The 72,089-nt window shown below is 39.8% G+C and overlaps 2 protein-coding genes across 2 annotated transcripts in view; both read right to left on the bottom strand.

Moving 5' to 3' along the window:
- Positions 1-35,701: 35,701 nt before the first annotated feature.
- MEMO1 (mediator of cell motility 1) lies at positions 35,702-64,282 on the bottom strand. The gene is made up of 10 exons (XM_029965120.1): positions 63,978-64,282; positions 63,504-63,565; positions 51,588-51,669; positions 48,711-48,779; positions 46,641-46,753; positions 45,183-45,294; positions 44,021-44,163; positions 42,790-42,866; positions 37,593-37,697; positions 35,702-36,285 (listed from the first exon to the last, which is right to left on the bottom strand). The coding sequence occupies exons 1-10, from the start codon at positions 64,280-64,282 to the stop codon at positions 36,154-36,156; spliced, it is 1,200 nt and encodes a 399-aa protein (XP_029820980.1). The 3' UTR covers positions 35,702-36,153.
- A 7,237-nt stretch (positions 64,283-71,519) lies between these two features.
- DPY30 (dpy-30 histone methyltransferase complex regulatory subunit) overlaps positions 71,520-72,089 on the bottom strand; it is a 5,766-nt gene continuing 5,196 nt past the window's right edge. Inside the window, exon 4 of the mRNA XM_008929788.2 lies at positions 71,520-71,812. Within this exon, the coding sequence (XP_008928036.1) occupies positions 71,740-71,812 (73 nt within the window). The 3' untranslated portion in view covers positions 71,520-71,739. The remainder of the gene's footprint in view (positions 71,813-72,089) is intronic.

The following is a 72,089-nucleotide window of genomic DNA, read 5'->3' as shown; positions in this document are numbered from 1 at the left end:
GGTTACTGAGCACTGGCACAAGTTGCCCAGAAAGGTAGTGAAGATACCTATCCTTGTAGATAGATATTCGAAAGTTGTCTGGACTTGATCCTGCGCTGCCTGCTGTAGGTGATATTGCTGGAGCCGAACCAGATGACCTCCACAGGTCCCTTCCAACCTCAGCTGTTCTGTGATTCTGTTAAATTCTCTGTCAGCTTCTTTTAAACTGAGGTAGAGAAGTTACCGAGTGAACTGTTTACCATTTGAATGTTGGTAACACATTTCTTTCAGTAACTGGATGCATTTGTGCTTTTAGTGCATTTTCATTTTAACACGGATTTTGTGGTTATCGTCACAGTATATAATCACACTCATATTTAAGATTGATAGTCCTTAGTGCTATTTTGTTTTCCATTTCCAATTGTTTACTCTACCAGAATTACAAGACTTGAATGAAGTTAACATCTTCATGTAATTTCTTGGTCCTCATATTTAGGGCTTTACAACAAAACTCGATGCAGAAGTTGCAATAATGCTAAGGTAATAATGCTGTATCACTGATACAAGTTGTTTAGCTTGGGCAAGTGCATAAGCCTCATCCAGACCAGGAGTGAAATGACCATTTGTGAAGCAGCTGAGAATACTGGCATGTGAACTGCAATCTCAAAGTATATCTTGGAGTATGACCTGTCCTAGTGAGAGGAATGGAACAGGTCATATTTTTCAGAGATGATACTCCAGGCAATCTGCAGATTCATGGACCTATCTTGCATGTAAGCTGTTTATGGGGAACAGACCCTTGTAAACAGTAACTGCCAAAGCATGCATTATAATCCCAACTGAGAGTTTTTGGTTGAGGCCAGAATTGTTCCAAGGATCATTCTAGTAATTTAACAGTTGCCCTCCAGTGCCATTCATGGCATCATCCAAGTAAGCAAAGTAGACGCGGCCAAAGTTTGGCAGAATGTATTTATTTTTAATGAAAGACTAGATTCCTCTCAATCTGTCTGAAGCCATTAGCAGCTTCTAAAACAAATTTCATAATCACAAATCAACATATTTTTGTTTGTTATGTTTTCAAAGAGGCAGGACAATTGACAATTTCATAAATCAAATCAACAGAATGCAAACAGTGAAAGAGAAATTTTTCCTTGAATGATATATCTGAGCAAGAAGAGTAATTACGGGTGTCTACCATCCCACTCTCAATTTCTGCAGAGCCGCTGAGGCCTCCTCTGTTAAACTGACTCCTGGAACCTGGATATCCTCCCTCCTATCTGGCAGGATAACTCCTTGTTGATTTTTGGCCTCTTATCATCTTGTGGAAGTTTGGTTTTCAGAAGATGTGTAAGATCAGCACTTCATTTATTTCTCTAAAGCAAATGTAAACAACTGTCTCAAATAAATGTTCCTTCTCCCTGTGAGACCTGATGGAATGCCTTGTAAGATGAGGACCTTTGTTTCCTGACCTCGCATGAAACAGAGCACAGTTCTGTTTTCACCTTCTCAACTATTTCAACTTTCCTCTTAGTTACTTTGGGTACTTTTAAATCCGTATGGTATTTACAAGTGATGGTGCCAGATACAAGGGGAATTCTGTTCCTGAATTTTGCCCTTAACATTACTATGAAGAATGCTTCCAAAGTGCTGAAATGAGTATAAAATTACTCTAGGACTGAAAAAAGATCATACATCAATATTTTAAGATTACTTGCTTTTGAAGATTGAGAGGTAACTCTATGCATGTGAAGGTACCTTCATAGAGGTAAAATACTTGGTGCTAACTGACTCTCTAGCCTATCACAAAAATGTGTTAACAAAAACCAGTATCTGGAACTAAAAAACATACAATGTCAATTAAAAAATCACAATTTTTAAACCTGCAGATGACTATCATAGAATAAACTTTCAAAGAGAAGTAGTCAATTCTTTATGGCTTAATGCTTTCCAAGTAAGATTGGCTGCATTTCCAGGGGTTGTAGCTTCAGGTGACTATAATTACCAAGTGCAATACATGAGTAGCCAGGTAAAATGGTTTCTTTTAGGTACTCAGATAAGATGAATGAGGTTCTTTCTGGACCTGAAGTGAGTGTATCTGTGAGAAGCAAGATGAAACCATTACCAGATCTATTAAATCCATCTCTCTTCTGGTTATAAGCATGAGATTATGAAGCTGTACTGCCCATACCAGAAATATTGTTCACTTCTTTCGCCATTCAAGAAATTAGGAAAGAGCCTAGAAACACAGAGCTCTCCAGAACAGTGTGACATGGTAACAATACCCAGCCACTTCCACCTGTCACACGGAGTGTGGATGAGTTTCTTCAGCAGAAGCCAGAGAAAGTTAATAGAGGCACGAAACCACCAACACCACTACCAACACACAGACTTACCAGCCCAGCCTCTTAGAGTTCAGCTTTTCATATATTGCATTGAATGGTTCAATTAGGTTTGCAGGAACAGTAAAAATAATACAATACTAGACTAATTAAGAAAGTTTATATGATCAAGTAACCAGGTAGACTGTTGCACGCTTATGTTTATATACCTACTTGTAAACTATTGAAACTGTTTAGTTTGAATAGGGAATTGGTGACAGTAAAGATCCTGTGATATAGAAGCAGGAAAATCGGTCTCCTTTCACTGTTTATGCCAGAAGCTGATATCCTTGATTATATCTCTAATTGTTTCTTAGTGTATTTTGTTATCCTCACAGTTTGTATTAATTTTTGGCTCAGTTACTACTTGGCATGATCTAGTAAGAGAACACCACATGCTGCTGTGTTGTAACTTCTGAAAGCCTGGCTGCAGAATCACTATTTGCCAATTTCTACTAACTTTCACTTCTGTCAATATAACAGGCAGTGGATAGACCCTTATGATAGTATAATGCAGAATGAGAATCAGTTGTGTCTGGCAGTTACACTAAGAATCAGGGTAACGCACCATCTGGATAATGAAAGACATCCAGCATTTAGATTTCTGTCATTACACCTGAAGATCTGCAGTACAGTGTCTGAAATGCCAGCAGGAACCGGAGGGGAGATGCAGGGAAGGTCGGTCATGGAATGAGCAGAGGGCAGTGGCTGCTAAATCTGCATGTAAATGTGAGGAAGGACAGGTGTGTGATGTGGGGCAGAGCATCTGTGTACTGAACACTTGATTAAATATATTTGTGGATTCAAGCAGGAATACTTGAAGTACCTCAAGTATGAAATGCTCAGTGAAGAGTTACCAGGTGACAAGATGTAGCAAAAAGGACTGCTCTCTGAATTGTAAGCTAACACCAAAGGCTGTGGCTTTTTTTTTTTAATGTACACATCTGTGGTTTTCATATTTTAATCAGTATAGCCTCTCTCTACCATGTACTTATTCTCTGTTTGCTACATGCCTCCTCCCCACCCCTGCAGTTCACTGAGATTACTTGAAAAGACTCCTCTTGACTTCAGACAGGTTGGATGTGGCCTTTTCTTAGATTTCAAGAGATCATTCTACTAGTAATTGGTTACCATTTTGTGTCAGATTTCATCAGTACCATTCAAGGGGGGACCCTGGGGATCTGTATTTTCTCATATTGTTTCTTCATAATTTGTTGCTGTCTTGAGTATATGCCTAAGGAGAAAATAGAAGTTTAGCAAGAGAAAGAATGGTTCAGTATTTTACTCGGCACTTGGGAGATCTACGTTCACTTCTCAGATCTGCCAGAAATGCCCCACGTAGTTTTGAGCAAGTTATTCAGTTACTTTTTCCCTCAGTGCCTGGCTTGTGAAATGGCAATTATGGCACTCCATTTAGTCATGATTCCCTGCCTTGTGAGAAGGCTAATGTGTTCAGGACTATCACTTTCTTGAACACTACAGTACTATGAGCTCCTTGCTTAAAATCGACAGCAAGGAACTGAAATGAAGGAAACGTGCATCACCAACCCTGCAAGACCTTGTTGTTAGGAACAGTGCTTTGTGGCTAAATCTGTACATGTGCCTTGGTGCACAAAGCAAGCTGTACCTGTGACGGAGCATTTCTGACTCACAGTCTGTGAGGGTGACACATTCCTGGCATGACCTCAAGCAACATGGGCCACAGTTTTATGACAGCTATTGAAACATAATTATTCTATTTTACTCCTAGCAGCATTCTTTTAGGAATAGTTTGTCATTTTTCTTATTTCTGTTAGAAGCATCTTTGGTTGTTCTGATATTTCCCTTTTGTGTGCTTGCAAGCCTGGTACGCAAGTAGGGATAATGGAGGGTCCATAATACTCTTTATCTCTGTTTTGACAGGCTGCCCTGACTATTGTACAGGAAGTAGAAATCTCTGTGTTCAGTACTTCAAGAGTTTGATTGCTTCCTTTCTGGAGCTGCTGAGTGTGCCTACCTAAAGGATTGGCTGTAGCTAAGGGATGTGTCAAGCTTATGTGAGCTGTTTAGGTTGCTATTTTGTTCACTAAGCTCCTGTTGTGTCTCATGAGGGTGTCCAATGACACCATCCACCCTGCTGTCCATTTGGGAACTACAAATTGCCCCAGCTCTCACAGAGGTTCTTCTACCCAATACTGGTATTCTATGCTCTCTGCAACCATGCTGCAGAGCCCTGTGTAAGGTTCACTGCCTAATTTCTTTCACTAGTCACTGAGACTTGTAGCAAAGGTGGGGCGAGTGGAAAGGAACAGGAGTGAGTAAACATGTGAACCAAAAATGGCATTTCTGGAGTAGTAGCTCTAAAGTCATATCGACCTTGTAAGCAGATTTTCACTTATGTAAAACAGGGTTGCCAACAGCCAGCTCCTGAGGCTTGGGTCATGCTTGAGCAGAACAGAGTGCTCCTTCCTGCCAAAACTCCTCTTGGGTCACAGTGGTGCAATTTGTGGCTTTCCTCCATCATCTCCCTATCAGCTATGCTCCCCCTTCACAGTGAGCTTATAAACCTGCTCCAAAGCCAACACAGCTCAACAGCACATTGAGACTTGGCATGGGCTGGGGGAAGAAAAGGATATATAACTTCTTTTTGCAGGTATTCTGACATTTTCTCTGAGTCGTACCTCCTCCATGGCCGGAGACAGGGACTTGCTGGTTGGGAGTACTGGAATCTAGCTTGTTTCAGAAAGGTGGCATTTGCCATTCCCCTGAAGATCCTCATACATTTGTTCAAGTTAGAAGTATTGTTATTATTAGCTAGAGCTAAAATGAAAATTTATGGCTCTTATTAGGAGAATATAAGATCAACATAATTTTGGCAGAATTAGAGGACAACTCTAGCTGAAGTGCTGACCTAGATACAGAACAAACTGAGAACATTTTCACTTGGCATCAGCGACAGGAGAGAAACAACTTTGCCTATATTAAGCCATATGCCAAGTACCATAACTTAAGAAGTTCTACATATTGGCAAGCATACAGAACTCATACACTTTTAAAACTAGCAAATGTCTACTTTCAGCTTTATAGAAATTCTAGAAATGTCTAATTGTGATAACAAGTGGAATATGAATTCAAATGGGCTAACATTAAATTTCTAAAACTAGAATGAGCACTTAAACTAGTACATAGCTAGGAACAACTTAAAATGAATTTTAGTGACTCTTAGAAAAACATTCTGAATTCATTTATTATGTATAAAAGTAGCATGTATTTTTACACATACTCAGGCAATTCAGCATATGAGAAATTTTAAATATGTGTTCCTACATAAATTCCATCAGCCCCATTGAATTTATCTAATTGTTTGCTGTTATCAAGTGAGTGGCTGAGGTGACCTGTGGACTTGTATTGGTTCAGTACGAAGCCATGCATTTTCCTTGCTGTAAGACAGACCTGCATACAGAAATATTTACTTTTCTTGGACAGGCAGAGTCTGGCTGTGCTGTCACCAGTCAGTTGTCTGATCACCTATGTCAGCTGTAGTTTAGTTATTACACGTAGCTAATAGATAGCTTCTGATTGTATTAAGAACTGAATGAGAACTTATCTGCATACAAGATAGAATATGAACTGGAACCAGCTCATTACTCTGGAATTAAAAGACTATGATAGGAAGCCTATGGGGAAAAAAAAAAATCTGATTTAACCATCACATTCAAATTGAGCACTAAAAAAGACAAACATTTTCCTCTGAAACTAACTGAGCTGCCTCAAAGACAATCTGCACAATTAGGATCTGAAGAGCCACAGTAACTGAACCTTTGATGTCTGAGTTGATGGAACCAGTTTCCCAAGTAGCAGTTTGCTTTGGGTGTTGACCTGCTGACCACTGAGGAGGGATGGAGGCACCCACACTCCTGTCACACACCACATGTGTTTTGGAAACTCCATGAGAAGGGTGAAAAAGATCTTAATTAATTTTCAGATGTGGGATGGGGGCTATTCACCCATTTGATGAAGATCAAGTGTATTCAGCCTGCTGGGAGGGACTAGTGTCCAAACCCAGACAAGTGTTTCACTATATTTCAGTGGTGACTGGCACCAGGTTAAATCACTGCCATGGAGGGATTTTTTATAATTTACAAACAATTTTTGAGATTTTTTCTTTTACGAGGGAAAGGACATTAATTTTCCTTTCATCTCATCCTCAGAAGGCTGGCATCTTTCTCACAATTATTTTTTGAAGAATTTTACCATAAATTACCATATTTTAACTAAAATACTTTGTTTTTCTTAAAACTGGAGGGAAAGGTATTGTTTTTCCCATACGAGCAATGTCCCCAAAAGTGCTGAACATTTCACCTATTCTTTTAATCAGACTTAGGCAGATACCAAACAAGAAAAAATAGCAAGGAAGAAAATAGGCAAGTGTCAGCAACACTAAGCAGAGGCATTATAATTGTCAGTGCTTGTAATGGCTTCTGGAATAGTAGAAACAAGATGGATCTATTTATCCCCTTTTCTACTCTACTTATTTTATTTTACTTAGACAAATTAATTTTCTATATCTATATTATAATATGATAATTTGAACGGAGAAGATATACTGCTGAAATGTTAGAGACAACTACAAAGGAGCATAGTAGTGACTGAGGATTTCTTTCCCCATAGGAAAACAAAGTTTTTTATTGATATTGTCCCTTTTCTTTTTTCAAGTTTAACGCATATTTTTTCTCAAAATAATTGGAAATAATTTTGCTGCTTCGTTAAGAGTTGAAAGCAAAATATATAAAAATGTCATGCTGATGTACATACATTGTTCTGCCATAGCCTGGGCTGAATGTCCCACTTTTCTCTGAACATGATTAGCATATGCCAAAAAGCTCATGGATGGCCTTATGCAGGATCAGACTGTATAACAACCTTGAGGAGTCTTGCCATGGAGAGATGTCTCCCCATCAGCTTCTTCCCAGCAATAACAAAATGTTAAAATATATCAAGAGTGGTAAACCAAATGTGGGAGAACAGCCATTTCTGAAATGCCCCCGGTGTTGTGGAAAAAACAGGCAACTGCATTAGATCTGTACCAAAAAATAAGGATAATATAATCTATTCATCATCATCATAACATCTCCAGTAGAACTCATCTGAAAAAGGAGTGTTACATTAGGACACACAACAATGGTACAAGAAGTTTGCCAGGAGATTTAACTGGAAAAATGCCTTTCCATTTTCAGGCACTGCCCGCAATGGCAAGAGCAAAAAGAAATTAAATTCAAAAAACTGAAAAAAAAAAAGGGGGGGGGGAAAAACATTTTATCTGGCAGTTCTGCTAGCAGTTGGCTAACATTTTTATGCCATGTAGCTATGTGGTTTCTCTGTTCTGGTAACCCCTGCCTGAGCATGGCCTATATAGAAATGCTTGTTGATCTCATGAGTCATTCCCAGGAGATGGCAAACATGACTAAAAGACTGGAATACAAGACACATGCTACAGTATGAGAACCAAAAGACCTGGAGGGTGATTGAAAAGCTGTCAAGAGATTAACTGTGCAGTGACTGTGCAAGGAAAAGGACATGAAGGAAAGATGCAGAACATGATCACAGTACCCTTTTGCTTCTGTTCCCTTCCAAAGCTGCTGCTTGAGAGCGAGGAGTCCATTGCAATCCCACAGAGAGCTGAAAGAAGAGGCAGTTTTCTCACTGGTCCCAAGCTCAACACAAGAAGACCACTAATAGTCCCTCTGGCATATAACTACCATTATCCATTACACACATAATAGTTTGCTTGGCACAGGGTTGACATTGTCTTGCTATTTATGAAATCAATAAAAGCTTTTTTGTTTATTGAACATATGTTCTTGGTTAAAAGGTTTATTGAAGCACACTTGTCCTTCCTAAAACATGTGGATGTCTTTTGGGACAAACAGGCAAATTTTCACTGTCACAGAAGGTCATGTTCAACAAGAAATACCATAGCATATTAACAACACATGTACAGCAGCTTCAACATTGATAATATGCCATAATAGCTATTAAAGTTCATTAAAAGGGTTGTAGGCTTTTTGTGAATTGGTGCATGAAGAGGTACTGTGTCACATTTAATGTCCCTGTACCCTGCTTTTGAAGATATAAATGTCTCCACACACTTGCCCAATAGATGGAGGTACTGACCACTCACCTCTCCTTCTCTACTCTGCTACGAAGAGCTTTCTGCTATTCTGCCACCCAACGAGTAGGCATTTGCCTTTAGAAATGTCCAAACCAAAATATGCATTGGTAACACAAGGCAGAAATTTCTCACATGTTTCAAACCATGCCCTGACATGTTTCCATTTTTCTTTCCCTCTTCCAGAATTCATGGTTATTATTATATATTGGTCTGTAGCTCAGAAGATATTTTTCTCAGATTTCCACTTACTGAGAAGCCTACCACCATGAGAGCAGATAAAATCAAAATAACAGTAGTAGTAACAGACCGTGTAATGTCTACAATATGGGACTGTGGAAAGTGGGGGAGATGCAATACTTATGCAACCAAATGAGTTTTGAAACATCTTGCTATCAGAGACTACTCCAGTACTTTGTAAACCATATAGCTTAAAGCTTCAGGGAGAGAAATATGGAAACGTGTTTTCAGGTTCTGTTCAATATTTCAACAGAAGAGAAGCAAATAAAGAGAAAAACTTAGTCAATATAGGTCAATTATGCTTTTAAGAGAGGATGCATTCATTTAGAACATAAAAAACCCTAAAGCTGCTTAAATCTAAAAGGCATAAGCTAATATGTCATTCAAAATTTTTAAAATATTCTATTTTACCTAGTTTTTGTTTTATTGAAAAAGAAAAACCATGAAACTAATCAATTATTAGTATATGTCTACCAGAGGCTGGCTGCTGTATGACATGTCCTGTTCTCTTTCTTTCACTTTTAACACATTTCTGTACTTAAACTCCATCTTATTATCTCCCTCTGATTCTGCACCTTTCCTTTTACTTACCCTTAATCTAGCAGTGAAGGATGATAAGAAGACATTTCATATAGATGTGCTTGTTTGTTTGCTTGGACAACAGAGATAACATTCTCAGCTATGTTTTTTAAACAGCGTTCCCAACCCAGAATTGTGTAAAAAAGCAGCATACAGGTTGGTATTGAAAACTAATTCTACATTACCAAAACCAAGTTTTAAAAGCACAGCAACCTATTCTATAGCAAGTTATTGTAGTGAATAACTTCAGTAAGTGTGGGCTGTTTGACTTTATGTTATAAGCTTTTGAAGCTAAAAAAGTACACTAAACATATTAGCGATAAATATATTACCATGGATTTATTAATTTTATAATGTGGATCAGATGGCCAATTATCATTTCATCTTTCTCTATGCAAAACTTAGTAAGAACAAATTGTAGTGGACCTAAGCAGTTGCTTAGCATTTATTTGTTAGCACAATTACATTCAAAGACTTGTCTTCATTTCCTAAAGGCCAAGTTATATATATGTGTTCATATATATATATGAACATATGAACATATATACATATATATATATATATGTGTTCAGCCACAGCGTCACTGAATTTCCATTTCTGTCAGTAGTACAGTCAATGGAAACTTCACTATATTCTTGCATTTTTCTGTTTGGAAGAAAGAAAAGCAGATTTGGCAGTAAAGGAATGTTGCAGCAGAAAGATTTACAAGATAAGAGCTGGATAGAAACCAAGACTGTCATTGTACCAAAAAAGTAATCTAAATGGGTTTTATTTTAAATTTAAAATGTGTTTTAAATTTAACTGCAGTTTCAGGCAAGAATTTCTTTGCTTTATGTAACAGTGGCTAGTAGTAGTGAGTTTTACTTTGGAGAATTCAACTTGAATTTACTTTGGGTTTGTGAAGACTTTTTCCTTACCTTAGCACTCTCAGTATGGACAGAAGAGGGTTTCTTTTTGAAAAGCATCAAAGAAATTGTCATTTCTTGACAGACTGGCATCTAGCAGCGACTATTACCAGCCAAATATTAAGCAAACTTCTCTACCACACAGAAATTTAATTTTTCTAGTTGCAGCAATTTCTGTGACATGTATGGCAGGATGCTGAAGTAAGGTTTCAGATTTCCTAGTTATAGCAGATGTTAAACATACGATGGCTTCATATCTTTAGGGGGTTTTTTCTGAAATTACAGAGCTTTTAAAAGTATTTCCTTCTGGATTCTTAGGAAAATCTGAGAAAGTCTGACCTGAGTCCAGCAGGGATACCTGTTTGGGAGAAGGCATCTGTGTACTTCAGCTTTGTATCCCTGTTGTCTGGAGCAGTGACTCATGAAATACATGTACCTACAACATGCTGGCTCTGGTGAAAACCCTGCTGACTCCCTCCCTGTAAGCTTCTCAGTGGATGTCCAGACCTGAGGTTCCGTGGGTTGATGCGTTGACCACAGCCCCTCATGCTGACCAATGGACACTGGGTACTTATGGATCTGGGAAACCCTGTCAGCTGAGTTCTCCTAGACCCATGTAGATTTGCCCTCCTTTCATGAGAATATTTTTAAGTTGATATTCCTTCCCATGTCAGAAGCAAACAGGTCAACCTTCCAAAAATAAATTGCCTCTTTCCAGTCGTCGCTATTAAAGAAGTTGGAAAGAGTGTAGGAAAGCAACATGCCATAGTCTCAACGGATGAGAAGTGGGTACCAAACCACTTGAGGTGCCTTGGAAAATCCCAGACACTTATGAAATCAAGCAACTCTCAACTGTCATCACACGCTCCAGCAAAGGCTGTACGTTTCTCATTTGCAGGCTCCAGACTGTCTCTTGTTTTAGCATGGGAACAGAGCTGCTTCAGGGAACAACAGCACGTTCCTGGTGCATTACAATGTAAAACTCTTGCTGGTCTGAAAGTGCCTATGGCCTGAAATATGGGGACAACAGATCCCACTGAAGATAGGTTCATACTCTGGCTGTCAAAATGTTTCTCAGGGACTGGGCTTCCTGTTCAAGCTTTTGCTATATTCCCTGTTTTGCATTTTGCCACTCATTTTTTCCATTCTTCCGCTCCTAGCTATTTTTCATTAATATCTCTGGTCAGCAGGAACCTACCCTGCTTCAACTTTACAAGAATTTTGACAATTGAAATTCACCCCATCATGTGTGTCAAAGAAAATCCCAACGATTCTTCATCTATTACTAACTGTGAATTGCTGAGACATCTGACACAAATTATGGATTCAGCTGGCAAGAACAGGAATTTGCTCAATGAAAATTAGTTCCTCACAGAGTCTTTTTCATCCATGTAATATTTATAAATGTAAGTTTGAAGATTGGTAAGAACTCTTTGTTATCACTTATTATCAACAAAAGCTTGATTTCCTCCACTGTTTTCAAAACAGATGGAAAATTAATTTCCCTGAATTCTCATTTTTAATGGGATTGTATCAATTCTGATACAAAATTGCAAAATAGTAATACTTGAATGACTTAGAATGGAAGATTACAGCCTAACTCTATCAGTTTATTTTCACTCTTCCCATTTCCCTTTCATTGTTATATTACATTTTTTTCATGTTAGAAATGCTGCTACTGGGTGGTTTCTATGTCTACGAGATTCAAAATGCAAGAATTTGTCTTGGAATTGAATTTTTTTTTTCACCAGCTCAGAATGCGATCACAGCTGAATCATCCCAGTAATTGGTCTTGTATCTGGTCTTGTATCAGGTTCCAAAGAACTGCAGTTCATCTCCATCTGCAGAGAGATCTATCTTCACTATCTTCATCCCAGGCTGTCTGAACCTGTATTAGTACCCATCTGCCACACTGAGGAACTTTTATTGGGGGCCCATATGACTCTAGGTAGATGGAGTGCAATTACAGATCATCACTGATTTCAGCTCTAGGGTGCCTTCTGCCAACATTTCCTTAGGATGCAAAACCCCATATTTCAAGCTCTTCCAGGTACTGAAACTAGAGTCACAGGTCACTCAGTGTTCTTCCTGACTAGTCTCACTTCTTGGAGCTCCACCTATGCATGGGAACTCACACTTCATTATTTATTTCCTCCAGGATAGCAGAGTAAAAAAGAATGCAAGGTCAGTTTAATATCTTAGGAAATTATACACAGAAATATGTCTCCACAGCAGTTCTCATCCCTGTCTGTGAGTCTGAGACAGCAGACACAGCAAGAGCTGTGATGGAGACCTTGCTGTACTGCAAATCCCCATTTACATGCCCTCTGGATATGCTCAAGCTCACTGAAAAGTAAACACAGTTCTGCAATGCCTGCTTATAACCTCAGGGTCCGACTGTGTCCCACATCTCTTTTTTACTGGCATCTCAGTGTCCCAGTAGTTTGCCCTGGGTTTCCACAGAAGAGTGTGCATCTTGTTCAAACACTGTGCTTTGTGACAGCAAACAACCCTTAACAACACCTTGTAAAGTCTTATGAAAGCAGTACTGTCAGATGCACCTTGTTAGCTGTCCAAAAAACTGTAGCCCTAGGAAGAGACTTGATCCAGCTGCCATAAATATTAATGTAAATGCAGTAAAGGCTGCCACAGTGTACAGCCAGGGTTGCTGAGAGGCCACCTATGCCCAGAGGTGGAGAAATATCAGCATCAACATTTCATAGGTCTGTGCCTTCTCTTCAAGTCAGGATATCATTGTGGTTAGAGGAAACCATGAAGTACAGGAAGGGTGGAACGCAGATCCATAAGCATAGGTGTCTACTGCCATTTTACATGCAGTTTGTATGTCTCTCCCTCTCTCGTGTGCCTGTCTACCCTATTTGTCTTTAATCCATCTGCACCAAACTCCACCCCTCATGCCATCCCTCGTGCTTTCATAGCATGAGTTCTCCATCAGTGATAATGTCCTCCTTGTGCACCAGACCAGGTGTTCATCAATACTCTCCCTGCCTGTGTGGGATAAAATCTTTCCACATCATGGCTTGTATGCCGGGGTCATCATGCAAATGACAGAGGTTGTGGCTGGAAGAAAGCATGGTATTTGTTGACACTACTTGCATTTCTCTTTTTCCAACCCACCTCAGTGGTTCTGAGTGCCTACCTTGATGTATGTGGTTATTCTCAAGCCTCTTTCAGAAAACAGTTGCATTAAGCACAGAATTAAGAGCTATACATTTTCTTGTTGCTGAAATCATAAGGTTTAAAATTTATTTGCTCAAGTAAATTCTTGTACCAAAATGTCAGTATTATGTTTTAGCCAAAAGCTGGTGCCATGTCTTACCTCAATCTCCAAGACAATTTTCCAACATGTTATTTAGGAGTGAAGGAATTGCTACATAGATGAAGGTTCAGAGTCCTTTGGCCCTGAACAGCATCTGCTTCTGGGTGCATCAAAGAAACCCTGAAATTGGCACTCCTACCACCCACACAGGGCTTCTTTTGGCAAGTGAGATGTGAGAAGTCTGATTTTAAAGGCAAGGCCTAAGGATGTTGCTAACTTCTCCTGTGATTAATGCTAATGAAAGTGTTTTTCAGATGTGTCCACTCGGTGTCTAACTTGTGTATGAGTTGTGAGTTTTTGGTCTGAGTGAAACCGTCTTGGCAGAGGGTTACAGTTCCGAGCTTGGGAGCAGGGAATCAGGGATGCTTTTGCCCTCACCATGCCCTGAGGAGGATATGCTCAGTTGCTTTTTTGGATGAATCTGAAGATGGGATGGGGGTGATATTTGTTTCTGGATTTTGCCTTGTTTTCCTTACCTGATCAATGTATTGTGGTGCATATCTCTATACCCAAAGTCTGGTAATTGGAAATTATACAGGTCAAAGAGAATGAGAGCTGCTGTGTGTGTTGGAACCATGATGATGCTGGGGATTAGTGACTATCAACCATTTTAGTTTCAGCAGTTTTTCTGAGGCTTGGCAGTTGATTCCTTTTCAGTCTCTGCAAAAAGTGTTTTGTGAAAAAAGAATGGGTCTCTTCATAGTGCATATTCCAAGAGCTGATGGATTTATGTTTTGTGCCAGAGGTGCACTTGGGTAGACACAGTTACACTGACTGGTTTACTGTGTAGGGAAGGGAAATTTTCCTTAGTTGTGGTGTAGAGCTTGCAGCTCTGGCTTCATTTTATTTCTGTTCAGGAAGTTATTCCAGGTTCTTTTATTGGTGTTTTGAGTTCCTCTTTTGATCAACATAATCTTTTCTTTAATTAATGTTTATCCTTCCATAAGGATAATCTGTTCTTTGGGCAAACTATTTAATGACTTTTTATTCTGGGGGAGTGATTTGAAACGCTCTTAACTAGATGCTACATGGAAAACATTTGGAACTGCATTCTCTCTGCTCAGTAATTTAGCCTTGGTTGAGGTTTGGTAACATTTCCCCCCCCCCCGAAAGACAGTGTAACTCACAGCATTTAATGCCATGCTCTTTGTGGCCCACTTGACAGGTTTTATTACAATGGTAGATAATTTATTTTCCATCTTTATTGTCTCTAACAGAGATGTAGATAAAGAGTTTGAACTGGTAGTTCATGGCTCATGTTTTATTTCAAATATTTTCCTCCCATGACTTTCTATGACTCACCCTATATAAAACATGTAAGTTTGGTACTGTTGCAATTTCTCCTAAAGAGATGTGTTTCTTGTGAGGGATAGTTTCTTCTCCATTTAAGCAGTACTGGGAATTAGAAAATGAATATTAATTTTCAGTAAGCAGCACATGGAAGTTCTGGGATCCACAGAACTAACAAAATCAGCCTTTTGATGTAACCTTAGGTACTACCAAGAGTACAAAATAGCAAAGAACAGTCATATAGGAGGTGTGGTATGACAAAATTTGGGGTAAGTGGTCTGGGCTTGGCTCTGAGTTCCCAAATTTCTGCACCAGCTCCCTTCTGCTTTGCTCTGGGTTGAAGTGTGGGACACAGAGGGCAAGTGGCAGTGTCAAAGCCTTAGCAGATCAGCTCTTCTTTGACCTATATTGTGCAGAATATGTGTCCAGTGGTGATTATTCAGATCCCATCAAGACCCTCAGAGAACCTCAGCTTTGGACCTGAATGGGTTGGACAGGAGCTGACTCTCTCCAAACTGCCCCTTGACTGAAGCAGCTTTGCTCCTGGGATGGCACCCAGTTCTCGAGGTTTGCCACTTGAGTTTCACAAGACCTGTTAGTTTCTTTTTTCAGGCCCTATGAAAGAGACTTTGGGAAAAGTTTTGCCACTTAGTTATCACCAGGCCTTTACCCTGAGGCTTACAGAGAGATAGACAAACCTCTAGGGAATGGGGCAGTGCAGAGTTCTGTCCCATCTCTGGCTGTCATCTTTAGGCAAAGAATTTGACAAATAGGCTGAAAACTGTGTGGTTTGGCTGTGAACCCTCATCATTCCTCCTTTGTTCTCAGTTGGGTTTTCTCTCGGAGCATTCAGCATTCAACTTTTGCCTAAAACATATGTGGTTCTTCCACCAGTTTGATTTCTGTTGATGGTAGATGTCTTTTTACTGTGAGAACTAGGGGTTCTTGGTCTGTATTCCAGGTGCTTTTGGAGTAAAGGCTGCATTTGTCTCCTGTGTTCAGTTATTGTATAATGCCTAGGAAATGAGACAGGGCTTGGCCCTCACTGAGTCTCTTTTCAACTGAGTCTTTGTTAGGAATGTTGTGAAATTTCTGGCCTTTCCACTTTGCTTGTTCTCTGCATCTGAGTGAGCAAATGTATCTGAAGCAGGTATCTGAAAAACTTGGAATCAGGCGCAAATGAGAGTTTTCACTCCAAAAGATGCAAAGCAAGACCTAAAAATTATTCAGATTATTTAGAAGTTTCCAAGATAAATTTTAGCCTGACCCTGAAGATCTGGTGGAAGTAACTTCAGAATCATGCAACCTCTGCAGACCCACAGAGGGCAAACAAAGTGGCCTAAAGATGATACAATCAAAAATGTAGGGAATAATTTTAAAAAGTGTAGAATGGAGATGGGAAATTATCAACTGACAAAAGGAAATTTTCATTGAAAAAATCTTGATGGAAAAAAATGAACAAACTGTATATGGAAGACAAAGATGATGCATATTGGCTAAGATAGGTTTGTCAAGTATAAATAATGTTAAACTGGTTTGTTTTCCTTCTGCAATAGGGATAACATATGCCCTTTCCTTTGTGGAAAGGGCAAAAGCAAGAGTTTCCACATTCCTTTATTCTAGCCAGGCCTTCCCTAGCACTATTTCATATTAAAATTTAGGGAATCATGGTTTAGATGACTGGTTTTTAGTTTTTTCAAATGTAGAACCATGAGGAACCTCACAATACTCCATAGTAAATTTTAATTACTGAGAATATGCCTATTTCTCCCTGCTACATTTCAGAAACCCCTTAAAGGTAGCACATATCAAAGCCTAAAGACAATAGTTTCAAAATCACTGGTTTCCACAAAACTACCACAGGGACAGGGCAAAACTGGTTGTACCTATGACTACAGAGTAGCCCCCAGTCCACTATGAAATGTAAAACATACAGAGATGTGGTTTCTCTGGAATCTCACCTAGAGTTGCTGTGCCACTAGGTAATGAGCCAAAAGTACACAGGCCTCTGGAGTCATAAATCATTACTTGGAATGCTAGGAAGCATTCTCCAGAAATTATCTGAGAGGATTAATAAGCTAATTGAAGCTGAACTCTGTTCAACACTGTTGTCGAACATATCAACACTGTTGTTCTGCTGGCAATAAAGCAAATACTGTTCTTGTAAAAGCAAGACTATAGACTGCAATACATAAGAAATGACCATTCTGTTCTACTCAGTGCTTGGTAACTGATGGAGAAAGTCAAGAGAAGAGCAGCACAAATGACTAGTGATCTAGAAAATAAAACTTATGAAGGAAGATTGAAGGAACTGGGTTCTCAGACTGAAGGAAAAGAAGACTAAAAAAGTCAGGAAGATCTTTTATGTCCTTAAATACATGTAAGGTTGCTTTACAAAGGAAATTAATAAATTATTTCCCATATTTACAATGAAAAATAATAGGGTTAAGTTACTGCAAGGGCTATTCAAAATAAACGTTAAGGAAATCATTACAATATTAAGGGTTGCAAAGTGTACCCTTTGGGTTCCCCAAGGCTGCAGATCTTTGAAACACAAGTCTGTCAGGAAAGGCTCAAGTACACGTGATTCAGCCATAGGCCAATGGACTGACTGGTCTCAGAAGTCTCTTTACAGCCTTTATTTCTAGGAGCTTGTGAAGTTGCTCAGCTTAAGCTAAGATAATATCTGATAGTGGATTTCAGCCAACCCATGTGGCCAGCTATCTTCAGTTAAAGAGATAGGATAATTTACAATAAGCAATTCTTTATAATACTGATTTATAGCACTATTTCACTTGAAAATTACATGGATGAGACTATTTATAAATCCAGATTGTAACTGCTATTTGTTTTGCACCTGGGTTATATTTTATTTTTGTCTTAAACTTTTTGTGACTTTGTCCATTTTTACTGTTATAGATCTGCTTGTAAATCATTATGTGCCTTGAAAATGTTGACTGGACTCAAACGGAAATAGTACATCTGAGTAGCTTTTTTAGTCAACAGATTTTGTTGCCTCACTTTTCACACACTTCTGACTGTTTATGTACACACTGAAGAGCACAGACTCCACCACTGATTCCTGAGGGATTCCATGGAAGTCCCTTCTCGATTGAGAAAATTTTGTTTTCTATTATCCAATCAGATACCAATATATAAATTATCTGGCAGCTTAACTCTTTTGAAGAGCTTCAAAGGAATCCAAAAGACACATTGTGACTTTTCTCTACACAGTATGGGACCTTTTCTAACATATCATATTTATCTCTGTAACTATTGGTCTTAGCCTGTGCCATGTCCCTGAGTGGAAGTCAGGATTGCTGATCTGTTTCCTGGATTAAAAATTAGTGTCACATCTATCATCATGCATTCCTGTGGCACCACAGCTGAGGTATTATGTCTAGATGGATTATATATCCAAGTAGTAATTTCATGACTCAATATCTGAGTTCTAGCTATATTCAGAACCCTAGTCTGAATACTTTCTGACCCTGCCAACCAGCCTTTATTCATACTGGGACCTCTGAAGTATCATTTACTCATTCTCTAGTTTTAGGAAATTTCTCTGCCATAAAGGCTAAAGTCCAACACAGTGGACGCTAAAGCTTTTCTGCAGCCTTATTGCCATGGCCTGGTTGCCTGTCTTCCTTGCTCATTTTAGTCCTCAATATCATATTAGTCCCACAGACGTTTGGCTGGTTTCCATTAGGGGAAAATACACCATGCTCGATCTGACAGCTCGAGGGAGGCAAGTGTGCCACAGCTCCATGCCTCAGGTCAAACCAGTAGTGAGATTGAAAATGTATACCCAGTAGGTATAGGCACACAAAGCACCTCAAGTCACTGAAATCCTTGCCTTTTCCTTCCTTTTTTTCCTCCTCTAAACATCTTATCATAAGTCATGAGCAATTCCAAACAGCTCTTCCAATAACATGTCCTACAGCCCCAGACAGTGACTCCCACAGTTCAAAAGGAGATCTGGAGAGCTGCTTCTGATGAAACCTTGTGATGGGTTTCAAGTCTGGACACTGGGGCTGAAGTCCTCTAGGTACAGCCCTGAGAGGAACCTGGAACCATGGCTCCTTCATTCTTTGGGGATCCTTGATTTGCCCTTGTGCCTCTGTGCTCTTCTGGCTTCTGGAGATGGACCTCTGGGAGGTTGATGGTCCCTGTGATGGGTCTGAGAGAAGCTGGGCAGGGCATTATATGCCCCCCCACACCCTCTGTCCTCTATGGGTGTGCAAATGAGCTTTCCTTGCATAATCTAATAATTTTCTGCTTCCGATATATTTAAAAATATTTAATATTAGCTTTTGCCTCTGGTCACTTGCTCTCAAAAATCTTTTCTCTTGTCCAACTTATGTATGTTTTCACATTTAATTTGACAGACATCGCCTTTATTCCTTGCTTGAAATAACCTATTTTTTTTCTTGTAAACTTTTGTTAGCTTCTGCTGCTTAACTACACTGACTTCTTTGGCTTATCGGGGTATTTCAGAGTTTTTATTAATTAGAGAGACATATTTATTCTCAATTTTAAAATGGTGTCCTTAAGAAACCTCTGGGATGCCAATAAGCATATTATCCTCAATTTCTTTTAAATTTCTTATCAAACAGCCTCTTCATTTTTTTCATAAATCTCTTTTAAAAGTAATAATTAAGTCCATATTGTGGGGTTTGTGTGTGTCTTTGTCTCTTTTGTTCCTGCCAGAAGGCTGGATTTAATACATTATGAGCCTTTGTATGGAGTTCTACGTAAACAGTTACCCACTGAACCACATGCACTGCTGTGCCTTTGCTGCAGGTCCTCTAAGGTCATGGCTACAGCACGACTTTAATCACTTTAATTAGTTTGTGACAACTCTGAAGAGGATGGTCTCCCTTTTTCTCCCTACTGCTGCTCCTTCCCCCTGGATCAGGAAACAGAACTCCATAAAACTATGTAACACTTAACAGTTCCATTTGAAGCCCACTGCCTTTCACTTTGGGAACAGCATGTTAAGCAGGGAGTCGAACCATCTAAAGCTCCAGTTCAGCTCCCTTTCAGGTTTGGCTGGGGCTGAAAGTGCTGCCATGAGCAAAACTTTAAAAACAAGACTTAGGCTCAGCTCTCATCCAGGTTTCTGGTCCCAGCTTACTGCAAACCCATTGGACAACATGTCCTTTCATCCATCACTTGCCATGCTTAAGCAAGAGGGCCTACAACTGGCTTCTAAAAAAGCCAGTATAAAAGTAGAGGCGGTTTATCAGGAAGAGGTTCAGCACCTGTTGGAGGAGCAGCCTTTCGCACTCTTCCACAGTTTCAAAGGAAAGGCTTTGGCCTCTGCAGTTGGTAATTTTATTGCAAAGACAAGGAGATTGAAAACAGCACACTTCTTACCAACTTTGGCAAAAGCAGTTGAAAACAACTTCAAAGAAGGACACTCCCCGTCCAGGCTCAGAGTGCAAAACATCCCTTTGTAGGGAGTTAAACCAGACCAATGAAACGGGGGAGAGACATTTTCTTTGATCATTTGTTGCTCAGACAAACTCCTGGGTAACAGTTTCTAGGTTAATTAAATGTTACTTTGTACTGACAACAGCTGAGTTTGTGTTCAGGCCTAAGGATTTTTTCGCATGGCTGAAAGCTTGAACTGCTTCATTGTCATGGCATAAACCACAAGCCTTCCAGCTACGTAACACACAAACATAATAGCAAACAGCAAGGTATGAGATTTGCCTTCTTAGCTTGAGTATTGGTTTTAGGGAATGAGCTTCCCATGTCAAGAACTGGTTATCATCTTCTCAAAACCCATTTCTTTTCTTCAGGGAAAGAAGCATGCATTCAGTTTTCATAAACTTTCCCTTTTTTTTTTTTTTCAACTACTCAATGATCAGACTGGCTCAGTCAACTTGCTTTCTCTACAAGAAGGAAGAAATTCCTTTTATGATTAAGATTATGTATGGAGGGCTCTGGTTGCTCTGCTACTTTCCTGTTGCTTTCCCATGTCTGTACGTCAAGTCCTGCAAAGCTTAATGATAGTACAAAAATCCTTCTGTCATGGGAAAAGTGTTGTTTCTATGCAGCACTACTTAGTCCATGTGAAATAGTTCCTGTCATAGCACAACAATTAAGACAGAAGTTCAGCTGTTTCTTGGGCAGCCCTCCTCTACCTGTACTTTATTCTGTGCAGTTGTTCCAAAGATTTCAAAAGGTCTCAACCACTGGAATGAACCGAGCCTAAAAATACCCTGTGGTGCTATGTATGTCAAGCCCCTGGTGACAAGCCTGACTTTGAATGCTACCTCTTGAAAACTGTTTCTTTCTATAGACAAAAGCTAGAGACACTACAGGTAGCATTAGATACTGTAATGCAAATACTAATTAATGTTGGGCAGCATCTCCAGAACAGACCCAATGCAGCCAGATATGTGGAGGTTTAACTGACAAATGGATGTTGGGGTTCTAATTTCTAATATATGCATGTGGCAAAGCACATGCTAAGTGACCTAGCATATGTGGGGTACTCCTATTCACAGATTTGCCAACTGCACATGTCCAAAAATCAAAAATTAGGCTCTTTCTTTGTTTAAAGGGGTTAGTTTTAAAATAATTGCATTTAAAAAAAATGAAAAACCCATGACCTTTTGCTTGTTTGAACCCTTTAATAAAAACCAAATGACAATTCCCAGCTTCTTTTTAGCTCCTGACAGCTAGAATCTGAATTACTACTTTTAATCAATTCTGCGATTGTCCTGTGTCCCCTGGGCTGTGGGAGTCAGGGCTCTAAGAGACCCTCTGGTAGCATGACAATTACAATAAAATGCCTCAGTTCCACAGAGCACACCCTTGGCAGCCGAAGGGAGATCTGCTTGTGAATTTCCTTCTAAATAGCTGTTGGATTAAATTCTCTTCTGCTTCAGTTATTTACATTCAGAAAATTGTGTGCTTCTCCAGGGATGGGCTCAGGCCTCTCACACCAGCACAGGCAGCCCTGCTTTCAGTCTGACCAGCAAGGGCCACAGGAAAGCCTTACCAAGGTTTGTTCCCACTACAACACAAGATTTCTGCTGTTCTTGCATTTGGGAAGGTACAAACAGCTGACACTGTGGTTTCACACAGGACCTTTTCCAATGGAGCCACTCTCTTTTAAGGTATCTGAGTGCTTTGCAACCCTTTTGAGCTGGTATTTCCAGAGAGACAAACTGCAAGTCAACTTTTAATTCAGTGGGGGGGGAATGAAAGCCTCCTGATGCTGTGACCACCATGTGTGTTTCTACACAGACACACTGAGCTCAGGATGTCTATTTCAGTGGAGGTGAAGTGCTGGTAATTTTTACCATAAAGACCATAAAGGTAAAATGTAGGCTGTGTGAGCATGTGGCCAACCTTAATAACTCACACTCAGTTACACAGCACCCCACCTCTATGAGATCTCTATCAGGGCTGTTTTATTCCAAGGTAATAATTTTAAGTATCTATCACAGGACCAGGACCCTTGGGCAGAGGCAGTACAAATGCAGCTCTCCAAAGCACAGAACCAGGCTGGAGGAGGCATATCTCAGAAGGCCAGTGAAGCTCCAGTCTGTGTTCCCAGAAGTATTCTTGCTTTTTATCCAAAGACTAGAGTACAATGTGTAAGCAGACCTGCTCTTTGCCCTGAGAGCACTCCCTCATCCCTTGGCTATGGGCTCTTTCTTGCTGATTTTCTCTGATGTGGTTTTGAACATCCTCCAGCTGAAAGCTTAAAAGGTACGTGTCTCATTTCCTGAGCATGTGTTCAAGCTGCTAATTTAGAATTTAAGTATTACCACCAATGCCTTTTTTTTGCTTTTAAAGGATGCAATGAACACGTTTGGTTCTGCAAGGCAAGATGCCTTGCACTAGCCCTCAAAAGAGGACCCAGGTTTGGATGACTGAGGTCTGGAGGAGGGGACTAGCTCCAGACCTTTCCCAATGTGTCTCCTGGTGGCAAACTGCAGAGGCTCCCTAACCCACAGTATCCTCTTTAAAGGGTGTCAGACTTTCCCTGTCTGCTGTATCAAAAGTATGAGCTTCAGGTTCTGGCTTCTATGGCAGGAGCCCTGACTGATGCAGCCTTGCAGTCCCTTAACATACTCAGGAATTCAGAGACAGTGGGGCAGGCAAAGCATGATGGACCATGAATCCACTTTCAGCCCCTCAGATTCACAGACCAGCACTCTGATGGCTTTCCCTCAACATCCAACTTGGATAGAGGTTTGGCTTTGAATTTGGAGTTATTACCTCTTGCTGCTAGGGAGTGACAACAGAGCATTTAAAAGGAAATTAAGAGTGGTTTAGAGCCTTTGAAATCATTCAGTTGAAATTTAATAGAAATTATGCTTCTGGTATCACGATTAAAATACCACCAGAAAAATATACATTTACTGAAATTACACATTTTAATAGACTGCTATTGCATAGCAAGAGTCTGATTAGTTTCTTTTTCAATAAGTCATCTAAGACTTTTCCACTCACTGAAGATGCTAATCTGACTTGGCAGTCTCAAAAGAGAAAGCATGTTTTTAATGCAAAGCAGTCTTGCATAAGGCTTTACTTTCAGGACACTGTTTTTATAGGAAAAAAAATTGCCATTGCTAAGAAAACCTTGTGCATTGTCACACTAAATAACAATCTGCTTGCTGAAGGAATACTAAGTACTCTGTTCCAATATGTAGGAAGAAATAATATTTTTACTTCAGCATGAAAAAATTCTCAATCCCTTCATGTTTCAAGGTAAGACAATCATCTTGCCTGTTGCAGATAGAAAGAACTTTTTCTGAACTGACATTAGAAGAATATTTTCTCATTTCAGGACAAATATAAAAATGACGTTCCTCCTGAGGTTGAGTATTTGATGAAGGCAAAAGAAGAAGATATAACAGATATACATTTATCTTGTCACAGACAAAGTGTGCTTTAATATCTCAGTATGATATCACATCCAAATAGCATTTCAGATTCCCTGAGCAATGTAACAAGCCAGCCAAGTCGCCAAAAAATTCTAGGGGAATCACCATACAGGTCAGCATGGGAGTGGGATTATGCTCTGAAGATGGTAAAATCTATGTTTATTAAAAATTCCAGGGCAACTCTTTGCTGCAGGACCTCTCCTGCCTTTTTAACTTTTATGAAGCTGATGCCTGCACAAGTAACATTGCTCCATGATCATCTGGACTGATAAAGCCTGGTTTCATGTGGATTCACCTCCCTACTTGAGCCATTCTGCAGATTTTCTAGAGGGTCCCCATCTCCTCCTTTCTCTTCTCCTGTACTGCAGACGTACAGCCCTGCTTTGCATTTTGTGCTCGGCTTTCCCCCACTGCCATCTCCAGGCAATGCCTTTGGCACCCCAAGTCACTGTGGCAGCTGGCAAGAGCTTCAGCCCTTTGCAGCAAGCTGGATGAGTATAAAGTTGCTAGTCGGGTGGGAGAAGCAGCATCAGTGGTTGTACCGAGCCAGGCACGCTCAGATCCAGAATCTTCAACCCTGCTTTTCCATCAGTGACACCCTCCCTCATATCAGGGAACGAGGCAGATACTGATATCATACCTTCCTTCAGCACTAGCCAGAGCCTGTGTGAATTTGTCTGTGAGGGACACTGTGCTTTGTTCACAGGATTCTTTGTCCTTAGAAATATTTCACAACTATGAAAGGAGAAAAATTGCTCATACCATGAGTTCTGTCTGCAAATTCTCTCCCTCTTCTTGGCAGTGGAATTTATTAGTGGTGCTTTGGCACCATCATGCTCTCCTAGGATGAAAAGATCAGTTGTTTTAGTTGTTTCTAATTAATACACAATTTTAAATAAGTTTTCCACATAAATTAGACTTTTACACTCTTCAGTAGTGCCAGATGGACAGAGCCATCTGTCAGAGATTAACACTCACTGAAGGACCACTAGTATTAAAAAAAAAAAAATAATGTAGCATCCCAGAAAATTTTTGCTTTGTACATTGGTTGAACAAACAATTGCATGTGAAGATGCTCGTTTTCAAAGATCAGCATTTACGACTGCTTGTATAACACTATTGAATTTGAAACAAGAGATTGTTGGATGATTAACCCATTTTTACAGCTTGGAGACATTTCTGAGACATCCTCTGATCTAGGATGATCCTGCAAAAAAATTGGAGAGCTAGAGATGGCATGGCCATCGTACAGCCACGGACAAGTCACAAACAAATCGTGGACTTCTGTGAGAAAGAGTGAAGCCCTGAATAAAGTGTCTTTCCCTTTGAATTGAGAAGAAAAACCTGTATAAAAGTTAGCAAAAACTTTGTTTAGATGATGAGCATTGCCATTACCCTTACAGGTTCCCTCCTGGAGATCTTGTTTGTATTGTCCCTCCTTGCTGTCCCACCACCAGCCAAAGCTTTGCCCCAAGAAGAAGTTGAAGCCTTGCACCTCTCCCCCTTTGCACGAAGGGCTGAAGGAGAGGCTCTTTGACCATAGCAGCCCACTCTTGGGCCACACTCTTCATGCCACTGCAGTCACTTCCTGCCTCGGGGACTGTTTTCCCTGTCCCTTTCCAGCCATAGCCCATTTTGCCACTCTGACAGTGGTGCCTGGATGCTCGCAGAAGCTGTCCACCCGGCAAGGAAGCAGCCAAGAGCATGCTGGTGCTGCAGCCAGGAGTAGGAACTTTATCCTCCGTAATAGGGGAAGGTAAAAGGTAAACCCACACGTCTCCAAAAGCTCAGCCTCCCTTTGCAGTGTTAGCAGACCAAGGTCAGAGCTTCCTGGCAGGAACTTGTTAAAGCAGGTTTGGCTTGTTAGGCGCTGAGATCTGCGTAGTCTCTGCATGATGTTATACTTTATGGCCATGGGAGATGAGACTTACTGAACCACGTTGTCCTTTCCCTTCCTCTGTTTCTGTTACCTAAATCTATCAATGTCAATAATTACAGTGTCTTTTTTTTTCTGTTTCCACTAAAGGGGAAAGCTGTGATTCGACAGCTAACAGAACTGCCATCAAAACACTGAGATTTCAGGGTACTAAAAAAATGAAAGCTATCTAGATTTATCTAAAAAGACCATTTAGATAAATTAAATGTTTTCAAACTGGTTGTATCTTATGACACAATACCTGCTCATAGGTATTTCCACCACTGGCAGAAGCTATATCAGAACTGGCTGAGATTACCTGAGAATTTGGGGCGGTGACCAAGGTCACACAAAACTGATCCAGGGTAAATGGAGTGATGAGCTTAATAAAGGGGGGGCAGAGGAGCAAAACAGCTGCAGACCAGCTGGCTGAACCTCAGTGCCCAGAAAAACACTGTAAGAACAAACCAGGCTACTTGCAAACACATGACAGGTACCAAGCAGACGAGTGATGGCAAATGCAGATTAATGAGGAACTAATATTTCAAGCTTTTTAAGGTTCCTTCTGTGAGACAATAGCAGTGGAAACCATCATTCTACACAAGCAACTGATGTGCTTTGACTACAGTAAAGCTTTGACATTTTCTCACATGGTGTGCTTCTAATGGGAGGTGACTTGAGTCAACATGACACCATCATAAGGGCAGTTCAGAATTGGTTAGAAAACTTGTTTCTAAGAGTCATTGTCAGGAAATTTCTGGTCAAACTGGAAGGATGCATTAATCACTGAAGCCAGCCTGTGGTACTACACTGCATCTTCATTAATGGATACTGAGTTCCCAAAGTACAATTATTAAATTTGCAGATGGTGGCTAGGGTAGAAGGGCTTCCAATACACAGGAGATAGCCTAGGAATTCAAAATGATCTAGCCAAACTGGAGAAACTATCTATAAAACAGAAGGCAGTTTGATAAGGACAAGAAAAAGTGCAAATCTGGCATGGGTTTCTGGATGAGCAAACATTTGACAAGGCAACACCTGGCTACAACAGTTGTTCTGTTGAATTTAGGTGTTAGCATGTGTCACAGTGACTTGCTGCTGCAGTCAGTGACCATCACCCTGGGTCACACCATGCAGTGGTAAGATGTGTGAAAACAAGAAGTTACACTCCTCCATGTTTGGCACCAGTCAAGTCTCAGCACAAATGAGTCATTTGGGATGCTACAGTTTGAGGAAGTGTTGTCCAGCAGCCTGGAAGAAAGCAGTAAAAAAACTAGCCATGGTGTAGAAAAGGATGGAGATAATTCGGGTTGTTCCTGCCAGGGAAGAGAAAAATGAGAGGAGATGCAATAAGGTTTTCACAATCAAACCCAGCAGCTACAAAGCAGAAAGGCGAGTTTAACAAGTCTACTGGGATAGGAAAACAAACGGGATAAATTGCAGAGAAGAGAACCTAACACAAGCGCCCCCCAGGTCCCTGGCAGGACCACGCCAGGGGACAGGGGGTCACCTTGGAGAAACATCTGCCACAGGCAATTTAAGTTTGTGCATCTTGAATGAGAGATGGGGTGACAGACCTCCCAAGCGTCACATGATGTAACACCACTATCTCTCCAAATGCCTGCAGGCAAGGAAAGACCCTGATAGATGTGGTGGAGGTCATTAATGTCTTTCTGCTACCAAAAGGAAGTAAAGTATCATAGTTTCTGCTATAAAGATGAGGAAACTTCAAGCACAGATCCTGCTTGGACAAAAGTTTGGCATTTGGTCAAGCATGGAGCTGGGCAAGAAGGCCAGTGCGCTCTCACCCAGAACATGCAACCCTATCACCAGGATCTGGTGGAGCAATTGCCCAGCTGCAATGACTTTAGATAAAATTATCAGGGCTCATTTTTGTGTCAATGTTATGTTGCTCAGGGAAATACTTATGAAAAACATTGTGTTTCATTTACAGAATAGTTTAGAAAAAGTTTAATCCCTTTCATGAGGTGTATACATAAGAGAAGCCTGAAGATTTCACTGCATTTCACTTATCTGGAAAATTGATGTATTCCTCTTACTCTCCAAGGGGGTCTTTTTCCCCCCTGTACATTTCTTTCCAGAGTTATACATTGCAGAAAATGAGGTATTTGCCTATTATGCCAAAAGGAAGAGGGCAGTTAAAATCAGACTTAATTCTGATTTGTAGATGGGAGGGCTTAAGCTCTGACCTCCCCTAAAAAAATCTCAGGAGGGCAGAAACTGAGAGCTATTCCTAAAATATCCTTACAAAACATTTTGAAACCTTGTGATGAAAAATACCCCATGGCAGTGACTGTACAAGTACCTAACTGTGCTGTATCAGTGAGACTGCAGCCAGCGGATTTAAGCGATGCAACTATCCCACATCACTTGACACAGTGCCCAGGTGTGATCTTTCCCAAAGGTCAAGAGGGACATTAAAAAACTAGGGGTAGCCCAGAGGGTCTGGGGGGGGGGGGGTAAACAGCCCAAAATGGTTATAGGGTTGGAGACCTCGGCACGTGAAGAAAGGCTGAAGGGATTGGATTCATTCAGCCTAGTGAAGTGAGGGCTGAGGGGGATTTCATTCCCGCCTTTCACATGTAGAGATGGTGAAGGCACTCATGAGGAGTCGCTGTGATGGACAGTTAAGTAGTTTCAGGCCAAATGCTGTCTCCAGATATAAGAACTTCTCCACTGTGAGACTGACTAAAGGCTGGGATGGGCAACCTGGAGGTATAGGGAAATTTCCCTAGATGGAACACACTGGGCTTTGTTTGGCAATGCCCTAGATCACCTAACCTAAGGCTCTGCTTCCAACATGCACAGGTACAACTGCTCTCTCTGGCCATGGTCAAGTTGGGCTTTTCCTCAGTTGTTGTTTCTCTCAGTACAGGAAGATGCTGGAGACTCCAAGAGACACTGTCTCTTACCTCTGTTTTACCTTTTCTCCTATGGAGATACAGCTCGGCACTAGCAATAGCTGGCAGCAAAAGGGCATCTTCAGCATCCTGTCAGCTACACCCATGCAAAGCAACTATATACACAATACAGACACAGTAGCTACACTGTCCATTTTAGCAGGCATCTTCCTGTTCCTGGAGGCAGAGCTTCACCAGTGCTAGGTCTGCAGTGGCATGTCCTCAGGAAGGACTAAGGATGGCACATGAGGAGGTGCCAAGGCCTCGATGTTCCCTGGTGATAAAAGCAACTCAGTAACGGAAAGTGAAGAATACAAATTCCAAGATTTCTTCCCTGGCCCAACTCTGTTCCAGCTAGAGAGATCGGGGGAGGGGCAGAAAAAAGTAGACATTGTCTCTTTTCTATTTTTGTCTTTTCCAGCCTGACTTTTTAGACCCTCACCTTCTGACTTCATTCTGGAATGCTGCTTAAGTATGAAATAAACTGGATCTGGCCTGAGATTTCTCTCTCAGATAAAAGAAACTCTAGTCATGGAAAAGCTCATATGTCAAGGAAATAGAACCTCCTTTTTTAACAAACAAAACCATCTTGTAAAATTAACTGAAAGATCAGATAAACAAAACTTCTGCTTGGGGTTAGAAAGCATGGACATTTGTCTCCAGGTACAATTTGAGTGCATCTTCATCTCTGTTTTTGTTCCACTGTACAAGCTGCTAGTACCATCCTCCCACAGCCTCTCCCTAGGTTACAAAAGCTGAGACCTGGCTCCCTCATCACTTTCTTGAGTGGTTCCAAATCTCCTTAACAAGTTTGATATGTCTCCCATCGACTTCAGTGAGAGCTCGATCAGACACAGATATTTTTTCAAGCTTTGAAAAAAAAAGTATCTGTGCAGAGGTAGGATGCTCTAAGGTACATGGCCCAGTGGGTGCCTCCCCCTCCTCATGGGTGGGAACCCTCCACTTGCCAGGCCAAACCAAAGCACATGGACCAAGGTCTTGGAGTGCAAGGTTGGGAGATGTCACAGAGGATGCTCATATCCCTCCTGCCATCCCCAGCTCAGGCAGGGCAACGGCTCTAGCTACCTTCTTGAGCCCACACTGCTGAAACCCATCAGACCATCGCCATCACCCTTTACACGAGCAGGAGCATGTGCTGAATGCTTCCCAACCATGATGCCATTGGCAGTGGAGCTTGGGAGAAACCCTTCCTTCCCTTTCCTCACACAGCTTGTAACCCAAACCACCACCCTGTCCAGAACTGAAGAACACCTTTCCTGAAACACCAAACAGACCAAGTGCAGTAATTTGCACAGGACTTGCAAAACACAGATGGATTAAAGCAGAGCAAGTGGGTCTGTGCCCGGAGGCACGGTGGGAGCTGAACCATCACTTCTCTTGGAGTGTTTGGTTACGAGTTTTGTCAATTGAAATATTTGTACGTAACAGATGCTGTTGCCCTTTTTCCTGTAGTTTGTGACAGAGGTAACTCAGGAGGTGATGAGCTCCAGTGTGACTTATAACAGTCTGCATTTAAAACACAGTATTGTAGAGTCTCCCCAGCAGAGGGACTGCTGGAAAAGCAGCTTTTGGATACGGCCACAAAGCTCAGAAAACACTAGAAAACGAAAGGCTGTATCTGATCTTTTAAAAATAAGAGCAACTGCTATTCCTGGAGGCCAGAGGTGCTGTTGCTTCCGCCAGGATGCTCACTCAGGTCTGTCCCAGTGCCAGCATGCTCCGACACTGACATCTAGTGCCGGCCAGCCCTACCCCTCCCAGCACGGCTTTTCCCTGTTCCTCACAGAAACATACTTTTTAAAAAAATTTATTGGGGTTTGCATTTTTTAATTACCCTGAGAATAATTCTGTGGTCTCCATACAGTACAGGTTTACACCTAACACATCTGTTATCCACTTAACTGGAATTATTTTCCCACATAATCCCAGTGCTTTGTAGTTGGCTTGGAAATATGTGAGGTACACGTCAGTAATGCATCCTATTGCCCTGCTGTCCATCTGATGGATGCAATGCTGGCCCCGTACCAAAGCTAAGAGCTTATATAGAATAACTAAGTCAGTTTATTTTAGAACAGCTTGAAAGCACTATTTGGTTACATCCCAGCCCTCTGAACAGAACATTTCTTAAAACACAGAAATGTGCTTTCTCCCTGAAAGTAGTTCTGATGCCAGTCAGCATTTCCAGACCAGCCATTTATAGCAGACATCTTACTGACAGATTATTTGTAACACAGGCTCTTTGGACTGTGATCATAAAAAAGTAGGTTTTTATCAGTAAAAAAAAAAACAGGCACAAATTCCAGCACTGATTCATTGCAGCTGAGCTTAAAGGCTCACTCTTCAAAAATCTTTATAATAATTGTGGAGACAAATGGAAAGTCATTTAAGTATCAGCTTACAAATCCCAGGGGATGCCCTTCCCTACCTGCCTGCACAGAACAGCAGCTCAGACGAGCCTCTGCAGCCCAGGCACTAAGATGCCAACACTCCACTTTGTGCTGCAAGAGTTCAGAAGAACAATAAACGCCTTTTACCCACAAAGGGACTTCACCCAAGAGCACTACTGTCCTCAGTATCATGAAGCTATGGTCACAGGCTCAGGAAAGTAATTTCTCACTGTTTTAAAATTGACTAAAGAAAAAAAAAATCTGTGTAGTTCAGGTTTAGAGAGTTACTAGTTTGATGTTTAACACAATGTTTTATTCCTCTTGTCATTTAGGTACTTGTCATACACAGACCAGATACCGTATCACTGAAGTCTAAGGTTTCATTACTGGCTTCAGTCACAGCAGATTTGAGGCCCTGCTAATTCTTTTAATGATATTTAAATACAGCTACTAGAATGAGGATACATTTTTGTTTGAAAAGAGTAATTATATAACTTTGTTTCCACAAGGTTTGAAAAAGGTATCTAGAACTATTTCTAGGGAATACATATTTATATTAGTATCAATGGAGATCACAGGGCTGGGATAATTATTTACTTCTCTTAAATCCACCAAGAACCACATCAACTTAGAAACCTGGGGGGTATGGGCGTTGATCTGTCACCTTTGAGTAAAGGCCAAGACAAAATTATTTATCTTTATAATTTAAAGATTTCAGCATAGGATTTTCACCCTTGAGTTTCAACAAACTGAGTTACACTTTACAAAATATTCCAGCATTTTTCGTCTTGGAAGTAGCAATAACAGGCTGCCCACCACTGCACCTGACTGACAGCTGCACTGGGCAGTATTTGGTAGCATGCAGCTCTCAAACAGGATAGCAGAACAGTTGCTGACATCAAATTTGAAAAGCAACAATCTTCTTCCCCATCTATGACCATTATTCTCATTCCTCCGTCCTTTCCAAATGATCCAAAGCCTCTACCAACACATCCTCCCACAACCCATGAGAAAACAAATGGACAGGCTTTTTCAATTTACAGATAATAGCACCATGGCATTTTCATTCCTGGGGTATAAGCAATGGGAGAGATGTCTCAGACCCCAACAGCAAGGAATGCACGTACTAAATAGGTACGAGAAAGACATGAAGAATTCGGTGCTGAGTTTTCAGCTAATGCTGGAATAAAATAACCACCAAATGACACTAGACATCTGGAAGTTGTCTGTAGTGACAAACTCTTTTCAGAATTAGACAAAATCAAATAAGGAAAAAAAATGAAATTAAAAAAAGTCTAGAGACAAGAGATTTTGCATTACTCAGAATAAAGTAATTTCATCCCCACAGACTAATTTCAAGTCATGTTTTGCAACCATCTATTGAAAAGGCCATGTGGCTGCACTGTGGGTTCCGATGTTCCAAAAAATCTCACAGCTTTAAGGTGCACTACACTGGATCCTGAAATTCATTTTTCATTCACACTGAAAATCTTTTCATAGGCTAGTTTCAAGGGGTAATTTTGGAAAGCTCTTCACTGAAGTAGGAAGGCAAAAGGTCATTTATACAAGGGATTTTAAACATTTCACCATGAACATAAGACTTTGGGCAGTTTTTGAGAGTGGATCAGATATTAAGTTGGCACACTGAACTCAATCCAAGGAAATAGCAACAGGAAATCATGGTGACTGATACCATTTCAAAGCCAAGCTTCCTTTGATGCAGAGGAGAACATTTTTCCTGCGGGAGTAAGGGGACAATTACAAACATAAAATAGCAAAGCCCTACACCAACGACCAAAGCAACATTCAAAAGTACTGGGAGGCTCTGTGTGCAGGAATCAAACAGAACAACCCCACCCCCATTTCAGCACTTGAAATGTCAATTCAAAATTCCCAAGTAAAGTCTACAGCAACATGCAGAACCCCTCAGACACAGCAATGAGCCCCTGGACTGGGAAACAGGGAGAGCAAGAGCTAGGTCTAAAAATGTGAGGGCAAACTTGGCATTTCTGAAGGCTCTGAGAAAGGAGAACTGCACTGGAGTACATGTGCAGTTCAAAGAACAACATTGGATCAAAGCTACTCAAGTCATGATCTTTAAAATAAATAACAAATATAGCCAGACAAATATAGTCAGGATGACCTGTGGAAGGCTGAGAGTTGGAGCAGCTACACTTAACTTGCTCCACTCCATGAGGGGCTTGTGCTCTTGAACTTGGCTGGAAGCAAGAGGTGGCTCCCAGTGGCTGTAGAAGCATTCACTGTCTCGCAGAGGGATGCTTCCTCCTGCTTCTGCTGATTTAAACACAAAGCCGTGGAAGACCCACTGTTCCATTTCAATGTCAAAAACATTATACTGAAGAATTAAGAATTCAGTAGATAGTACTTGGAAAGAACTTTTTAGACAGTATTTACAGAAAATAAAATCTATAAAGCTCCTTTGTGAACATGAGAACAGAAAAACAACGGAGTATTTTAATCAACATTTTTGCACATTTAACATTTCTCTAAAATGCCAAAATTTTAAAATGAGAATCACGTCCCTGACTGGGTTTACTGCACCACAAGTGTGGCTAAAGCTCAGTGATTCTACACATAGAAGAAATTGCCACAAAAGGGAAGAGGACTGTGAATATTGTCTAAACTGAAAATTCTTTGTCCCAACACACTATACTCAAATGTATATTTAAGTGAGAATAAAATGTAGTAAAGTTAAAACAATAGATTTGAGTGAAGATCTATTCAGGAGATTATCTGCTTTTCCTCCTGACACATCTTAAACTAACACACCAGGAAGTCAACTCTTTCCATGCTCACCTAAAGGGCAAAAAAAAAAAAAATCTGAGTTCTTTGAAGTCAGGTATTTTCTGCTTTCAAACAAACATGGTTTTTACAACAAATCCTTCTAGGTTAGAGCAGATTCCACAAAGCTTTAAATTTCTGAGTGAGCTTCTGAACTGTCATGCTGGTTATTACTAGTAGGCACAGAAATTCCCATTTTAATTAGAAACTTTATTTTGAAATAGATTACACAGTTTACATGTGAAGTGCTTTCAGTATAAGATATTTCATAACATTGTGTTGAGCAAAATGGCTGACCAGTTTCCTTGAAGCTCTTCCAGTTATGTTTTTTTTTTCATTAAAACTATCTTACAGAATCAAGATGCAACTTCGGCATCTGTATTCAGAAGTTAATTACTATGTTTACCTTAGGGAGAAAATTAAATCTTCTAATTAACTATGTGTTTCAATGATGTTAAGCATTTGGCATAAGACTGAAAGAAACCCGACCCCCAATTAAACTTGAATTCACCAAAGACGTTTAAAAAAAATTCTTCCTGATCAAACTACTTTGTTAATAAGGCACAGTCAGACAAATATTTATAAAGACTGTCTACTAATTCAGTTTTACATGTACAGCCTTCTCACTGGTCTGTCAAAAGTAATCTCAAAGTTGTTTTCCCTGTTTGCTGCTGAGATGTTTCAAGAACAAGGCAGAGCAATAAGGCAACTAAAAGAACCAGCATGCAAAGGAGTTCGGCATTTGGAATGGATTCTGAACATTTTCAAAGTAGTTCATTTTGTAAATGGAGCATTCACCTGCTATTATTAAAATGGTGGCCAACTCTGATAAGAAAAAAGAAGTGGTGCAAGCAGAGGGTATTTAAATAGGAATAAACAGGATGTCTGGTATGCTTTCAGCTAAGACCCCACAGGCAGCAATGCCCACAACTTTCAGAGATAACCTAAATTGAATTCTGAAATTCCCCTCTGTCGCTCAGAAAAGCTGAATGTACTACATTTCTTGACAGCAGGTAAAATATCAGGGAATGAAATCTCCATTTAGATAATGAGCCAATACTGCATCCTACTTTGCATTTCTTATTAGAACAAAAGGAAGTCTTCAGGAATGACAAATGAAATAATTACATCATTTTTTTGGCTGGAAGAAAGTTCAAGAACCTTTAAGATGTGATAATGTTTAAAAAAAAATAAAACTATTTCTATCCACAGTCAAAGAATGAAAAATAAAAATGAAAGATAAAAAGAGAAGTCTGACCTCCCCCTCCCAAATAATCTTTGCAGAATAATTGCTTAAGCTTAGCACTGTATGGCTTCTGTGGCCTCTGAATGCCAGATAGATAATCTAAGAATTATCATTTTCAAGCTACTGTTTGTTCTCAATTTTAAGTAATTTCAAACAAAAATACTGCATCTATTTCACTTCAGTAATCAAACTTAGCATAAAAATCATTAAAAGTATTTCTGATACAAATTTGTATCACATACTAAAAGATATTACTACATAAATAATTGTGAAAAAAATTAAGACCATAGAAAAAGTTTTTCAAATTCTTTTGCTGAACTCATAGTGCAGGTTTAAGATTAAAAAAAAAAAATCTGTAAATGAAGTAGTCAAGAAATGTTGAATACAAAATACATTCTAAAGTATTTTACAGAATGGCTGAATTATCAAGCACAAGAACTGAGGATAAAGAATGTTAATGACAAGCAGCCACATACAGAACACAAAACAATAAGTTTAAATCAGACTATTTTGGTTTGTGTAGCCCTTTATTAGCAACTAAAATAGAAGATATCTGTTGTACATCACGGGTAGTAACTGACTATACTGGAGTTTTATTATATTCTAATACAGGATAATTTATAAATGCGTTGTTTTCCTTTTTTTTTTTCTTTTATTAAAAAGCTTCCACCCCCTTTTTCCGTTTACAACTTGCAAAACTATTCTGAAAGCAGAGTATATGTGCACAGGTCTGCAAAGAGTGCAAATTTAGGATATGGTAAATGCTTTATATGTTGTATTTGTAAGGACAGTCTACCACCATGCCTTCATAGCCATTATCTCTTCCCCGAAAAACAAAAAAGAAAAAAAAAGGCAAAAAAAAGAAAGCACAAAAAGTTCTTATACCAGCCTTCCTTCCATTGTCCTAAACAAGAAAGCATTTTTAAATGAGTTGAAACTAAGGAAGGACTACACCTACTAGAAAAGAACAGAGTTCTATTAGTTTGAGGTTTCAGTATACCCAAAGACCAGGGACTGTATCTTTGTAAGGGCTAGGCTGGGACCCCGTATACAGAGTGTGTGCAGGTGCCATCCCTGAGCATTCAGTGGTTCAGTGGACCATAAGTGCTCCAGCTGCATAACTCACTGAGCTGTCTTGCCAGTTTCGACACTGGCTTGACTGAGCGTAATTCAAAAATGAAAAGCTCATATTCATTCCATTCTTCTGGAGCTCGTTGATAGCCTAAAGAGAGGGGGGAAAATAAAAAGGGGCCATTAAAAAATTGTATCAGTGAAATTACAACATTTTCTAGTTCTCAGTCCTTTCCCCCTGTTTTGGAGGTCCTCATAAGCTCATAATATAAGCACCTCCCCATAATCTGTGGACCTAACTATTTGTGTGCGTGTTCATTCAGTGACGTTCCCCCCACTGCATTATATACCTTCATGCAGGTCTTTGAAGCAATACTAAACAACCTTTCATAATAGGTCCCTTAGAAACAATGCTTTCAGTTCCATGGGGAGTTGATACAGAGATGTAACAGAGAAAACCCGAACACTATTAACACCTTTTAGATTGTATTTCTTCCATTAATGAAAAATAATGTACAAGAATAATTTATTAAAGCGTGACAATTGGCAAAAGTGAATAAACAGAATTTAGCTCTGCTTCACTGCAAAACTAATCATTATCTGAAGGTAAGAGTTGGCTATATTTGCAGAGTTGTCACAGTACTGAATTTTGCATCCTCAGTATTGATATTGCTCATACAAGCTTCACTTCAAAAGGTTCCTCTGTATGTTCTTCATACAGACTACATTCCCAGTGAATTTTAAAAATGTTAACATGCTTCCTGTTTCAGATTTGATTTAGAGTAAAAATAAGTGAGATTCAATCAGCAATATGACAAATCTGCAGCACTCCAGCAGTGCTGTAAAGTAGCCGTGGACCAAATTTAGACAACTAAGTTAAGCCAGGTTTATGCCTGCACTGCATCACCAAAGCAGAATACAGTAAATAGAAAGTACCAGTTAATCTGAATTCTAATTCCTGTTAATTTATGAGTTAATGGTGCACTGCACTAATACTTACAGAGGCAATCTCTCACCATATTTGCAAAATTCAAAAACGTTGCCAGAAATCACAAGGCACTCACAATAGCTAGCTAACAGCAATACAGAAAAAATATATACGTGTTTGTAAGTACTGGTTTGAAGAGTAAGTATGTACTTTTTCAGGGAGATGGATTTATTTGTTCTTTTTTTTAAGGCCAAGAGAAAGTGAATTATTGCATTTCATTGAAATTCAAAAGGAATGTGGTGTACCTCATCTCCCCTAGGGAACTGAAAACTCTCAGCCCTTTTAAGAGCTTACATCTGTCTATATGCAAGACACGGAAATTGGAGACCAAATTGAGAACACTTGGAAAAATAAATTAATTCAAGGTTTGTCATTTTAGAACTAAGGAATGCTGCAGCAATACTGTGTTTTAAACCAGTGTAAGCATTTTTCTAAAAGTTACATTCTTCAACAAATCAAAAGTTACTTACATTTAATAACACTCCAATAGGATGTCTTCCACATATTGTATTATGGTATTTCTTCAAGTAATTGCTAAAAGATACAGGATCTAGCTGCTCTATAATGCTCATACCCTGAAAAAGAATCGTTAGCAATAATTACGTAACACATTCATAAGTAGATGTTTATATATCACCTATTTATTACAACAGAACAGTTCAGAAGGAAAAACCCTTTACTTTGTACCAAGGATATCAAGGAAACCTCAGCATGTGAGCTCTAGCTTGCAGTCATCTTGTTTCCATCCCTTGCCAAAATAAGAGTGCAGGAGCTCTTCCAAAGCTGTCCATGATCCACAGATCTGTGAAGCTATCTTTGAAGATACCAGTGAAGCTCATGCTAAAAGAGCTCATTCCGCAGACTAGCTGATCCCCACTCTCCAAGGGTATCCTACTTCCATAGGATTTGGTATAGCTACAACCAGACAAATTTACTACAAGGGCAAAGCAGGAAGAAGTCATGCCTTCATCTCCTCTCCCTGGTAACAGAGCAAGCTCAGGGCCAACCACTTGCCTGGGACTCCTGTGGGTCCAAAAACCCTGGATAAACTATCAATAAGCACACATGCAGTTCACACACAGAGCAAATGTAATGTATCCTAGACACGTCAGGCATGCAAGGCAATTGTTCTGGGCATGGGCTGGCCATCTGCTCAGAACATAAAAAAGCAGATCCAGAACATCTCTAAAGTACTATGAAGTTGTTGCACCACAAAAATGTAAGAGCCAGGAGATGATGCTCCCACTTTACACGAGACAGTCACATATATACATCCTTTTCTCCATCCACAGCAAGACCCATGATCCCATGGAGTCACACTAAGAATATCAGCACATGTGTGGAAAACAAAACCTTCCACATACACAAACATTTGCATTCTTAAAAGCAAAAAGAATCCTACAACTCCAGATACAGCCTACTCTTATGCCATCCCACAGAGCAGATCAAACATAATGAAAGTAGTTTAAAGCAAGTCTGAATCAATTATTGTTTGGGTTACATCATGGCTTTGCTATTTTGCCTGTATTAAACTCCATCCTCTTACTTTTTTCCTTCCTCTGAAAATGATGAATTCCCTTCACCAGGTAAATGAGCTCCAGACACTCAGTAATTCAGTAAGACACATAGTTGTCCTGCTTCTGCTGGTAAAACAGGAAGGTTTTCCTTAGAGACTGGAAAAAAACATACACTTCGCATGGGAACAATGGGAGGTTGATATCAGAAAGGGAGTTAATTTTGCCTAAGATTTCTGCAATTTTCCCAGTCCCTGTCCCTACTTTTGGGAAAATGTGGGTGATAAAAGAAGAAACCACAGTGCAGGAAGCAGTCAGTCTGAAGTCTCCACCTCAAGAGCAAAGCCTTCCAAACACTCTGCAAGGGCGTTGGCTGATCTGGCAGATACACTAATTATTTAGACTGGATCACAGCTTACAATGGAGGACCTGGAGATTCCCAGGAGAGTCAGGGAGAATTACAAAACAGCAACCATAACCACCACCTTTGTGTACTTTTAAATAGAAACAGATGTAAGATGAATTCATAGAGAAATAAATTTTATGGAAAAACAAAACCAAATTATGCTGACCAATTGTTGGCAAGAGCTCATGGAGAGAGTGTTTGGACCCCTGGCTGGTAATTACAGCAGTTAATCACTCCAGATCTACAGAACGTGAGTGCCAAAAAACTAACAGTAGGTATTCGCTAACTAGCAGTGATCACATAGATACCATTACATTTCTAGAATTTACAAAGCAGGTCTTTGAACTACCCATTTACTTGTAAATCGGACATGTCAATACATACATTCTGCTAAAGAAAGCAGAACCAAACCTGACTACATACTCAAGTGAAACTAAACATGCATAAGGTGCTTACTCGGATACTGAATAGTTCATGAAAATAAAATTTATCTCTTTGTAAATCCTTTCACAACCTTTTCAAAAAATGAAAATGGTTGCTCAATTGAGAGACTTGTTTTATAGTTGTAAGTCACTGGAACATACTGGGCAGAAGCATTTGAGCATTTGTCTCAAATGAATGGACATGGGTTTATGAGAATGCCTAGTAAGCCTATTTCAGTGCACTGTTCAGCACCGCAAAACATTTAGAGCTATGCAGTTCATCCCAGAAAATGCTAACAGAGTTCTATACATTACAGACTGGAGAAAATCCATAGGAAATGGGTATTAACAAATATCCTATAAGCAGTCAGTTGTACTGAACTTTTCAATCTTTTGGATTTAAAAATTGTTGTGGCAGAGAAGCAAAGACTACCAAACTCATTTCTCAGCCTAAAATGGTGTTGAGGAACAAAGGAAACATTTTTGTCAGGTTGTGTTTTATTTTTCTAAAAAGCAAAATTATGAAGCTACTAATTTTTAGGATTTGTAACAACTCAGCCAGGCATGGCTTAGAACAGAGTTAAAACACGTGACAAAAACCACATGATAAAAATGCAAACACAGTTCTGCAGTTTATCACACGGTTATTAAGGCATCACATAGCAATTGCATACCCCAGTTACCCAGACACTGTTAATAGCATCTACAATATCATAGCACCGTGCACTTAATATGATTAAAACCAGTTACATTTCTAAATATCATCCCTTAACAGGATCAAGCATCTACAAGCTTACAAAAATTACAAAAAAACCCAAAACACCCAAACCAACACACACAAAACCTCCACCAACCTATAGGTTTATTTCACACTATACTCCACTAATCCTCTGGCTGGTTAAATTAAAGCTTGTTATAAGTCACTTCAGCTGCTTCTTCACACTTAAAAATATAAACTAGTAGCCCTCTAATGGAAGTAGAAACAAACTTGGTCTTAATACCATCCAGTCCAACTATCTTTGCATGTGTAGTCACTCAGACTGGAAGATAAACAACCAATGGGAAAACTACTGTCTGGGCACAGCAGAAACAGCAGGGATCTGGGAACCCAGGCAGAGTCATTGTCTTGCATTATGCTCAGGTTAAGAAGCCTTCCCAGGCTGGAGCACTGTGGAAGGTCCTGGCATACTGCAGCAGCGCTGCAGAAGCCACCGGAATTCAGCAGTTCATTTAGAGCTACCTGAGAAGCCACCAGTGCTGAGCATGGCTCCTGCACAACTACTGCTCGCTGTTCCTGCACAGCTCTCCTCAGTCACTGCACTGTCAGCAGTCAGGGTAACAGAATCCTCCCTTTGACTCACGTGAGGCATAATATTTCCCATATAAATAATACGCTCATATAAAATGAGCAATCTGGCAGTGAAGATTGAAGAGAGCCGTCTGCATTTTCTGGGTAGTCATAATCAAGAATAATTACTCTTCAACAACATCTTACAAAATACTCCCCCCCTGCCTTTTATTTAAAAAGATGGTAGTTAGCAGGTTATGCTGTACAAACGATTGTACACGAGCTGCTCAATAATAACTCTTCGTTTGAGGACTCTTCCCTAAGGTACCCCCCTATTAACCATGAAGCTTATTTACTTCTTTTACTGTCACTTCACAGAGTGCATTGTGGTGACAGTGCTCATATCAGCAATTACCATGGAGAAACTGATGTCTGCCTAGTAATATTTACTACTCTGTATTTTTTTCATGCTGGAGTCTAATGGCTCTAAGTTAGAATCACAGCAAATAAAATTTCTCATCATGGTTACCAGCTTAGTAAAACTTCAATACCCAAAGTGTTCAGCAGTTTTTATGCACTAGGTGGGAAAATCATTATGCATCTATATGCAAGGTTCAGTCCAAATAAGGAAGAGACTACTGTCCTTCCACAAGGGCATTTCCAAGGCAAACTGATTTCATCTTAACCCAGAATGCTTTCCTGCTTACAAAGCACTCAGCCGACTGCTTTCCTAGCTAGGTCCAATAAAATTAAGCCAATTTTAGTACTATAAAAATACTTTTTCAAACAGTAGACATGATTTTCCATGTCACAAAAAATGTAATTTCCTTTTGGTTAAATAACTACCAAAAGAAAGAGTTGGTGCAGCAATGCCTTTCCTAAAAGTAATTAAATGCCAAAGTCCAGTCTTGAAGCTTTCACCACAGAAATTAACAAAGGGAAACTAATGTTTGCTAATGCACCGTAATCTGCTCTCCTGTAAAAACATTCAGAGCTGCAAATTCTGGGATTCTGTAGAAAACCACTTGTATTGATAGAGAAAGCCCTCAACTGACTATAAGAATTATTAAAAATGGGATAAACAGAATGAAGGCAAGTTATTTATTGTTCCTATTCCAGTGATGAGTAGTGGAAAAACCAAACATTAATATGGATAAACAGAGGAAAAAACTTAAGAGATCCCTCCAACAGATAGGATTTATTCCTTCAAGACAAGATAAAAATTAATATGCCAGGAACAACAATTCTAACAGATTCTACAGAAATTACATAAATGATGCAAGCAGTTGTAAAACAAATTTTAAAATTATGTATTTCCAAAAGAATTACTTTTATTCTATGCCTTAAGTATAGTCTTGAACATTAACCTTTTTCTAATTTAAAAATAAATCCTTGGCTCCTGTGATTGCAAAGGAAACACAGCATAATTGGCATCATAACCTTTACGTATTTAGCATTCCTCTCAGCCTTTCACCAAACACAGAATGAAGTATGGTCTACTTCTCTTTCCCACCACGTATTACAGAGTAAGGGCCAAGGGGAACACTACTACCAAGTACGGTGGTGACTCATTTTCCTGATCAGTGCAATCCCCTACAGCCTTTCCTCCTCAAAATGGATGTTGCTGAAACCATTAGCACAATCACAATGCTGTTTCCACACGCAGGTATCACAGCTATCAAACCTGAACTGCCACAATACTCCATGCATGATTCTCACTGACTCTCAAAAACGTAAGAGGGTATGCGGACAGGAATTACGTGACACTAGGGCATTTTAGGTAGGTGAACATGCATTTATTCTCATAAATTACTCTTACGAGATTATACCCGCAATATAATTGTGTGCAGTCAGTAAAATGGAGGATACTAACTAAAAACGACAGCTAAGTTCTTATTGTGCTAAACAAAGGCAAATGATACATTCAATAAAATAGCTAATCTATAATATTTTGTTAGAGAAATTTCTAAAGTGTTCAAAGAAATGTAATGCACAGGAGAAATTTGTTAGTTAGTTCCACCAAATCTGAAAACTTACCATTTTATCTAGGTGCTCAATGGATCTATAAATTTCTCCTTGGGATTCATCATAGTAACTGTAACGGAACCTCTGACCTTGAAACAAAAATCATGTATAAAATAAAAAAGGGAAAAATTGTAGCTAAAACACTCCCTAGTACTTACTAAATATTTGAAAGTATAATATTTGTAAACTAGTAATCTTCATTTATTTTATACGTTTTAGGTCCACTGAGAAAATTCTAGGGCTATCATCAAGTAGCAGCCCAGAAACAAAGTAAAAAAAAATACAGGATGGGTAGCTATATTCCTAAAGAAAAACCTACTACGTAGAACTGACACTGCAGTATCATTTATTAATTGCCTGTTATTTCCTTGGAATCCAATTCTATAAATTAAGAAGTAAAGCAACATTTCATTTCTCTATCCTTCTTGGCCAAGTCAACCATGGAGTCAGGCTACTTCTGCTTGCACAACAATACCCACAGTAAATGAAGGTTAAAAGAAAAAATTTATGATAATTCAATGAACAGTTCTAGATGGTTCATTAGCCACAACAGAACCCAGGTCATGATATATACTTCCACCTACTCCACAATTCAAAGATGAGTAAAATATGCACTTAATTATGTAAGTTGACCAAAGATGACAAGGAAAAAAAGAAAGAAGGTCTGTTGTGTAACATATCTTTCTCAAGCAGTCCCTTTTCCAGCTACTATCACACTTAAAAGAAAAATAAAGTGTTAAAGGAGGACAGAAGTCAAGGCTTCTGGAGTCTTTTTAGCTCTGCCACCAAGATGAACTGGGATAGCTCTGGTGAGCTGGCATAAATACTCCATCTGCTATCTTACCCAGCTGTAAAACATACAAAACTTATTTCCGTCAGAGGAATGTGGCCATGTCCAGTGAATTTTTAGCTAATTAGTTCTGCAAGTTGTTTGAGGTGCTTAGAAGAAGAGTAAAAAGAGCAAGCAACTTCAGACAATTATTACATTGCAACAGTAAAGAGATGCCTATAAACCCACAACACCTTCACCATTTATTTCCCCCACTATACTGAAAACACATTATCACATCAATTTTTTTCACCTATCGTTCCAGATTTTAAAAAATCCTTTTATTAACCTTACAAAGGCATTTAAGTTTCAAAAATACATGAAGTTAAATGTTCAATGTTTAAAAAATACATTATTTGAAAATAACTACAAAAGATTCAACATACCGTTATCATGAAGAGATATGAAACTTACCCCAATGGCAAAAGTCAGAAGAAACCACAAAGAGGTTACTAGGATCAGCTAGGTATTTACTGAAGAGTTTTCCAAATTCCTGCTCTTTTGACTCACTCAGTGCTCCGACCAACACAGGAATAATAGTAAACTCATCCTTATGGCTTATAAGCAAAAGAAAAAAGGTTGTAGTTCAAGTAACATCTGAAGATTTTTCAGGGTTTGCTAACTGAAAGTGCAGAATGTTTTAAAGGGTCACTATTGATTTGAAGATAGTAATTTGGTAAGGTCATACTAGGATGTTGTTTTAGAACCTCAAAGTACTTAAAACTTCAGAAAACAACACACACCCCCAAATGCAGTATTTAACTTTCCTGCAAAGTGAAAACACCAGGCAAACAAAAAGAAAAGACACAGTGAAGTCAGCAGTGAAATAAGAATTAGATTCAACTTGTATAGATACTGCATGTTGGGTAATTCTCCAAAGTATATGAAACGTATATGAAAATGCTAAAGGCAAGTACCCAGGTGTACACTGATACTCCAGGGAAAATTTAAAATACAATGGAAAAAATAATAAAAAGATGTGACCTGTACATGTGGGAACAACCCCCAACACAAATTGACAATTTTTCTCTAATGATGACAAATTTTATTTCAAATACAGATCTGAAACAGCAGGTGTAAACAGAACCCTGATTTCAAAATTAGTACTAAAGTTCCGAACAAACTTAAAATCCCACAGAAAACACCTATTGGTATTTGAACATCTTGCAAAGATGCCTTGCAAAAAATGGGGGGGAAGGGGGGAGGAAATCGGCTATTGAGAAAGACATGCTCTAATACAGACATGCTTTCATGAATCTATTTTAAATCAATGTAAACCTGTCTATAAGAGGTGTTATAACTTCATCATTCAGATGTTTGCTCTGCTCACTGTTTCTATTACAGCAACTTATCCTAGTCTCTGACCCTCTCCTTACCAAAATTTTTACTGGAGTGTGGGGGAGTGTAAGCATTATATATCATATAAGGTACTCTGTGCCATAAAATTCATTATTACCTCCTACTGCACTTAATATGTAGTTCAAAATTCATTATTACTTCCTACTGCACTTAATATGTAGTTCAAACATTTAATGCACATAATGCTCATTCTTGTAGAAGTAATTAGCCCGAGTACCTTTCCATGGCTTTAGCAGTATAAGGCAAATGCATTTCAATACTGTGTTCATCTTCATCTGTCTGTAGGGACATACGCTCAAACATTCCAGTCTTCCACAATTCTCCATAAACTGAAATGAATTAAAAGATTAATTTTTACTACTTTATGTTTCTGAAAACTGCTACAAGTGAAAAAGCAAGCTACAGTGCATCTTTATAAGAACACGCCCACTAGAACAAACTACTTGCCTCCAAAGGCTGTCATCACAAACCACTTGTTTCTAAATAAATTCAGGATTAAAATGATATTCAAGTAATTAAGATACAAATGTAATTGATTCAGTTTACAAAATAAGTATGTTAAATCAGTGAACTTGTTAGTATATTGAGAAAAATCTTGTATCATAACTGAAAATCCAAGTAATACAAATAAAACATGTTTGAAAATATACATAAATTTGCCCAGTCATTGAATTCTTATTTTCACAAACAGCACCATCATATATTAAAAAAAATTGATCAGTGAAGCCATTGCTGGATGTGTTACTATTTAACACAATTTATTATTGACCAAATCATGAAATCTAGAGACAGCCAAAACTGGTTAAGTAATCCACATTTGCAAGTTATCTTTTCTATTCTCAAGTGTGCTTGAGAGCATTCGGAGTCATTTCTACATTTTGAAAATTATCCACTGCACGAAAAATTTGATGTAGGGTTGTGCCTCCTTCTTTAGTCCTTTCATAAGGGAGTTCTACAAAACCCAAAACATTTCTTACCTAAGGAAATTTCTGCAGGCACTATGTAGAAAGCCTGAATTATCTTGCTTAATCACAGTTACGATGAAACACAATATATCTGCGCTAATTAGCCCTTCTGAAAAAGATACTGTATTATACAGGTATACCTTGAAATGCATAAAAGTCAAAATATCAAATTTATCTTCATTGCACCTTTAAGCTTACTTCCAAAGACTGGTATTTCATGGAGTAATGATTTTAAGTTCTGCAGGTACTTTGCAAGTTAAAAAGTCACATGCAATAATGCATATTCCTCTGTTATTCCTCTATCAGAAATCAAACTCGAACCAACTGAAGTACCTTGTTCCAGCCAGAATACTTCACAGAATAATGGAGAAGGTGCTTAGTGAGATATTCTTTGACAGTAACACTTAATTTTTAAAGTTCTTTTAAAGATCACTTGTCAAGAGGCACACACTCAAAATGGAAAAGATAAGCAAAAACTGAGAATTCTTTACTTGTCAGGAGCAAGAGAGATATTATGGTTATAACACGACAATGCCTGCCACAGCCAGGATCTTTCAGAAGTTAGCTTTGGTTGCAGTAAAACCTGATTTGCACTTGTGTGCCACTTAAAGCAAGGAAGTGCTCAACAAGCAAGTCCTCAGCACTGTAGTACCACAGTCAATACTCAAGCCTCAGCAGTCTTCAAGATGTAAGCTTTTTCATGCACTTACTCTTTTGGTCAATTCGGAGATCATACAGAGGTGTCCTGTAAATGTCCACACTGGAAAGTGCACATCGGGAGAGGGGCACGTGATGGGAAGGCCCAAGAATGAAAATTTTTCGGCTGCAACAATTAACACAAAAGCCCACAGTTTAGATAAATGCAATTGTAGAGAGACCTAGCTTAGAGCAACAAGTTTAATAAAAACATAAAAAGTAATATTTTCTCAAGGCTACAACTGTTTTACTCTGCTGTCTGTAAGACCACAGATCAATCAATGGCTCAGCCTTGCTCAGTATCTCAGAAATTATCATGAGATGAGTTCAATAATGCTTCCTGTAGCCTTAAATCTCTTAAGCAGGTTATATATCACAGGGCACTCAACAGCTAGAAATCTGTCTAACTGGATTCATTTGGAGGCTGAATGATGTCATACAGCCCCTCAGAACAGATTTTTTGAATTCTCTCCTTGGATCAACAGAACCTTCAGCTACACATCACTACACACCACCTTCAACAACTATAGGAATGTGACCTCAAACGATTATGGGTTTATAATCTATTCAGAGCTTTTCACTTATTTAGTTGATTAGTCTCAGTTCAGATTACACCAAATTAAAGTAATTCTCAAATGCTGTTTTTATCTATCTGTTGCATCAACAACGGGGACTTGGACCTGCACATTCATAGCTTTAGCTGATACTGCAACCTTTCCCACGTCATCATGATGTTATTTCAAGTCCTCAGTTCCTGGCTCTTGATTAGATGCTTAGGGTCTCCTGCCACAGGACTTACAAGAAAAAAGAAACAAAAAATATAGGAAATTCAGCTTTTCCCATTCAGGATATCATCTTTTTTCTGGCACTGAACTAAAAGGGTGGGAAACATGTAAAGTTGTGGGGTTGGTTTTTTTTCCTTTACACATGGAGTGCTATTAGCAAGATATACTAAAATACTATAACTTTCTGCAAAGCTAATGAAAAGAAAATATCCAAACATGCAATAATTCAGCTCAAAGATGAATTCTAAACATTCCATGTGGTAAACCAGCAAATGATCCATAAAGTTCAATTGACTCCATGTCACTCAATGTGGGGAATGAAACTTGTTCTGGAAATTTTAGAGGAACTAGGTTTCTCTAAAACTTATGTCTCACCATAAATTATTTTCACATAGTTTACAACAGTTTAGAAAGAATTAAACCCATTGGCTTTGGAGCATATTACAACATGTTATCTCATGAAAAACTGATAAACCTAGCCAGTTTTTATTTAGCACTGCAAAATACATACTTTGAGTAAATACTGAAGGTGCATTAAATTTTTCCCATTAAAAAAAAAAAGTTGCAGTAAGTAGAACATAACAAGAATTATATTCCTTTAACCTAAAATAACTGGATTCATATTTTCAGATGCAGGCACAGACTACAGTAGCATGCTGGGGTTTTTTTTAATTTTTCTTATTTTAAACTTGTTAGAAACAAAAGTCCACCTAAAATTATTGGAATGAGTAACTGTCGCTGACTTAAAATATTATATAAACACATGAGTCACTTTCTCCATAGAAGAAGAGAAACCTGGTAGTATTCAGCCCATAATCCTGCACTGAAAAACTAATGCAGAATCATGGTCAAATATTTTAACAGACTTAAAAAACAACCAAAACCTCCCAATGACAACCAAAAAAACCAAAATCAACCCAAAAACTCCAAACACCCTCCCCCCCCAAAAAAAACAGCTTGGGCTTTTATAAAAGCAGTGGAATGTCAGTAATATACTGTTATTACCTGTAAAAAGGACATCTTTAAGCCCTCCCTTGTTATAGTTACCAATAATTTCAACAAATTTTTGAAAATACTGCTTTACATTTTCTATTTCAACAATACTATATTTTTTTATTTTGTAACATCCAATTTGAACATGTATGATGTTAAAACCAAAGGGACCCATAAAAGTCTAAAAAAAAGTATAAAATTAAAACCTGAGTACTTCAAGGTGTAAGAATGTAAAAAGAACATTCAGCTTATCAGAGAATTGCAACGGCATTGTCTCCTGCTTTGCAAAGAAAAACTCATACTTACGTGATATTAGGATCCACTTGTTTGTAAGCATGGGCTGCACAAGATCCACAATACGTGTATCCTGCGTGGCTGCAAATCAAGGTGTACAAAATGTTAACAATGTCAAATATTGCTTAACATCTTAAATATGTTGATATTGCTATTAAATATTAATATCTTGGATATTTTTTGTCCCCAGTAAGCTAGAAATAGTAAGAGTGACCTAAAAGCCAACTCCTGAAAAAGCAGAAGAGCATGGCTGTAGTATTGATCACAAAAGTGATAGAAGAACTATCAGTGACCGTTTACCGACCCATTAAAGAACGATCAACGGCCATTTGACAGTAAATAAACGTCCAAAATGCAGCCCCTTCCATCACTCTTAAAAGACACTGGTGTGCAGAGTGCACAACTGCACATTATCAGAAGCTCATGATAACACAAAGTGTGCAGCCAGGGAACAAGGGAATAGCAAACTGCTGGAGAAGGCTCTTCCAACCACATGGCAGTAACTGAAAACGATGACAGTAGAGGGGGCCGGCAAGGAGAGAACTATATGTTACAGCAGATAAACCAGAGAATAAAAATGCTCTGTCACAGAAGAAGAATACATGAGCAAGAGAGTGAATGGGCACACAGACAGAAGTGGAATGCAGCATGCTAGTTTTTACTGCAAACATGATGCATGATTCATCATTTCCTATCACTCTGGTCTGGGGTCTTTCTTGACCTCTGTTCCTGTTTGCTCTCCAAAATTTTTAATTATTCTGACTACTTGTTTTAAATATCACATTCAAATCTTAAGACCCATTCCCTTCAAAACTGTTAGAAACCAGTGAAAATTCACTTTACACCACTAAAAGCATTAAGTCCAGAGAACATTCATTTCCAAAGTCCAAGGTCAAGTGGCGCAAAAGAGCTCACAGTCACTCAGCAGTATGCCCAGGCCACATCACCCCCTCGAGCTCATCTAGAGCACCTGCAACTCCAGGTCAATAGTTACTGCTTGAGTCGAGTATGTGCAACAACACAACTACAGCCTTCCCAAGTCTTTTTACACAATGATACTGAGAATGATACATACTGCATGTCCTGGGACATACAGGATGTTTGAAGATACAAGTTCCTTGTTCACAGCACAGGAGGATTTTATATGTATGTATGCTCACCTGCATCTACATTCATCCACAGAGTTGATACGTGGAGCAAGTTATCCTCAAAATTACCCTGGGATTTTACTTCAACATGACTTAATCCACTCATTCTAAAGAGCTCAGAACTGGCAAGGTATGTCACTTGACAATGTCAAAAGAGCCTGCTGAAAGGTTTGCTCTGCTACAGGCTTCTCCTGTCTTCCACAAAAATACTATCAGATATATCCCACTTTACAGGTGGGGAAAAAAAAAAAAAAGGCATGGCTAATGAAAAACTTTGGTGAGATCTGAGATTACAGGATCTAGCAATTCTGGAAAAAGATCCCAGCTTACATAATCTGCAGCTGAAAGGTCTCTTTCCTGACATTCCTGCAAGAAAGATTAAGGCAGATGTGGGACAATGTCTTCTGGAAATTCAATACTATTATGGAATACTTCAAACATTATGTCAACATGTGCTGGTTTAAAGGTAAACCGGCAGGGGAAATGAATCCAACTCAAAAGAGAGATTATAAATCAGAATAACAATTTAATAAAATAATACAATAAGTACGATTATATAGGCAAACAATTGATTTTAACCCACAAAACCCAAATGTATAACTCAGCACCCTGAGGCATGAACAGAGTGGTGTTTGTTGGGCCCCCTGAGTCCAAAGTAAAAGGAGAGGGAAAACCTGTTGGTGAGAGTGCTGTTGCAGTCTGGTCAAGAGTGGTGGTTGCAGTCCGGTTGAAAAGTGGTGGCCACCCTCCTTCTCTGGATCCCACAAGTGGTAAAAAAGTCCCAAGACTCCAAGATTATATATATCCTCAGGTTCAGGCAGGAATGCCCAGTACCTCCCTCAGGGCATGGAGTTCCACAACGGGTGTGAGGACAGGAGCATCCTCCTATCTCGCAGGCCTCTTAACACCCAGTTTATAGCCTGAGGAGTCAGGCTGCTCTGGGCAGGTGGTGTAAATAGTCTATTGATAACAGTTTCTGGGAAATGGCATGGAAGGCTATAGAATACACAGTTTTGGGTTACACCCATACAGTGATGAACTGGTCCCAGCTGTTCTAACTAGGACACAATGCTATGTTAGCACAGGAAAACCATCATATTTAAGGTGCTTTTTCTAGTGTTTTCTTCCAACTCATAATTAATTGAAATGACCAACATACTTTTCTCATTACATCTCACCTATCTTCAGGAAACTGAATTCTCCCTAAGTAGTTCAGACAATCCCTATTCCAACTGTGGACAAAAAAAACCCCAAACAAAACCAAACTAAAATAACAAACCAACCATTTTGGATAGCTGAATAACATTTTATTACTTTTTATTTAAGCTTTGCTAAGTTTTGATTTGGGGGGCAAGAGGGGTGCAAGAGTTTTACTTATTTTTTGCGCTGTTGGTTTTTTTTCCTAGTAGGTGTAGCTGTCCTACACTAGAAGTGCATTGAAAGGGCTGTCACCTTTGAATAGCACTCCATTAATACACCTCTTACCCATCTTACTGGATCACAAATGAATATTGTGTCTGGAGTCCATCAGCAAAAAGAAATTAATCATACATCAAAACGTGCACAGATTTCTTCCATTCTATGGCATATTCAAAATGCTTATTAAAAAACTACACTACATTCCTTTCAGCTAAATACTAGTTTTTACCAATTTTGAAAATCAATCAAAACAAATGAACAAAAAAAAGTATTTAACCAATCAAGTGTTAATATATATACTAAAAACAGGTTCCAAACTTACGGTGCAATAATGGCTCTTGCAGGTCTTTTTGTGGACTGTACTTGAGAAAGCCACCCTTCTAGTTGTGCATTCAGCTGGGGTCCTGTGAAGAGACCAGGAAATACTGAAGCCACAGAAGAATCTAATATATCTCAAGAATTAATAAGTAAAGTTTAAAAGTCAAGCAGATTTAAAAGTCATCTTAAACATTAAAGGCTGGGTTTAAATGTAAAAATAAACAAACAGAAAAAACAGCACCCCAAAAACCCCAATGCAACAACAAAAAAAAACCCCAACCCTGCAATGTTGGAGGTTATAGTAGTAAAATTTCAATGTCCTGTTCTAGGAAGTTCATTTACTGCACATCCAAACACACACTTATTGTTTCTTGCTCCGTGGGGACTAACGAACACACCCTTTCACCACTAGAAAGGATGGCTGCTGATTTCAAAAGAGATGGTAAACAGATGATTGACTCCTCTGATAACCATATTTGCAAAATTCAGAAGTAAAAGTTAAGATGACCCACACCAAGAGAGCCCGATACGGGAAGATGACATAATACAAAGGCCTTACATATTGACATGATAATCAACGGCTACGGTAATAAATTCTTTACTGTTATCAAGCAAGTGTAAGAGCAGAATACAAAACACACTGTAACCTGGAAAATCTGTAAATACACAGGAAAAAGCTAAAAGTGAGAAGACACCACGTTTATACCAACACCTTAACTTCTGATCAATCAACATATACTACAAGTGCATGAACACCTTGGCAACATTAACTTTGATAATTGGTCAATCCAGTATTTAATCTTTTTAAAACTAAATTTAAAATACCTCAAGAAGTGTCAAATATTCTCAATTCAAGCATGACAGGTGATAAAAATGCCTTTAGAAATACAACAACAACAAAAAAACCCAACCAAACAAACCACATTTTGATTATTTCCCCATCACAAGAAAACTCTCTGATGTAAAGCTTGTCCTGAACAGGCAAGTCTCGCAAATACAGTGCAACATTCATTATATTAAATAACACAAAACAAGCTTTCAAGTAAAACTCATGCAGCTACTATTGTTAGAAGTAAAATACCATTAACAAAGAGAAAATAGATGTACTTTTTTCAGCAGACACTATGCTTTTGACAAAACTACATGTCAGCAGAGTTTATCTGTAAAGTTTGGTGCAGTCAGACACTTTTCTTCCATGCACATTGCAGATTTTCTATCTTCCCCATGCAGGGGAACTACCAGCTTCCAGTTAAAGTCAAAAACAAACTAAGTATCCGAAACAGTTTCACAGATATGTTCCAAACAGTCCCAATCTCAAGCTGACAGCTCTCCAAAAGGCTGGCAAGAACTACAGAGAGCCAGAGCAAAGATGTCAACTTTTGCAGAATCCAATCAGTCACTGACCAGGTATAGCCAAAAAGCCTTCCCTAGAAAACCCGTGGGTGAAGGGTGGGGGTGTCAAAGCCACTGGTTTTTACACAAAACTTAAATCCACATGCTTCCTGAAAAAGGACAACTTCTGTATTTGTGAAGACTCCTATCTTGTTACATGAAGGTGGACTAATGCAAAACCATTTCCTTAAGCCTTCAATCACACTTTGAATGCCTTAGTTACTGCCTAGAGTTCTAACAAGACAAAAGAGTGACACTGATTAGCCACTTGTCACTCCTGTAATACAGTGATTTTGTGAAATGATGAAATTGTTACAAAAAATCACCACACACTGACTTTGTTCTACTGCTTCTGTTGCTTGGGGAAATTACAAGCAGCAGAGACATACTATAGAGATAAGGATAATGACATCTTAGAAAATGGAAGCTGTTGTGGAAGCTAAGTAAAAATAAAACGATCTCTCTATTTCCATCCTCTTTCTAAGCTACTAGGAGACTAACAAAACAGTACTCTTTTACAGTATTACCACTTTTATGTTATATACTTAAGCGAAGACACAAATCACCTAAAAAATTTTACTTCCTCATTCTCCCAAAATATGTAGAAGGGTAAGATACTTTCTGAATGAAGCTCTTTAGGAGGACACAGCTGGTTTTGGTTTGTTTCCCCCCCACACACACACACTTACCACCCAGACTTGAACAAAACATTACTCTGCACCACCTGACCTGATCTCCTCAAAGAAGAGGATCCACAAGCAGCAAAACAGCAGAAGGGCCAAAACTTGCCAGGCAAAGGGTGACCCTCTTCCCCAACAGGGCACTGTGCTTGGCCTTCCTCCATCCCTTCTTTAGCAAGGATTTTTGATTAAGGAAGAGGTTAAGGCGATTTGTCTTTGGTTGAGACAAATCAGGTAACCTGCTAAACAGTTTAAAGACAAAGGTCAGAATCTCTGGTAATATCCTGAAATTTCATGATTGGTCAAATCTGCCCAAAACTTCTGATCTTACAGTGTAGTAGTGGAATAAGATGTCCGGGTTTGCTCAGACTGCTATTACAGACACACACTCTAACAAAGTAACATTTTCTTCTTAGAGGCAGTAAAATAACAGATCTGTATGACTCACAGGATGAAACTTCTGTCAGTATTTGCTTAAGGACCAACTAACAACATCTGCTCTCAGATTTTTTCCCTTTAATGCAACTACAAGGTGTCTTTAAATAATTACCTTCAATCTAATGTAAACTTCCAACTTATAGTTATCTGTACTATTTTAATAAAATACGTAATCAAATCTCTCAGAGAGAGAGAATGAAGAGTACAAAAACCCATCTGACCTTTTAGCTAAAGGGGGGGTGGAAGAGGGAAATAATCAAACAGCACCCACATGAACTGACAGGAGTGTAGCCTCCCTGCAGGTTCCTATGCTTACAAATACTTTAAGGGGAATACTCCAGAACTGTAATTTTCTTGTTACTAAATTAGCATCAACTTTTTCTTGAAGTGCTCAGAGAAGTTTTTCTTCCAATTTCTCAAACATGAGCATGCTTAAGGCTAAAGTCAAAATATTTGAATTGGATATACAAAATATAAATAAACCCACACTATCACAGCAGCTATGCTCTGCCATATGGAATTGTATTATAGGAGATGAGTAGCTTCTTCACAAAGCACTCTATAAGTAAATCTTTGTCATATTTAAATTAAGTTAAACTGGAAAAGTAGTATTTGCAAATAATCATCAAGACAACTGCAGTAAATATCCATCTCCTAAGCTGACCAGCTTGGACAATGTATGGTGTTGCCACCCACATATCCTCTTGCTGTGGTGGGGGGAAGTAGAAGAGGTCCCACCTCCTTGAGCCTCAGGCAGAAGGCCCAGCTCGAGAAAGCTGGTAGGAGAGTAAGAGGGGGTTTAAGACTAACCCAGACAGGACAGAAAACCTTATGGATGCAATTTCTGGATGCAACAATCAATAGACTTTAGCATTAATACTGTAAGATCAGACCTTTTATTGACAACAGGAAGATGAGGCAGCAAAATATGAGCTTTACTGAAGTACATAACATAAAGATCTGCATTTCAATCCTGTGAAGTCAGGTATAAATATAGGCACGTAACTAAAGATTTCTGACACTATTTGTGGATATTTCACATCCTGTTTTATTCTGAAATTATGCCAAATTTTACAATAATTGCAAGCACATACCAAGTCTCCACTAGGCTTATTTTTACAATCAGCATTATCCCATCACAAACCTCTAGAGTAAGTAAGAAAGAATCCTTCCACGTTAAATGCCTGCCACTGTGAATAATAACACAAAGACGTGGTAGTGACATGGTTACGTTCATCACCAATTTACAGCTGTCATGGTCCAGGCTTTGTGGGTTAAGCCAAATGAGCACATTCTTTCCACAGCCAACCTCACCTTATCAATGAGGCTGAAGTGCTTATATGCCAAGACAGTATAATGGGAATTTGCTCCTTTTCCGGCAGCCACCATTACTTGTACAAAACATACATTTTAAGACTGGTAGGAAAGACTCCGTGTTTATTCTGAATCCTCAGTCTCAGTGAACACTTTTCTTACTGAAAGAGGATAAGCCTCAACTGAAATTCAGAGCAGCACCAGGGAAAATTGCTCAGGTCTCCCTTGGCTGCACGTGTACAGCACTTGCATCAATCCAAGTAATGCTGGAGCACAATGACAGTAATGCTGCAGTCTCCAGCCTTCACAGTTATACTTGACAGCTTTTACATGTCTCCTCCCCTACAGGAGCAAACACCTTTTGCTGAGTCTTCCTCAGCAAAATCTTTTAGTTACCTTTACCAATTGATGAGAGAGTCTACACCTCACAAATGCTTTTAATAAATATTACAGCATATATGCTAAGAAGTAAGTCTTTATTCTTGTAGAGTGTTAGAAAAATCAAAGTAACAATGAAACTCCGGGGGCTGGCATGCAGTTAGTTTAATAACTGCAACAAAGGGAATTCTTCTCTCCACAGTTTTGAAGGGGAATCCAAAATTCAGTTGTTAGTCCTCTATCATGTTTCACATTGGATTTTGTCTAACTAGTTTCTCAGTTAAAAATGCAGAAAGTATAAGGATTTTTTCAAGAACAAAAACCTCACTTGCAAAACAAAAAAAATCTGTTTCTTAACACAACAAAAGCCAAATCCTTGAATGAAAAACATGTTTTAGCTATGCAAAGACTAAGATTTGTCAGGAATAGAATGTGATTTCCAACAACTCATGCTGATGGGCACATTCTCTAGTGCTAGCATATACTCTCTTCCAGTATTGATAAAATTAGAAATCCGACTACAAGTAAGTCAGAAATTTACCTATGTAAACTATGACCAGGGAAAAAAAAAATTAAAGTACAAATAGAGATTACACTGATGCTACATAAACTCCTATTTATACACACTGTCAGATGGAAATAAAAACACCAGGTAATGCTTGAATGGGGGTAAAAAAACCCTGAAGCTACAACAAAGACATTGAAACAGACATCAAAATCTGCTTGGGTAACAGTTCTTACTTGCATGTCCCAGTTTTCCAACATTCCACTAGCTCTTGAATTTCCTTTAATGAAAGTTAATAGGAAATAAAAAGGTCAAACTAAAACATCACTCATTAAGAATATCAACCAACATGCACCTACCTAACTTCACTAAAAAAACTTAGCAGCCGGGTCATTCGGAGATCCAAACAAATGACCTTCTGTTTCATACATCTGAGAAAGAGATTTTGGCTCCAATACATGCTAAATGTAAATGGAATTTGTGAAAGTATTCACTAAGTGATACTTACAGGCCTATTTTAATGATACCAGAACTACACCAAATGAACGCTCTTTTTCAATTCCAACTGTACATTAAAGATGAATGTACATTCTTTCCATGGAGTATTTTGATTTTGACTGTATTTAAGTGATTCAGGTAGAAATAATAGCCTATAAATAGTATTTTGAATTATTCCAGTATATTTTTGCAGTGTACAATGCTAAATAATACAGTCTGCATATTAATACTGTGTTCCATGTTTGATTCATGAGAGAGTCAGCAATGACACATCCAGTTTCCCCATAAAATACCTAGAAAAGTTAAATGACCAAAGGGAGAGAGATATTACATTTGGTATTTAACACTGCAAAGCAAATACTTTATAAATTTGTAAGACACTATGATTAGTTGTTCACAGATTGCAAGGTAAGAACTTAAGTTAACAGCTGTATTTGTAATGCTTCGGCTAATGTCACAACATTAAGATTTCATGATCAGTACATTAATTATTCTGCTACTGCAGAAAGCTCCTTTCACTACAGCAGAGATCATAGAATCACTCCAGTTGGAAAAGACCTTTAAGATCATAGAGTCCAACCATAAGCCTATCACTGCCAAGTCTACCACTAAATTATGTCTCATTTCAGTGATCCTCACATGCTTTTCCCATGTTTTCCTGGATCCATTTATCTGTGACCATCTACAAACAACATGGTGATTCACCACTTTTATATTACATTTATGAATGAGCAGTGATGAGTTATTCCAATTTTGGGGAACATGCCAGGGGTTCTTGGCAGACCAGAGGAAAGCACTTTCATAAAGACTCTTTCATGACGTAGAGAACACCTTCTTCAACCCCTCGTCTGCATTCACAGTCTAACCACACACCGTCACACACGTTACTCCCTTCTAATCACTTCAGCAGCTGCAGAGATCCAGATCCAAACACTACAGAGAAGGGTTTCTGCTCCAAGTTAAGGTAGGATGCAGACATTGAGGGTCAGCAAACCCAGCAGCAGCGTTTGCCCTCAGAAACTGCGGGCAGCCCGCCTGGTGAATGGCTTACACGCTTTCAGCAACATCATGGCAGAGCAGAAACAGATGTAACTGATGTACACACTTTAATGCTGATGAGAAGTTCCAGCTCATGCCAACAAGCATACAAATGAGGGGATTACATCACTGTTCATTCAAATGGTCTTCAGGGACCCCAAGCCTCAGAAGGTACAAATGAAAACATTTCATAATGAAGATATTTCATAATCACACTGCTATTGCACGTTGAAGCTGCCTACCTTGGCATCAGAAAAATAAAAAATCAGTATTTGGTACAAAGGTAGCAAAAAAAAAGCATTAATGCAGATCTTACTGGGGATTACAAAGGAGTAGAAGAGATCGCAAATATGATAAAATAGTGGCCAACTTTGAGGGAAAAGTAACTTCTAAACCAATCATTCATGGTACACAATCTGCATAAGTTCTCCAAAGCATTTTACTTTCCCACTGATCTACCCATCATCATGCAGACCTCTGCCCAAAAGACAAGGCCTAAATATCCCTGGCTGCACAACAGCCAGTTATTCCACAGATCCAGCATTTCTCGTCCAAACGAAGTTAGAAACTCAATCCTTACAAATGGTAGCAACGAGATGTCAGTGCCTACCTCCTCTGGGATTCTTTTACTGACAAGCCAGGGCAGCAGAAAACCCTGAACACAGGTATATCATTAAGTTTAAAGTCTTTTCAAACATCTACTGACCATTTACTTGACTCCTCATTAAAAAAAAAAGAAAAAGCTTTGAAGACAAGAAGCACAATGGTGTTTCAAGTCGACACAGTAATTACTCTGCCAACTCACATTTGCACTAATAAGCTTATGGAAATTAAGGTTCTCCTAGTTCAAACAACTTGGCATGGGCTAACAGAGTACATCTCTGGCCACTATAGTTTGGTCAGGGAAAACAGAGAAATAAGCCATAACTAAAACAACAACAAACTTGTTTTGTAGGGCAAGTTTCAGATCATGTAGTACTGTTATTCATACACATCCCCTGAATTTGATTTTACTCCTGTGACATGGAAGAGCCTACTAGAAATCTTTGTGTTTTGCCCGTATCAGTGCCGTATAATAGCACTGACTGGGGAAAAGTTGAGACAAAAACTCTTATCACACGCTTTCATAAAGAGCAGTACAGTATTCAGTTAGCACTTCCAGGAGCCAGGCGAGGCACGCCAGCTGCCAGCCGCCAGCCAATGAGCCAAGTTAAGCACTTTAATGTGTGACATCTCACTTGTAATGGCATGCTAAACAGGGAAAAAAGATGCACATAGCTAATGTTTATTTCCATTGTAGGAGTGTATGGATTGATTCCCCACAGAACTGCCCAGCACTCACTGAATCTACTCACATTGAAGAGTAAATCAGGATAGAGCATCCACACCCTGTCCTGCAAATAGTCCATGCTCAGGATAGCATGTTATTCTCATCATAGTTCAGCTGCTCTTTTTGTATCTAGGAACATATCTATCCTGCATTCAAAGCCCTGGAAAATTATGCCATTTTTGTTTCAAGTTGTCCTTAATCTTCCTCTTCTCCCTGCTGGTCAAAATCAATTTCTCAAGAGGTCTGGACACTAGGTGGTTGAATTAACGCAGCAGGAGTGGGACTTTCTTCCAAAAATAAATCTGCATGTAATATTTTTCACTACACAACAGTGTGATTTTCTTTTTAATTTTCTCAACAATCTACATGACAGCAGTGCAACGGGGTGACGTTTTCATTTACTTGGTATGCTTTTATCTCATTTTTACAAGTGTTTTCAGTGGCCACCATGCACCAGGCTGATAGTCCACAAAAGCAATGATATGTCACAATCCATTTTCAACTTTTTTTAAAAGCAGACATACTGACGCAAATCACAAATGAGGTTGTCTAAACCAGTGGCCTACTATCAGCAACAGGCATGTCACTATTTCAGTTAGGAAGCTCAGTTGTAAAGCTTCTCATACTCAGTGCTAAACAGGAGGAAGAACAACTGAGCAGACTTCATTGTTAAGTTTGTTGTCAGGCAAATGCTCCTGAGGTACACGTCTTAAGTTCATTAAAATGCTGCATGGACTGATGTGGAATGAAAATGAACTTCCCCACACGAAGAATTCTAAAGGAGAACGGAAGACAATAATTTTGGTTAAATTCTTCATCCTGAACTCACCTGCAGAAACTTCTTAAGGAACTTGCTTTTTAATTTTTTTTTTTGGTTACAACAGCACACTATGAATGAAGAACACATGGGCAGTTAAATGCTAACACCACTGTGAATTCCATCTTCTACTCCTTGCCACCTTCTCAGCTCCCTTGGGTAGGTAGCAGTGAGCTTTCCTCCCTGGACCCACCTTTCTATCTAATGACAACAAAGTTGTTTACTTAGATGTAACATTCTAACATGTGAACATGCCTGGATGTGCATAATTGCACAGCCAGTCTTACCTGCTCTACAGTGTTAATTATCATCATACAAGTAGGTGGTGTATTTGTATTAGAATGTAGTGCATATTTATGTTTTCCAAGGCAGAACCTAAGCAAGGCATATCCCATAGCTGGATAAAGTTGGGGAGCGAGAGTCTAATTTCAACTGAAGCAATTCCTGTCCCATAGAAATGAGCAGCCTTTGAAGACAAGAAGCAGTATTTCTTCTAAACCCTCTTACCTACATTACATTGACCATCCATGAAGAGTAGTAGTTCGGTCTTGGTTGTGGTTTCACCTCTGATACTGCTTCCACTCCTGGACTGCACAGGAGCCAACTAATCCAGTTCAAGGATATCCTCTGGTCACAAAAGCTGGTTTGGATTCTGCATCCATCATTTTTCTTCCCCCAACAGCCGGCTTCGGCCCTTCATTCCCAGGGCTGACTTCTGCAGCCAGATCTCAGACTTTTTTTTTTTCAGCATAGCAATTGGTGCTTCACTTTTCAATCCCCTACCCAACCTGGGATGGCTCAGGTACCAGGTATGTCAGGATAAACTGCCACTTAAAAACCTCATCCTCACACAGCCCCTTTAAACTGTAATGATGTAATAACTTTGAATATCCTTCAAAAATCATGTTTCTCAATACCCTTTTAGATGGGGTCATCTTAACTATGAAGCAGGATAAGGGTAGCCAGGGCATCTGCTTGCCCTGTGCAATCAAACTCAGCTCTGCAGAAAGAGAGCAGTTTTGAGGAAACAGGAAGCTTAAATGCTAACCAGTTTATATATAACACAGCAAATCACTTCTGGGCCGAGACAGTAAGCACAAAGAAAGGAGGAGGTAGGAGGACTTGAAAAGACAATCCCCAGAGAATCATGGGAATGCAGTGAAGAACTATCACAATTCAAACTAATCCCTGCCTCAGCTCCATCCTTGAAGCTATGCACCCTGAAAGCACATGGTAAAATCCACTTTCTTCAAGTAGTACAATCGAGGAGACTGTGTTACAATTTTGACATAGCAGCTGACATGTGAGTTTGGCCTAAAATACAGGAAGATTTTAAGTCTATGATGAGCACACACCCTCTTGGTCCCCATTTGTTTTCTCTTGAGTTTTGATGTACCCTCCTAAATGGCACATAAAAATTAGCTTTCAAGCAACAATAATGAGTAGTCCTTGTCTTGCTGAACAGACAGAATTCCTGCTCTCACATAGCCATGTAAACAGCAGAAGACAGTTCTATAGCAAGACACATAATATTCTTTTCTTGTTTAAGGAAAAACACATTTCCCAAAACTCTAGCTTATGCAACATCAACCACTTACCCACACCACAAACATTGCAAGAGTTACAATTTAACTCATAAGTACAGTTGTCATAATTTATTACAACATGATTCAGTTTGTTGGTTTTTTTCATGCAGTGTGTCTGGGCAACCATCCCACATCTCCTCAGTAAGGAAAAGGCCATTGCTTTTCTCCCAAAAGCAATGGGAGAAACATGCTTTTGGATGTCCTATCACAAACAACTAGTACTGGCCAAAATAGTCACACAGACTTACCAGGGTATAATCTAACAAAATCTAACAAAACAGTCCAACACAGTATCCATGCCCCTTTAATTATTTAAAAAAAAAAAAAAATTCTTATTTGAAAGTATCCATCAATAACTTGGCATGAAGTCCAACATCAAACAAACTTCAAAATTTATGTGTAAGGTCATGTAGCCATTCCATATTGCAAATAAGTTTTCTGCATAAATGAAAACATAAATAGCAGAAACAAGCTAGTGTTACCACAAAGCTTCGATGTTTTGGTGTCCTTGCATGTCTTTAAACTTCTGACATGTTTTTTTTTTTGTTTTCTGTAAAGAGAGTACCACCTACCTTTCTAGACCATTGGGGAAAAATGTAATTGCAAGCTGTCAATGCTGCACGAAGATTTGAGACCAGTTTTGTAATGGACACAACAATTACGTTTGGAATATTAAGTTCAGAAGGAAAACAATCATCCTCTATTGTCTCGAAACTGCCTAGCCACCATTTGAAGCCCAGCTATTTATCTCACAATTCACCTCTTCCTGTGTTACCCTCCTCCCTGTATTTCTTTTCTTCTCTTTCAGTTTTTGCCTCATACCTCGTTCATCCATTTGTGGAGGAGAGGGGAAACTGCATCTATTATATCTAGCCAAGAAAAGTGTATGACTTCTCACATCTAATTCTTCTTAAATGTCATTTTAGGATCCTGAATGCCATGCTTTATTGGGTTTTTTTGTGCCCCTCTGAACTGCTCATTACGACAGCCTCCTGTTCATCTAGGCTCGTTCACCTGCAGTTTTGTAATCATCTTTATTCCCGGGGCCAGTAAAAGAACATCCCTTACAAATCTCCTTACAAACGGCTCTGAAAAGACAGACGTGCATCCTTTCCACAACTGCAGTTCTGCCCCAAAACCCAACAAAACTTATTTCCAAACATACGAGCTACCAAACCATTATCACAGGTTCCTGCCTTTTTTTTGGGGGGGACGCTGAGGGGAGCGGTAGCTCTCCCTCCAAAGCACCGCGTCTTTCTTCCATTCTCCTCCAAGTACCACACGTTTAAATGGACAGAGCCCACTCTGCAATACTGCTTAATAACTTTTCCCTACTGACAGAGAAAGAGCTCGGGAAGAAAGACAGAAGGTCGTCTTGGACTACAAGAAGCGAAACAAAAATTCTCTGCTTTCGCACCTCTTCACCTGCCTTCTAACCGTGCGAAACACCCCAGACGCGCGGTATTTCCCCACGGGGAAAAAAAAAAATCCAAAAACCCCCATAAGAGCACATGAAAACACTGAGATCCGTCCGTGTGCTCCGACACCAACGGAGCGCAACACCCGGTGCGAGGCACAGCACAAGGGCTGGGCTCCGGCACCGCCACCTCACACACGGGGCTGCGGCGAGCCGCGGCTGCCGGGCAGGGCAGGCCACACGAGGAGCCACCGGGGGGAGGCGACCCAGCCCTGGCCACACCAAACGCCCGTTCTCCGCCGGGAAGGGCGGCCGGCAGGGGGGCACGGGGGTGCTGCTCGGGGGCACCGCGGCTCCGCCCGCTCCCAGCCGGTAACCGCGCCCGGCCCCCCCGCCCGCCATTGTGCCGGCGGGGGCGGAGCCGGCGGCCCCTCCCCACGCCCGGTACCGGCCGGCCCCGGCGGCCCCAAAGTGCTGATTCAGCGCCCGCCGCCCCGCCCCGCCCTCCCCGCGCCCGGTGGCGGTACCTGAGGCCGTGTACCAGCTGCCGGCGTGGCTGGCCTCCCGGCCAGAGCACCCGGTGTGACATCTTGGAGCCGGAGCCGCCTATGGTGTTCGGCGGGGAACGCTTGGGGGACGGGCCCGCCCGCCGGCGCAGCGGCGGCGGCGGCGCGGCGGCGCTGCTCCCCCTCCTCCCCCGGCACGGCCCGGGCCCCGCGGGCGGAGGCGGCGCTGCCTGAGCGGCGCGGGCCGGGGCGCGGGGCCGGCGCGGCCGCGGGGGGGTCCCGGCGGGGGGGACGCGGGGACAGAGCCCGAGGCCGCGCCGCCAACTCGCGCCGGCGGGTGGGGGGGGCGCGCAGAGAAGGAGCGCCGCGGCCGCAGCTGGGTTTGGCCCCGCTCGGCTCCCGTGGACTAAGGGCCGCGGCCGCGCCCGCGCCCCATTGGGCACCAAAGCAAAACCTCGCTGCCATTGGCGCCCGCACCGCGCCGGCCCCGCCCACCGCCTGACGAGCCCGGCACCGCCCCGCGGGAGCGGGGCAGGGGGCGGGGCCAGGCGGAGAGCCGGCCGTGGATTGCGGCGCGCTTGCCGTGGCGATGGGAGCGTGCGCGCTGATTGGCGGGCCGTGTCTCCGTGGTGGCGGGCAGATTCCGGGCGCGGGTCAGGCGAGGGGAGCGCGGGGGGGCCGGGGGGATACCCGGCCAGGCCCGCTGGGTTATCCCGGGATCTCGCGCCTCCGCCGCTTCCCCGGGCCCCGCACGGGCCGTGGGAGCAGTTGGGGCGCTGAGGGCTGCAGGGACAGAGCATCGTTTCCCAAAGGCATCGCTGTCCCCAGAGGGAACAGGGCGTTTGCTGGGCTGAGGCTCCCTATTTCTGAATCAGAATCCTTCCCGACGCCTCCTTGCCCGTGCCATGACGCCCGTGGCGCCGTGGCATGGAGCGAGGGCCGCGGGAGTGCAGCCGTATGGAAGTCTCGTGTCCTTCTCAGCCTCGTACTTCCTCACCCCTTTAATTTTATTTTTTTTAATTGGTTTGGTGAATGGACCGCTGCCATGGAGACATCAGGCGTGGCCAGAAAAAGCTAACGAGGCAGAACTGGAAAGGGGAGTGTGGCCAGTACTAAAGCGGGGAGGGAAAAAGCGATTTTAGCCGCTGATGTGTGAGATGCGAGCAGGAGGGAGAGGAGCCCCAACGGGAGGGATGAGGGGCCGCAGCCATCAAGGTCTGGAGGCAGAGTGGTGCTTTGTGGGGTGGAACTGTATGGGCCAGGTCAGGAAGGACATCCTTCGCCTGCCTCTTTGTCGTGGAATTCTTCAAAAAGTCCTCCAGGCAGTTATAAATGGATGCAAAATATAGAGAGTTTCTTTTGTTTTGTTTTTTTTGTTTGTTTGTTTTGTTTTTTGTTTACTTGGGTTTGGTTTTTTTTTTTTTACAGTAAAACAAAGGAAACTAGGGACAAAGGCATTGTTTGCAGTATGTCTTGAAGATAAAAAAAGGCTCCTGCTTCAGACATAATGGCTGACTTTTTTTTATCGATGAGGATCCTCCTCTACACTCCCAAGCTGCCCCCCAAGGCAGCTGAGGGGCACTAAGGACTGGAGTGTCCAATTAACAATGTTTGTAATAGGTTGTCATGAGGAAATGGGGCCTAACTATCTGAGCGAATGTCTAATGTTTTCACTGCTCCATCTATCCTCACAGTATTCCATTGTTATTTTACAAATAGTATTTTGAAAAAGGTTAATGCGGATTATAACTGCTGCCTAGACTGGAAGAACTATCCTACCTGACTGTTTTAACAAAAAACTATATTGGCAGTTCTGATACCCATTTATACTTCTCAAACCTTTTACATAAACTTCAGTACTGAGAGTAGTTCCTGAACTGATCCTTCAATAAACTAATCCTTCAATAAAGTTAACTAAATGCAGCAGAGGATAAATTTCACTCCATGGAGAAAAATAAATGTTGTGATCATGTACTTAAAAAATGGGTCATGCCAGGATGTATTCAAGTTTTTGATGCACCACTGTCCCACAGTCCACCAAAAACAGTTTGAGGAGGCTGCTAGGAGGAACATCTTAGGGGAAGTGGAGGTTAAAATTATTTTTAATTATCTGGTATTCCTTTCTTTTATTTAGAAGAAGGCCTTTCATTTTCTCTGAGCATTTTCACTCCAACGAGATTAAAAAATAAGAACTTCTGAGTGGTAATCTAGATGGTTTAATAAGTAAAAATTCTTTATAAGTATTTTCTTCTGGGTTTCCTACCTTTATATAGTGGTTTTTTCTTCTTCAGCTTGCCTTTTAAAATTTCTTAAATATATTTCTTTTCTTGTTGCTGTATAACAGGCTTGATTCCTTTTCTCCTTGTGCTTCCTTTTTAAGCTTCCTTCTCCCTTTCCTCATTAACTTTTTTTCCCTTGTGTGTAGTTTTTTCTCTCCTAGATTAGGTGTAGATTAGGATGAAGTTTTTACTGGATGGAACATGAACATAGCATCCATGTAGATGCAGAGGAACACTACAGCTCGGTGTTAGCAGGTTACAGAAAGCACAGGCTTTTTTTTTGCTAATCCTTAAGTAGTTGTATGTGCCACAAACACCATGGCAGCCTGGGGAATCCCTGTCCTTCTCTGTTACTGACTAGCACTCTCAATAAGAGCCCAGGGAAGCTGGAGGACATCCTCCTCAGTTTCTGCATGTTCCTGAGAAAGCTTGTCATCCATAGCACTGCAGTAGGAATTTCTGCTGTTTCCACCGGCAAGGGTGAAAATAGGATTTTAATTTGTACCCTATCACTGGTGGACATAATACCATTGAGCAGTGTTTAGTGATTTATGGGTTTATCTGTTTAAATTTCTAACAATCACCTCCCAGTCATGAACTGTTTCTGTGTTTCAGGGCTGATGATGTGTTCCCTCAGTAGCAGATAATGTAAATGAAAGAGGCAGAAACAGACAAGCAGTCAGCTCTTCAAGAAGCATTTGGACAATGCTCTCAGGCACATGATGTGATTCTTGGGGATGGTCCTGTGTGGGTCCAGGAGTAGGTAGGTCCCTTCCAACTCAGGTTATTCTGTGACTCTGTAAGTTAAGTAGAAGATGGCAGTGCTGGGCTTCCTAGTGCTCGGGATGTGGAGGTATGGAAGGGTTCTAGCCACAGACTGAGAAACTAGGCTGAGCTTTCAGTGCAATGCCGTGAATCATGGGTTAGGTTGGGAGATTCTCCTGCTTCGTCCATAATTCTTCCAAACACTTTGTATGGGGAGCAGTAACAAGAGCACTTACCTGTTCAGAGCTGTTAGCTCTGTCATTTTTCTCTGATGTGCAGGGCAGAGCTGACACAATTCATGGACAGTCCCCCACGTCTGCATAACCTTGAAGTACAGATCACTGCTACATGTGTGTGTTTGTTGGCAGTTTGTTCCTTACCTGGAAGAAAAGCATGAAGGCAAAGGGTGGCAAGAGTGACTCACCAGTTAGCGTGTCCTTAGCATGCAAGGTTTTCCTCAAGTAACCCCCTGTGCCCATCTTGGATGACACATGTTTTCAGCTGGCCCAGCTTTCAAGGTCTGTTGCTCTCGGTTTTTGCTCCCATTGTCCTCTTGCACGTGGTTTATTTTGCATTCTTTCCTGTCATGCTTTTCACAATGCCCACTTCCTATCCCCCCCCCCTTCTCAGGAAGCTGTTCACTGTTACTTTAGGTTTTTCTCTTTACAAACTGTCATTTTGCATCTGAGGAACCTGCTGTTCCAAGCAGTCCTTCCTTCTGCTGTTAAAAACAGACACCGGCCCCCCCAAACTTCATTGTCCTTACAGGGGAAATATTTCCACTTCCAATATAATGTAATAGCACCTGAGATAATATCAGTGGGTAATTATTCATCTTGTAAATACTTCTCAACCACCCAGCAGCCTTTTATAAATTTAGGCTTGTCTCGGAAAATGAGTCTTACGCACAATTCCAAAGCAAACTTTGAAGAGAGCTAAAAGCACATTGGGAATAGGAACATGACACATTCCTAGTCAGTGTTGCACTGTTGCACTAGCACTGATGTAAACTGCCCCATAATTATTCATGGCACATTTACATTTGAAGTCCTCACTTAAAACTGTATTTGAATGAGGAACATGAGCAGAAATGGTGCTGATTGTCTTTTCATCATGGTAAAATGCCTGTTTCTGTAACAGCTGGCATTCTGTACTTCTGTGATCTAGGCTATGTAGTCACTCTTAAAATGAATCCTGACTATGAAATAGAATAGGAAACACAAGCTAAGGCTCGGCTAAGAATAATTTGTTATGTAATTAGTACAATGATAAGAATATATCAAAACCTGTACTCTCTCAAGCGTGGTAGGCATAGGGATTCTTCTCATATTTCCTTTCCAGCCTACTGGTTTCAACTGCTTGTATCTCTCAGAATTTTTCAGATTTTTCATTTGTTTGAAAGCAGCTGTTTTATTTCCAGAAAGTCTGCTGGGGAGAGAGAAGTTCTTTTGATCAGACTGCATTTACAATAGTGACAACACTTCAATAAAATGGATAGCTCAAAGACATGTACTGACTTTGGAGAAAGTCCTTGATAAATTGGAGATGAAAAAAAAAAAAGATTTGGCAAGTCAAACTGTATTTTTAGGTGGTAAAAGGCTTCAGAATATGAGGATGTAGAATCCTTTGATCAGAATTGCTTTTAGTGGGAAATTCTTTCTTCTGTCACTGTTCCCTTCAAGGTAAGAGATAAATGTTCTCGGTAGAAGCAGTTAAAAAGGCAGATTTCAAAATACTCCATATGACTCATATATAATTCTTTCACAGTTACTAAATAGTAACTTCTGGATATCAGAGATCTAAAATAGTCATCTTGCATGGTATGCTGTGGTATAAACCAGGCATTCCATTTTATTTTCTGCTCAATTTTACTGCTATTTAGAGCATCTACTGACTCACCTAGGGTAGTGTGGAGAAATAAAAAAAAAATTGTTCAAAAACCAAGAGATAATGGCTTTCAGCTACTTAGCAGTGGCCTGTCATACATCTGAAGTTGCCATTTTCAAATATTTCTTTAAGCTTTTTCTCTACATCTATTTTTACTCCCAAGTTAAATACATTTATCTTGAAGCCTTCAGAGCTGCTGTTTCCTGTGGAAAAATAGTACTTCCTTGTTTCTGGATTCAATCGGGATAGCAAGCATCTGTCAAGTCTCTTCACAGAATTTTCATTGGTTTCTAGTGGGGAACATTTAAAAGAAGTAAATGCTTTGAAAATTTGGACTTTATCATTACTTTTGTAACTGAGAACTGGACTATTCAGGTATGATCTGCTTATTCAGATAGTAACTTAGTACTTGTTCCTGTTATAAAGTATTCCCTATGCAGCAGATCTCAACTGATGAAGCCAGTTTAACAAATAAAGGAAAATGGTTGCACTTTTCTTGTTGACTTGTCATACCTTTGCAGGAAGATTTAATTCTTAGGACTGGTGAGTTCACTGCTGCCAGTAACATTTAAACTTATTTTCTCAGAGAAGGCTGCCCAGAAAAGCTGCTGTAGTAAAATCTTCTAACATCATCCCCTTGTGAACATGGCTTTTTCATTCTTTTGAATTAAATCTCTAGATTTAAAACAACAGCAGATGACATGATGTACCAGTGATACCAGCAGCTGAGTAGATGGCATGCTGCTGGCAGGGACAGCTTGCCTTAGGACTGGTACTGATGCTTTGAGATTCTAGGCTGATGCAAGAGTTGTGTAGAAAGACAGAGTATTTCAAATTTTGTGCAGCTGCTTGACAAGTGTTACGGTAAAGTGAGAAGTCCGATTTCTTTGTATTCTGAATTAAGGTATGATGATATAAGAAAATTGCTCTATTGAGGGAGGATCAATAGTGGAACTGCTTCTTTTTGTATGGTCCTGCACAAATTCTCAACATAGAAACTGGGGAGCAGCATAGATTCCCCCTGCTTTTAACAATTCTTTAACAGTCTTGCGAAGTTGTTATTTATGAAAGCTTGGAATGCCACTTTAGCAATAAAAATAGCAGTACCAAGTCTTTATGGTGTCTCCTTGTCTTCACTTAAATGTTATTACTCATTCCAGAAAGTCAAACCACTTGTTAAAATCCTTTCAGTATCTTTTAAAGTGTCATGGTTTGATGGAGACTGTGTTCACCACAATGCAATAGAATTAGTAATCTCATTCCATGATTTTGGTACATTTTCCAAAATAAAGCTTTTTAGGCTCGATTTTGGGTTTACAGACCTCTTTCAGCTTTTACTTGTTCCCCAATTTTACTGCTTTTAGACTGCACTAATTCAATGTTTCCCTGTTAGCATACTAATATATACGTAAAATAGTGAGAGCCTTCCTATTAGGAGTAATGAAGAGACCTCAGTCCCTGCAAGTTTGTAGACAATTGAAAAGTTAATTTTTTTCCTCTGAAGAATCTTTCTTCTGGCCACTCTTACACCCATGTATCTAAGGTATAAAAGAAGAAAAGCTCTGTTAAAAAAAAAAATCTTCAGATTACCATAGGAAAGTCAACTACATGTCAGAGAACTAAGGAAAATAATTCTTCTTATACTGCAAATACAGTGTGTGTCTACAAACTGTTACAGGAACAAGTCAAATGAGAGAACCAAGTCTCTCTCATGTGAATTTATGCATAATTACAAAAAAATATGCAGCCTTTCATAGCACATGGAGAAAAACCAACCCTTGCAGCAAAGACTTTAATTTAAAGGTTTTAACTGCTTGCTATATTAAAGCAATTAGCTAAGAAACACTGAATGGAAATGATAATGGTAAGATGGCAATATTAGAAATATTTTAGTAAAAATTTAGGATTTTGATTAATTTAACTACTCTCAGAGGCCAAGTTTGCCATTTCTGTGACTGTCAAAAAAATGTTTATTCTTCCAGTCTGTGAAAAACAGGGCTATGCATAATCTGGATTCCAGTATCCAGTGCTAGTGAACAGCATTATGTATGGTCCCTGTTAGAAGTGTCAAAAAACAAAAATGGGAATTGGGAGGGCTGTCAATAACCTAATGAGTCAATTCTACAGTCATAATCTTATTTTCAGAGCTTTGACAAAATAGTGTTTTCTGTCTTAATTCTATCTTTTTCTTCTGATCCTGTCTTCTGCTGCAACTTATTATATTGTATCCTAAGGTTTGTGGCCTTTAGCTCTACTGGGATTACAGGAAAAATAAACAAAGGGTCAGAAAAAGAGGTTATGAAAACATTTGAGAAGACCAAACAAAACCAAAAGACATTAGTAAATCCAAGGGGAAAAAATAAATCAGATTACTTGGTATTTTACCACTTAGATTAGGATTACCCTGGACATCAGAAAAAGGCATCCAGACTCTTCAGCCAGAGGATGGTTGGTTACTGGAACAGGCTCCCCGGTGAAGTGGTCACAGCACCAAGCCTGTGAGAATACAAGGAGCATCTGGATGATGCTCTTAATCATATGATTTAGATGGTCCTGTGAGCAGGAGGGAGTTAGACTTGATGATCCTTATGGGTCCATCCCAACTTGATGATTCCATCTTTGACAGAGAAAAATCACTCCAGCTGGGAGTAGCGGCACAGAGAACTCAATTACAGAACCTTTATAAGTTACTTCAAACTTTATTCTGTGTTTCAGCTAAATCCAGCACACCAGTCACAGGAGATCAATGACAAATGCTGAGCAGCACATCTCACTAATGCAAATATGTGAAATGCTGGCCACTGTCTGTAGGTGATCTATTCAGCTGCTGGATCTAATTGTTTGTTTTAACTAAACCCATTTCCTGGTGTTCTGAAGTAAGTCCTCTCCTCCCTACTGAATCAATACTTCCTCAAAAGAAATTCTAATTGTTCTTCATTTGTTTGCTTTCTGTTTAGGCATGTTGTGTGTGGCACGATGCTACATAAAAACCCAGTTAAGTTATATACATTTTCACCCATGTGATTCTCATCACAAATTGTTCCCCATTTTTCCATGCCCTCAGGTGATGTAGCCCCATGCAATTATTCAGACTTTCATCCAGCAGTGCAGTTTCAGTAGTTTATTTTGAAAGTCTCTTAATACCTAGTTTAAAACAAGAGAACAAATTAAATGTAAAGTGTTCTTTATTAAATAACTCAAAAGGTAAAGCAAACTGTGCAGTTAAGAAAGACAACAATGTGGCCAAAGGATTTTTACAGCAGAAAACAAACAGCGGCAAATGAGCATTTCAGTCTAGCAGCCAAACTGTCCTCATTTTTATGGAGCTAATTTCGGTCTTCAAATTGTGACTTGTTTTTTAAAAGATATGCTGCTAGAAATTCAATGGGATTTGGCGGTCTGTAAAGAAAAAAAAGTAAATCAAAAGCAATTATTTTTTGTTATATGAAATAAGGTAGCTGAAGAACTAATCACCATCCCTTAAAAGAAACATAACTCCTCCCAAACACTTACAAGCATTGATTTAGGGATGACTGACTACCTAGAGTGACTCTGAATTTCCAGTTTATGTCTAATGAGAAAGTTTTTAAAAAGGGGTCTTAGTCTCTGTTGGTTCAATATTACTAAATTGCTATGGTTATATATCTAAACCAAGGGTATAGTCTGTAAGTATAAA

Source organism: Manacus vitellinus, unplaced genomic scaffold, assembly GCF_001715985.3.
Source record: "Manacus vitellinus isolate BGI_N305 unplaced genomic scaffold, ASM171598v3 scaffold_8_pilon, whole genome shotgun sequence".
Classification (NCBI taxonomy): domain Eukaryota; kingdom Metazoa; phylum Chordata; class Aves; order Passeriformes; family Pipridae; genus Manacus; species Manacus vitellinus.
The sequence above is the reverse complement of the archived record's forward strand: the minus strand, read 5'-3'. Positions and strand labels throughout refer to the sequence as shown.

Coding starts and splice junctions, on each gene's coding strand:
- MEMO1 (XM_029965120.1), bottom strand. CDS start 64,282: ATGCTCTGTCCCTGCAGCCCTCAGCGCCCCAACTGCTCCCACGGCCCG. Junction 42,867..44,020: donor TTCTGACTTTTGCCATTGGG/GTAAGTTTCATA, acceptor TTTTGTTTCAAG/GTCAGAGGTTCCGTTACAGT. Junction 37,698..42,789: donor TTGAGCACCTAGATAAAATG/GTAAGTTTTCAG, acceptor ATTCTTTTTCAG/GGTATGAGCATTATAGAGCA.